The 72,089-nt window shown below is 45.9% G+C and overlaps 1 protein-coding gene across 1 annotated transcript; it reads right to left on the bottom strand.

Moving 5' to 3' along the window:
* Nucleotides 1-25,257: 25,257 nt before the first annotated feature.
* On the bottom strand, nt 25,258-67,363 carry ERLEC1 (endoplasmic reticulum lectin 1). The gene is made up of 14 exons (XM_044289597.1): nt 67,084-67,363; nt 65,457-65,561; nt 64,147-64,227; nt 60,256-60,333; nt 51,813-51,873; nt 50,363-50,406; nt 48,162-48,385; nt 47,590-47,719; nt 40,443-40,601; nt 36,180-36,239; nt 35,231-35,355; nt 33,847-33,924; nt 33,678-33,753; nt 25,258-25,641 (listed from the first exon to the last, which is right to left on the bottom strand). Exons 1-14 carry the CDS (start codon nt 67,222-67,224, stop codon nt 25,570-25,572), a joined length of 1,434 nt encoding a protein of 477 aa, XP_044145532.1. The 5' UTR covers nt 67,225-67,363; the 3' UTR covers nt 25,258-25,569.
* Nucleotides 67,364-72,089: the final 4,726 nt, after the last annotated feature.

The following is a 72,089-nucleotide window of genomic DNA, read 5'->3' as shown; positions in this document are numbered from 1 at the left end:
GGTGTACATAGAATAGTGTAACTTCTTGCATTCCCCATGTAATAATTGTGGAGTGTCTATTCTTATGACTGTATGATGTGCCATTCCTTTATTATTCCTGCTAGAAGTTATGAATGAATTACCTGCAGTTTGCAATGATCATCCAGATGGGTGTTACCAGTTGTGGGCATGCCCCTGCACAGTCTACCACTGATTGAATATTGATAGACTGTGCAGGGACACACCCACAACTGGCGTAGAAGATGATAAATTTGGTGGGCCCGTCGGTGCTGCCCTCTTCTCTACCCTCTCCCCTTCGCTGTATGAGCCATGAACTAGAATAGGACTGGATTATTAATATACACTGCTCAAAAAAATAAAGGGAACACTTAAACAACACAATGTAACTCCAAGTCAATCACACTTCTGTGAAATCAAACTGTCCACTTAGGAAGCAACACTGAGTGACAATCCATTTCACATGCTGTTGTGCAAATGGGATAGACAACAGGTGGAAATTATAGGCAATTAGCAAGACACCCCCAATAAAGGAGTGGTTTTGCAGGTGGTGACCACAGACCACTTCTCAGTTCCTATGCTTCCTGGCTGATGTTTTGGTCACTTTTGAATGTTGGCGGTGCTTTCACTCTAGTGGTAGCATGAGACGGAGTCTAGAACCCACACAAGTGGCTCAGGTAGTGCAGCTTATCCAGGATGGCACATCAATGCGAGCTGTGGCAAGAAGGGTTGCTGTGTCTGTCAGCGTAGTGTCCAGAGCATGGAGGCGCTACCAGGAGCCAGGCCAGTACATCAGGAGACGTGGAGGAGGCCGTAGGAGGGCACCAACCCAGCATCAGGACCGCTACCTCTGCCTTTGTGCAAGGAGGAACAGGAGGAGCATTGCCAGAGCCCTGCAAAATGACCTCCAGCAGGCCACAAATGTGCATGTGTCTGCTTAAACGGTCAGAAACAGACTCCATGAGGGTGATATGAGGGACCGACGTCCACAGGTGGGGGGTTGTGCTTACAACCCAACACCGTGCAGGACGTTTGGCATTTGCCAGAGAACACCAAGATTGGCAAATTTGCCACTGGCGCCCTGTGCTCTTCACAGATGAAAGCAGGTTCACACTGAGCACATGACAGACGTGACAGTCTGGAGACGCAGTGGAGAACGTTCTGCTGCCTGCAACATCTTCCAGCATGACCGGTTTGGCATTGGGTCAGTAATGGTGTGGGGTGGCATTTCTTTTGGAGGGCCGCACAGCCCTCCATGTGCTCGCCAGAGGTAGCCTGACTGCCATTAGGTACCAAGATGAGATCCACAGACCCCTTGTGAGACCATATGCTGGTGCGGTTGGCCCTGGGTTCCTCCTAATGCAAGACAATGCTAGACCTCATGTGGCTGGAGTGTGTCAGCAGTTCCTGCAAGACGAAGGCATTGATGCTATGGACTGGCCCACCCGTTCCCCAGACCTGAATCCAATTGAGCACATCTGGGACATCATGTCTCGCTCTATCCACCACAGACTGTCCAGGAGTTGGCAGATGCTTTAGTCCAGGTCTGGGAGGAGATCCCTGAGGAGACCGTCCACCACCTCATCAGGATCATGCACAGGCGTTGTAGGGAGGTCATACAGGCACGTGGAGGCCACACACACTACTGAACCCTAATTTTGACTTGTTTTAACCCCTTAAGGACCGAGGACGTACCGGTACGCCCTATTTCCCGAGTTCTTAAGGACCGAGGACGTACCGGTACGTCCTGACTTAAAATCTGAATTCCGGCGCCGCGGGGGTTAATCGGAACGGGATTTCGGCTGAAATCATTCAGCCGGCATCCCGTAACAACGCAGGGGGGGGTCATTTGACCCCCCCCGTGTCGGCGATCGCAGCAAACCGCAGGTCAATTCAGACCTGCGGTTTGCTGCGCTTTTTGCAGTGATCCCGCGGTCCCTGACCGCGGGGATCAGAAACTTCAGAGTGCCTAAAATCAAGATTTCACCTTCCCCCTGCACCCCTGCACGATTTGATGGCGGCGGGTGGTGCAGGGGGGGGTGTCGCAGGCGGTGGGGGCGTTGCGGGAGGCGGGCGGTGCGGCAGGCGGGATCGCGATCCCCCGCCCGCCTCCCATTGCATAATCGTTGGTGTACAGTGGGTATACCAGGGTGCCAGCACATTTCTGGCACCCTGGTATAAACGGCTGACATCGTTGATGCGATGTCAGCCGTTTAACCCTTTCCATACAGCGGTCCGTATGGACCGCTGTATGGAAAAGGTTAACAGTGCAGGGAGCTCCCTCCCTCTCCGATCGGGGGGCTGCTGTGCCTTTGCAGCCCCCCCGATGGAGAGGGAGAGAGCCCCCAGGCAGCCCCCCGAAGCCCCGTCCTCACCCTTCCCCGTCTGCGAAGTTGTGGCAGACGGGGAAGGTTCCCATGGCAACAGGACGCCTGCTCAGGCGTCCTGCTGTCCATGGTGCTGAACAGATCTATGCTGAAAGCATAGATCTGTTCAGTGTAAGTAAAATACAGTGCAGAACCCTATATAGGTTCTGTACTGTATTATACAGACATCAGACCCACTGGATCTTCAAGAACCAAGTGGGTCTGGGTCAAAAAAATAAAAAAAAAGTGAAAAAAGTTAAGATAAAAAAAAACATTTATCACTGAATAAAAATTAAAAAAATAAAATATACTACACATATTAGGTATCGCCGCGTCCGTAACGACCTGATCTATAAAACGGTCATGTTACTTTCCCCGCACGGTGAACGCCATAAAAATTAAAAAATAAAAACTATGAGAAAATTGAAATTTTGCCCACCTTACTTCCCAAAAAAGGTAATAAAAGTGATCAAAAAAGTCGCATGTACGCCAAAATAGTACCAATCAAACCGTCATCTCATCCCGCAAAAAATGAGACCCTACTCAAGATAATCGCCCAAAAACTGAAAAAACTATGGAAACACTAAAACATGATTTTTTTGTTTCAAAAATAAAATCATTGTGTAAAACTTACATAAATAAAAATAAAGTATACATATTAGGTATTGCCACGTCCGTATTGGCCGGCTCTATAAAAATATCACATGACCTAACCCCTCAGGTGACCACCGTAAAAAAAAAAAAAAAACGGTGTAAAAAAAGCAATTTTTTGCCATCTTACGTCACAAAAAGTGTAATAGCAAGCGATCAAAAAGTCATATGCACCCCAAAATAGTGCCAATCAAACCGTCATCTCATCCCGCAAAAAATGAGACCCTACTCAAGATAATCGCTCAAAAACTGAAAAAACTATGGCTCTTAGACTATGGAAACACTAAAACATGATTTTTTTTGTTTCAAAAATAAAATCATTGTGTAAAACTTACATAAATAAAAATAAAGTATACATATTAGGTATCGCCACGTCCGTATCGACCGGCTCTATAAAAATATCACATGACCTAACCCCTCAGATGACCACCGTAAAAAAAATAAAAAAACGGTGTAAAAAAAGCAATTTTTTGCCATCTTACGTCACAAAAAGTGTAATAGCAAGCGATCAAAAAGTCATATGCACCCCAAAATAGTGCCAATCAAACCGTCATCTCATCCCGCAAAAAATTAGACCCTACTCAAGATAATCGCCCAAAAACTGAAAAAACTATGGCTCTTAGACTATGGAGACACTAAACAATTTTTTGGTTTTAAAAAAAAGTTATTGTATAAAACTTACATAAATAAAAAAAAATTGTATACATATTAGGTATCGCCGCGTCCGTGGCAACCTGCTCTATAAAATTACCACATGATCTAACCTGTCAGATGAATGTTGTAAATAACAAAAAAAAAAACGTGCCAAAAAAGCTATTTCTTGTTACCTTGCCGCACAAAAAGTGTAATATAGAGCAATAAAAAATCATATGTACCCTAAACTAGTACCAACAATACTGCCACCCTATTCCGTACTTTCTAAAATGGGGTCACTTTTTTGGAGTTTCTACTCTAGGGGTGCATCAGGGGGGCTTCAAATGGGACATGGTGTCAAAAAAACAGTCCAGCAAAATCTGCCTTCCAAAAACCGTATGGCATTCCTTTCCTTCTGCGCCCAGCCGTGTGCCCGTACAGCAGTTTACGACCACATATGGGGTGTTTCTGTAAACTACCGAATCAGGGCCATAAATAATGAGTTTTGTTTGGCTGTTAACCCTTGCTTTGTAACTGGAAAAAAAAAATTTAAATGGAAAATCTGCCAAAAAAGTGAAATTTTGAAATTGTATCTCTATTTTCCATTAAATCTTGTGCAACACCTAAAGGGTTAACGAAGTTTGTAAAATCAGTTTTGAATACCTTGAGGGGTGTAGTTTCTTAGATGGGGTCACTTTTATGGAGTTTCTACTCTAGGGGTGCATCAGGGGGCTTCAAATGGGACATGGTGTCAAAAAAACTGTCCAGTAAAATCTGGCTTCCAAAAACCATACGGCGCACCTTTCACTCTACGCCCCGCTGTGTGGCCGTACAGTAGTTTACGGCCACATATGGGGTGTTTCTGTAAACGGCAGAGTCAGGGCAATAAAGATACAGTCTTGTTTGGCTGTTAACCCTTGCTTTGTTAGTGGAAAAAATGGGTTAAAATGGAAAATTAGGCAAAAAAATGAAATTCTCAAATTTCATTCCCATCTGCCAATAACTCTTGTGCAACACCTAAAGGGTTAACGAAGTTTGTAAAATCAGTTTTGAATACCTTGAGGGGTGTAGTTTCTTAGATGGGGTCACTTTTATGGAGTTTCTACTCTAGGGGTGCATCAGGGGGCTTCAAATGGGACATGGTGTCTAAAAAACTGTCCAGCAAAATCTGGCTTCCAAAAACCATACGGCGCACCTTTCACTCTACGCCCCGCTGTCTGGCCGTACAGTAGTTTACAGACACATATTGGGTGTTTCTGTAAACAGCAGAGTCAGGGCAATAAAGATACAGTCTTGTTTGGCTGTTAACCCTTGCTTTGTTAGTGGAAAAAATGGGTTAAAATGGAAAATTAGGCAAAAAAATGAAATTCTCAAATTTCATCCCCATTTGCCAATAACTCTTGTGCAACACCTAAAGGGTTAACAGAGTTTGTAAAATCAGTTTTGAATACCTTGAGGGGTGTAGTTTATAGAATGGGGTCATTTTTGGGCGGTTTCTATTATGTAAGCCTCGCAAAGTGACTTCAGAGCTGTAGTGGTCCCTAAAAAATGGGTTTTTGTAAATTTCTGAAAAATTTCAAGATTTGCTTCTAAACTTCTAAGCCTTGTAACATCCCCAAAAAATAAAATATCATTCCCAAAATAATTCAAACATGAAGTAGACATATGGGGAATGTTAAGTCATCACAATTTTTGGGGGTATTACTATGTATTACAGAAGTAGAGAAACTGAAACTTTGAAATTTGCTCATTTTTCAAAATTTTTGGTAAATTAGGTATTTTATTATGCACAAAAATTATTTTTTTGACTTTATTTTACCAGTGTCATGAAGTACAATATGTGACGAAAAAACAATCTCAGAGTGGCCTGGATAAGTCAAAGTGTTTTAAAGTTATCAGCACTTAAAGTGACACTGGTCAGATTTTCAAAAAATGGCCTGGTCCTAAGGTGAAAATGAGCCTGGTCCTTAAGGGGTTAAGGACATTACATCAAAGTTGGATCAGCCTGTAGTGTGTTTTTCCACTTTAATTTTGAGTGTGACTCCAAATCCAGACCTCCATGGGTTGAAAAATTTAATTTCCATTTTTGAATTTTTGTGTGATTTTGTTGTCAGCACATTCAGCTATGTAAAGAACAAAGTATTTCAGAAGAATATTTAATTAATTCAGATCTAGGATGTGTTATTTTTGTGTTCCCTTTATTTTTTTGAGCAGTGTAGTTTATTTCAAGGTCAAGGGTTTAATCCAAAATATATTAGTGTTTGGTAAGCTAACATGGTCCCACAGTGATAACTTTCCATTTCACGTACATTCACCTTCTAATTATTCACGGCAAAAGGTAAGAAACGCCGGGTGAGGCTACTTTCACACTTGCGTTTTTGCCTGATCCGGCAGGGTTCAGCAAAAACGTTTCCGTTACTGATAATACAACCATCTGAATCCGTTATGAACGGATCCGGTTGTATTATCTTTAACATACCCAAGACGGATCTGTCATGAACTCCATTGAGTGTCAGATTGTCCCCATTGACTTGCATTGTGGGTCATGACGGATCCGTCTTGCTCCGCATCCCAGGACGGAAAGCAAACCGCAGCATGCTGCAGTTTGCTCTCCGGTATGAGAACGGAACGGAATGCATTTTGGAGCACTCCGTTCTGTTCAGTTACTTTTTGTCCCCATTGACATTGAATAGGGATAAAACGGATCTCAATACTGGAAAATATTAACGCTAGTGTGAAAGTAGCCTAAGTTGAACTGTTGGAGAACATTTATATCCCCCTTGTGAAGGCAGCATTACTGTAACTGTTACTACAAGTGCTATTGCTAGTCTCTGCACCTTCCAGTTTCTCAAATACTAATTGGTGCTGTTAAAGGGTTTTTCCAGGATTTCAATATTGATGACCTATATCAGATTGCCGATCAACTGGTTGAAGAGAAGGCGAGCGCAGCTTTCCCTTCATTGTTTACCTGCTCACTGACGACATCGCAGCACCGAGCAGGTGTAATTACACGCAGTCCCATTCACTTCTATAGGACGGCTGTGTAGTATACACTTGTATAGGAACAAGCCGCCCCATGGAAGTGAATGGGACGGCTTGTGACTGCATCTGCTCACCGTCTACATCGCAGACAATAAAGGGAAGGCTGCACTCACACGGAGCCCCCCCGTCTAACTGATATTAATAACCTATCCTAAGTATAGGACATCAATATTAAAATCCCGAATAGCGTCTCTGTCACCCAGATCAACCCTATCCTACCAGGCAGGGGTGTAGCTATAGGGAGGGCAGAGGTAGCAGTCGCCACCGGTCCCTGAAGCCTGAGGGGCCCAAAGAACCCTTCTGCCACATAAGAAGACACTGGTATTCTAGAAAGTGCAAGGTCAAGAATATGGCATAGGAAGGGGGAGGTTTTAATTTTTTGCATCAGGCAGCATAAAGGCTATGTGCTTCTCTGCCCCTGGCCACAAAGCACTAAGGGAAAGGGTGCCCAAGCTGAACTCTTGCACCAGGGCCCATGAGCCTTTAGCTACGCCCCTGCTACCAGGCATATAGTTTGTAGGGTTGATGACGCTGATTAAAACAATACCTGTCTTATGTCTGTCAGTGGTATCGTTGCAGACAAAAATGAACTTTTAAAATTATGCAAATGAACTATTCATGCACCAGGAGGCAGGCTTATGCGGTCCGAGCACTGCTCCAGTGACGCCCCTGGTGCTCCATAATGATACCTCTCTGCTAGACCGCACTCGTGTCCAGAACATCTTCGCTCCTCGGGATGACGCCCTTCTGGACAGGAGTGTAGTCTAGCGCTGCTAATCTGAAGGCAGGGGATGTGATGTAAAAGCAGAGTGGCATCATTATGGAGTTCCAGGGGTATGACCGGGGCGGCGCACGAACCGCATAAGCTCGCCTCCTTGTGCTCGAATAGTTAATTAGCATTATTTTAAAAGTGAATTTTTCTCCGCAAGTATACCACCGACAGACATGTATCGTTTTAATCAACTTGTAGATATCCAGAAAAATAAAAAACGGAGACAGCACGTCCAAAAAGGTGCAAAAAGTGGAATTTATTAAATTCCACTTTTTGCACCTTTTTGGACGTGCTGTCTCCGTTTTTTATTTTTCTGGATATCTAAAAGTTGTTCTACTAGGGGCTTTTTACCACCCCTCCTGGAGACGAGCACCCGATACATCATTACCAAGGAGTGCTGTCCACCCATATTTTTTCGTCGTTTTAATCAACGTCATCAACCCTAGTAGGTATATAGCCCGGTAGGGTTGATCTGTGTGACAGCCGCTTTAAGTGCACGTACAGTCTTCATGGATTTTGCTGATTCTTTCAGCCCCATATAGCAATCAGCTGTAAACACAAAAACATCTGTCTAATCCTTCTAGTGCTGCCAAACAGCTGACCTGTTGAGGCATGGACTCAGGGGCGGACTGGCCATAGACCCTACAGGAAAATTTCCCGGTGGTCCGATGCCTACCCAAGCCCTCCTCATAACTGCCGGTTGGATGCATAGCAATCTGATGCTCTCAGCATTAATTAATGCTAGGAGCATCTGGTACTTCCGCACCCGGCTGGCAGAAGAAAGCGCCCTCCTGCCTTCAACTTTATTGCTGCCCTCAGGATGGTGATAGAGTTAAATGCCGCAGAGGGGGCTGCAGTATTTTGCATTGCACTGTGGTATTTGGTTCTACTGGTGCAGTATTTTGTGCTGCAATACAGTATTGCTAGCCCCGCCTAAGTATGTTGGCCCTGTCTTTTGTCAGTTTGGACCCGCATACAACATGGAGCCACTCTTAGTTTTTTTCAAAGCCACTTTAACCCCTTTGGTACCAGTGCCATACATGGCCAATTTGCAATTTTTCCATCGCTTCTTACATTTTTTGGGGTAATAAAGTGTGATAAAGTCACATACACTCCAAAATGGTATCAATAAAAACTTCTCCCGCAAAAAATGAGCCCCCATACAGCTCAGTAGACATAACTATAAAATAAGTTATTGGGGTCAGAATATGGTGTACATAAAGTAAAATATAACTTTTATTTCTAGATCATTTAAAATGTGTATTTTTTCCTAAAGCCATGTGTGATTTTAAAACCATACTGAGACATTGGTATTAACTAGTATAGCTATGTTATATATTAGACAGTGTGTTGCGGTGGAAAGTAGGAGATGTGTTATTTTCACACTATATCCACTTTCATCACTGCCTTATTTAGCTTATAATCATTGCAGGATATCCACCTTTTGTAGGGATAATATCTAGTTTAGCTGAGATAATATCACTAAACTCAAGTTAGTTACTTTCTCCCTGAGATCTCTGCTTTATGACACATGCTCTATTTATCAGCGCTATTGCTGTATTATTAGCTATTAGAAGTGGGAGAAGACGTCTGCAGTACGTCCCCTGAACAGACCTGCCTGTGCCTCAGTTATTAAAATCAGAATCCCTATTGCCCCCCCGACATGTTTTGCCACACATGTGGCTTCATCAGGGGTAAGGAGCAACAAACCGAGCGCTTGAAATGCTAGCTACTTATAGCGGGCTTAAACCCTCCTCCTTTCCATTACCATTAAACCCTCCTTCATTCCAACAACTCCTTCTGATATCTGTCATTGTAATACAGAGATAACTGCTGAAAAGTGGTCTGTACAGACCAAGAAGTGGCACCTATTAGGCAAAGTGGTCAGTGTAAATACTGAAAGATTTTAGGATTTTTTTTTAGAATATAGAATTAAATATAACATCACCAAAAATTCTTTCAAAATATGTTTAACATAATGTGATTTAACCCCTTCAGCCATCGTGATGTACTAGTACAGGGATGGCCAACCTGAGGCTCTCCAGATGTTGCAAAACTACAACTCCCATCATGCCCGGACAGTCTTCAGCTATCAGCCTACAGCAGGGCATGGTGGGAGTTGTAGTTTTGCAACATCTCGAGAGCCTCAGGTTGACCATGCCTGTACTAGTACATTACAGTGGCTGAGGGCTTGTATGGAGCGGGCTGCTGTGGTGAGCCTGCTCCATATGCGGCGGGTGCCGACTGTATAATACAGCAGACACCTGGCCGCAATGACAGGGAATGGCAATTGCGGCATCTGTAAGGTAAATCAGAGGGATGCCACTCCCTCTGCCTTCTGATTGGAGCCCCCGCAGTGAAATCGCGGAGCTCCAATCAGTTACCATGGCAGCCTGGGCACTGCTGAAGCTTCCCAGGCCTGCCATGGTAAGCTCCCTGCTGAGCTGTGGCTGAGGGCAGTATAATACCATTGACCCTAATAGATCTTGATTATGGCGAATGGGACAAGGGATCAAATCATCCTGTGTTCTCTATCCCCCTAAAGGGTGTTAAAAGTTATTATGATAAAAAAAAGTTAAAACAAAAACATTAAAAGTTTAAATCACCCCTCTTTATCAATTTTACACATAAAAATATATCAGGTATAGCAGCATCTGAAAATGTCTTAACTAAAAAAATATTTTTTAACATTTCCTGTGCTGTGAATGCCAGAACGGGAATTTTTTTTAAAAATATGCAAAATTGTGCTTGAAGTGGTTCTCTGGACTTAAAAAAAAATGCTTTCTTTTAATCTGTGGAAGAAAGACAGTTTAAAGAACACTTACCCCTCTGTCAAAGCCGCTGTTTCTGCTGGATTCACACAGGCTGTGGGTATCATCTACTTCGGTCTCGAATGGATATCTTTCCTTGTCTTCCTGTTCAGTTGCATAACATTAAATACAGCTGAACGGGAAGAGAAGGATGCACATCCAGTCTGAACCCAAGCGGAACAGCCCACCGCCTGTGTGAGTACAGTGGAGACAGCGGCATTGGCAGAGTGATTGAGGAGTAAGTACTATCTAAAATGTCTTTCTTCCACAGGTTAGAAGAAAGCATTGATTTTTTTTTTTTTTTTTTTTAAGAAGCTCAACGACTATATAAATGCACTGAGGTCAGGTCCTAGCAACTTTGTGCACCTTAGCTGCTGCACTTCATTGACAGGGCCAGGCATCAGTGTAAAAAGGTGTCCACAAATGGAAAAAAGAATGGAAGAAATGAATAAGGTAATGAACCTTTTTTCTGCAGGATTTCTACAAGGCTGCTGAAATATTTCAACTGTTTACTTCTTTGTATTGATTTCTAGAATTCCTTTAACATTTGCGTTTCTTTGTCTTAAAGGGATATTCTGGTTTTGTAATTTTCAGCATCAATTGACAGGAAAGAACATATGTTATCACTAATAGTAATGGGTTCATCTGTAATGTCCAGTTTTTCCATTGGGGTCATGTGACATTTTCTACCGTGTTGGTTCCCGATCCTGATGACATCCCGTGGACATCTGAGGTGTGGCAAGGCTTGTAAGGCTGTGCTCTGTAGACACATCATCATCATCAGTGACCTTGCCTCTCAGGGCAGTGTTCTGCTCATTATCCCGGACCCCGTCCTGCAGACTTGATGTCAGCAATCATGTTGTGTCTTAGGGCGGAGTTTTTCCAACAGGGCTGCAAGCGAGATTGGATTTTGGGGCTCCATACAGGTAAACAATGTACCTCCCCCTTCCCATATTTTAATCGATGCTGTTTAACCACCTCCGGACCACCTAACGCAGATGTGCGGTCCGGAGGCGGCAGCCCTGCGCTCAACGACACATATACGCGTCATCTCGCGAGGGCCGAGATTTCCTGTGAACGCGCGCACACAGACGCGCACGCTCACAGGAACGGAAGGTAAGCGAGTGGATCTCCAGCCTGCCAGCGGCGATCGCTCGCTGGCAGGCTGGAGATCCGAATTTTTTAACCCCTAACAGGTATATTAGATGCTGTTTTGATAACAGCGTCTAGCATATCTGCTACCTGGTCCTCTGGTGGTCCCTTTTGTTAGGATCGACCACCAGAGGACTCAGGTAGCTCAGTACAGTCGCACCAAACACCACACTACACTACACCCCCCCTCCCCCGTCACTTATTAACCCCTTATAAACCCCTGATCACCCATGATCACCCCATATAAACTCCCTGATCACCCCACTGTCATTGATCACCCCCCTGTCAGGCTCCGTTCAGACGTCCGTATGATTTTTACGGATCCACGGATACATGGATCGGATCCGCAAAAGACATGCGGACGTCTGAATGGAGCCTTACAGGGGGGGTGATCAATGACAGGCGGGTGATCACCCATATACACTCCCTGATCACCCCCTGTCATTGATCACCTCCCTGTCATTGATCACCCCCCTGTAAGGCTCCATTCAGACGTCCGCATGTGTTTTGGTATCCATGGATCCGTAAAAATCATGCGGACGTCTGAATGGAGCCTTACAGGGGGGTGATCAATGACAGGCGGGTGATCACCCATATACACTCCCTGATCACCCCCTGTCATTGATCACCCCCCTGTAAGGCTTCATTCAGACGTCCGCATGATTTTTACGGATCCATGGATACATGGATTGGATCCGCAAAACACATGCGGACGTCTGAATGGAGCCTTACAGGGGGGTGATCAATGACAGGCGGGTGATCACCCATATACACTCCCTGATCACCCCCTGTCATTGATCACCCCCTGTCATTGATAACCCCCTGTCATTGATAACCCCCCTGTAAGGCTCCATTCAGACGTCCGCATGTGTTTTGCGGATCCGATCCATGTATCCATGGATCCATAAAAATCATACGGACGTCTGAATGGAGCCTTACAGGGGGGGTGATCAGTGACAGGGGGGTGATCAGGGAGTCTATATGGATGATCACCCGCCTGTCATTGATAACCCCCCTGTAAGGCTCCGTTCAGACGTCCGCATGTGTTTTGCGGATCCGATCCATGTATCCGTAAAAATCATACGGACGTCTGAATGGAGCCTTACAGGGGGGTTGATCAGTGACAGGGGGGTGATCACCCTGATCACCCCCTGTCATTGATAACCCCCCTGTAAGGCTCCATTCAGACGTCCGCATGTGTTTTGCGGATCCGATCCATGTATCCATGGATCCGTAAAAATCATACGGACGTCTGAATGGAGCCTTACAGGGGGGTGATCAATGACAGGGGGGTGATCAGGGAGTCTATATTGGTGATCACCCCCCTGTCATTGATCACCCCCCTGTAAGGCTCCATTCAGACGTCCGCATGTGTTTTGCGGATCCGATCCATGGATCCGTAAAAATCATACGGACGTCTGAATGGAGCCTTACCAGGGGGGTGATCAATGACAGGGGGGTGATCCGGGAGTCTATATGGGTGATTACCCCCCTGTCATTGATCACCCCCCTGTCATTGATCACCCCCCCTGTAAGGCTCCATTCAGACATTTTTTTGGCCCAAGTTAGCGGAAATTTTTTGTTTGTTTTTGTTTTTTCTTACAAAGTCTCATATTCCACTAACTTGTGTCAAAAAATAAAATCTCACATGAACTCGCCATACCCCTCACGGAATCCAAATGCGTAAACATTTTTAGACATTTATATTCCAGACTTCTTCTCACGCTTTAGGGCCCCTAAAAAGCCAGGGCAGTATAAATACCCCACATGTGACCCCATTTCGGAAAGAAGACACCCCAAGGTATTCCGTGAGGGGCATATTGAGTCCATGAAAGATTGAAGTTTTTGTCCTAAGTTAGCGGAAAAAAAATCTATATCCGCTAACTTATGCAAAAAAAAAAAATTTTCTATGAACTCGCCAGGCCCCTCATTGAATATCTTGGGGTGTCTTCTTTCCAAAGTGGGGTCACATGTGGGGTATTTATACTGCCCTGGCTTTTTAGGGGCCCGAAAGTGTGAGAAGAAGTCTGGGATCCAAATGTCTAAAAATGCCCTCCTAAAAGGAATTTGGGCACCTTTGCGCATCTAGGCTGCAAAAAAGTGTCACACATCTGGTATCGCCGTACTCAGGAGAAGTTGGGCAATGTGTTTTGGGGTGTCATTTTACATATACCCATGCTGGGTGAGAAAAATATCTTGGTCAAATGCCAACTTTGTATAAAAAAATGGGAAAAGTTGTCTTTTGCCAAGATATTTCTCTCACCCAGCATGGGTATATGTAAAATGACACCCCAAAACACATTCCCCAACTTCTCCTGAGTACGGCGATACCAGATGTGTGACACTTTTTTGCAGCCAAGGTGGGCAAAGGGGCACATATTCCAAAGAGCACCTTTCGGATTTCACAGGCCATTTTTTACAGATTTTGATTGCAAAGTTCTTCTCACACATTTGGGCCCCTAAATTGCCAGGGCAGTATAACTACCCCACAAGTGACCCCATTTTGGAAAGAAGACACCCCAAGGTATTCCGTGAGGGGCATGGCGAGTTCCTAGAATTTTTTATTTTTTGTTGCAAGTTAGTGGAATATGAGACTTTGTAAGAAAAAAATAAAAATAAAAAATCATCATCATTTTCCGCTAACTTGTGACAAAAAATAAAAAGTTCTATGAACTCACTATGCCCATCAGCGAATACCTTAGGGTGTCTACTTTCCGAAATGGGGTCATTTGTGGGGTTTTTCTACTGTTTGGGCATTGTAGAACCTCAGGAAACATGACAGGTGCTCAGAAAGTCAGAGCTGCTTCAAAAAGCGGAAATTCACATTTTTGTACCATAGTTTGTAAACGCTATAACTTTTACCCAAACCATTTTTTTTTTTTGCCCAAACATTTTTTTTTTATCAAAGACATGTAGAACTATAAATTTAGCGAAAAATTTATATATGGATGTCGTTTTTTTTTGCAAAATTTTACAGCCGAATGTGAAAAATGTCATTTTTTTGCAAAAAAATCGTTACATTTCGATTAATAACAAAAAAAGTAAAAATGTCAGCAGCAATAAAATACCACCAAATGAAAGCTCTATTAGTGAGAAGAAAAGGAGGTAAAATTCATTTGGGTGGTAAGTTGCATGACCGAGCAATAAACGGTGAAAGGAGTGTAGTGCCGAAGTGTAAAAAGTGCTCTGGTCATGAAGGGGGTTTCAGCTAGCGGGGCTGAAATGGTTAACAATCAACATAAATATGTTCACTTTATTGTACGGGTTTTTATGATTACAGGGATAGCAAATACTGTACCAAGTACTGTTATTTAATAAAAAAAAATTGTACTACTATAAAGGCATAACAAATCTTTTAGGAGGCGTTGACACTAGTAAAAGCTGTTAGCTCTTCTCCTGGCAGCTTGGAGAGAGAGCTTCAGTTTGTGAGAAGCAGTAAAAGCAAGTAAACCAACGAAAAAAAACGTGGAACAGCAACAATGCCAAGAACCGAACCAGGTTCTATCCAGCAACAGCCACAACTGTGGTCGAACAACAATACTGAGTGGGTGCCGTGTTCCCCAATAAGGAGCGAGAAAGAGATTTTACTGATAAGTTTTACAAAAATATTGTTTTCTCGCCCATATTCATTGAGGGGACACAGAGACCGTGGGACGACCGAGAGCAGTCCACAGGGAGGGAAAACCACAGACCCATGGAGCAAGCGCCCCTGCAGGTAACTAAGAACTGCCGCCTGCAGGACCATGTGGTCCTAAGGCGGAGCCCGGCGATGCATAAGTATGCATCTGGCAAACTTTTGTGAATGTGCGTAAGGAGGACAGTAGCCGCCCTGCACAACTGCGCGGCCGAACTTTGAATCCTCCGAGCCCAAGAGTGCCACTACTCTGGTGGAGTGAGCCGTGACACCAAAGGACGGGACCCTGCCCTGCCAATGCCTTGCGAGGACCCTCCGTGATGACAAAAAAGGAGAGTCCGTACACCGGAAGGAACTGGAGGCTGGCAATAAATCGTCAGAGCCTTGACAAACGTCCAAATGACCTAACTCCCGTTCCCTAGGGGGTGAAGGGGAGAGACACAGTAATGAAAGGACAGTTTCTTCATTGAAATGGAAATCAGAGACATCTCCCGCAAGGGTTCAAGGGGAGAATTCCGGAGCGCTGAAAGGGCTAAGGTCAGATCCCAAGGCGGTAAAGGAGGACTGTATGGAGGAACCGCATGTGCCATTCCCTGAAGGAAGGTATTATGGGCCCCGGGTGAGTCAGAGGACACTGGAAGGATACACAGTGCCGAAACTGCCCCAGCAAGGAACTAATGGCCAACCAAAAACCCAGGACAGCAGGATCCACCCTTGCTAAAGGGAAGCGGAAACGGTAAGTGGTCCACCAATGTCCCCCGAGCCGAAGAGGCTTGTGGGGAGACTGAGAAGCTGGCTGATAAACTACCGAGAAAGGAACGCCTGAATGAGGCATGTCCAACCACAAGCCAAGGAAACAACACATTGGATAGGTAAAAGTAGAGACGATATGATAATCACCGGCGGTGGTGTTCCATCAACGACCAAGTATTGACGGAGTAGCAACACTGCTTGACGGAAGTTTCGACCAGACCAAGATGAGAGAAAAAACTCTTGCCATGATGAGGAAGAATAGAAGGGGTGTTCCGTTCCAGGAACAAAACTCCATCAAGTCGTGACAGCACCCCTGCTCAGCCAGTCTAGCTACGGAACGTGCAGTGAAAAGGCATGACTACATCGGACTGATATGGCAGTCACTAGTCAAGTCTTGAGAGAGGTAGTTGTAGATACGGGTAGTACACCCAGGACCAACGGGTCGGAGTTGGAAAAAACGTCACAGCCCAACAGTCGGTCCGGAACAGGACTTGGAAGAAAAAAAAAAAAAGGAACCAATACCCTGCATCAACATAGGTGAGGGGAAGTAGTAACGTAGGAGCTACCAAGGTTTGCGGCGTGGCGGTGAACCCTGAGCCAGAGAAGGAAAATAAAAAACGGAAGAAAAAAGTGGCAGGGCGAAGCCCATTCCCCATCTGAGACTAGCACTACACAGAAGTAGCCACCGGATGATAGTGGCGGTGCCATACTCCGCTCAAGGACGAAGGAGCCGTGTAGGAGGAGCCAGAGTATGTAATGGCTACTCCAGGACCCCCGTACCGTAGTAGCCGCAGTGTGCCCGCCAGCACAAACTGAGGGGCAGACTAGAGGGATCCGGTAGAGGCCATGGTACCATCCTGCCCCAGGAAGGGCGTTAGACAGGAACAACCGCCAAGCCAGCGTCAGGGTAGAACCACTACCTGAGGGATTGTCCCACTGTAGCGACTGCGAACGCTAGTACCAGTGTAAAAAATCTGCATCAGCGGCGGAGAACACGCTGCAATGCTAAACCAGAGTGCCAGCACAACCACTTCCCACATCAGAAATGGTGGATAGGGAATATAGAGTCAGTGTAACACTCGACTTGCTGGAACGTAATCACAATATTACGTGCCATGGTGTACGTACTACATATTTTTGAAGACCCATATTGGGACAGTGGAGGACCATAGATATAGGGGACGCTAGGACACATGAGTGACGCTGGGCAACCCCCTGAGGAGAGAGGTTGTCATACTCATTGCCCAAAATGGCACCAAGGACAAAGACACAACGTGGAAACAGCCACAGTATCCCTGGCGGCACTTTTCAAGTAAAGAGAATACATCTCTTACGGAAAGTGCAAGGCATAAGGAGAGCCCCGTATCCATACCCCACCTACGTAAGGGGGTAAGACATACAGTAAACACTGAACCAGGGACAATGCCATAGCGCCACCTATGCAAGAGGCTAATGCATACCGTAAGTACTGTCCCCAGTGGGAAAACAGTTCCACCACCTAATAAAAGGGGGAACGCCTACTGCCGGCACTGAAGTACAGTACTGCTGTCTACCTCGGACGCCAACTTGGAAGATCGCACTGGAATCATGGCAGAGACTGAACCACTGATACCCATTCAGACCGAACCTCTCCAGGGAGGGAGGGTGCGTCTGAGCGTGACCCTAGGGAGGAAGGGTGGGGGTGCGAAGGTGACCGGGGAGGAAGTATCCTGCTCTGGCCCACTATGTGCAATCCTGCCTCACAAGAACTCGCCCATGGTAGCTGGAGACTGCGCCGGTGGAATCTATCAACCAAACTACTTGGGGGTGAATGGCAACGTCTAGAGGTTCACTCACCGGATTGCGCAGGCGGAGCTACATCAACCAAAAGACCCCGGAGGGTGAATTGGGAATTTTCTGAGGTCCTCCATTGGGTTGCACAGGCAGTTCTTTGTTAACCAAATGACCTCGGAAGGTGGATTGGGAAAGTCCGGAGATCTACCATTGGATTTCGCAGGCGGTGCATATCCCAACAAACGACCCAGGAGGGTGATTAGGAAGATCCGGAGATCCACTATTGGATTGCGCAGGCAGCGCTTTATCAACCAAACGGACCCAGGAGGGTGATTGGGAAGGTCCGGATGTCCACCATTGGATTGCGCAGGTGGGGCCTATCAAACAAAACTACCCCTGGGGGTGATTGGGAAGGTCCGAATGTACACAATTGGATTGCGCAGGCAGCGCTTGGCAACCAAACGGCCCCAAAGGGTGAGTGGAAAGATAGAGAGATCCACCATTGGGTTGCGCAGGCAACGCTTGTTAACCAAAGCGACCCCGGAGGGTGAATGGAAAACTGAAGAGTCCTCCTTTGACCGTGATAGGACACAGGCCCAGTCTGACGCAGACTGAGGGGGGGACCCGAATGGACTTATTTGTGTTTATTTATCTTTTTTTTAAAATAAAAAAACTGGGATGCTCACCTCAATTGGGCAAGAGGCAGAGGAGATAAGTCCCTCAACAGTAAAGCCCCTCAGGAAGAACCCCATATAATCCTGTGTCAGCTTCAAGAGAAGGCTGTCCAAGAAGGGTTAACTGCCTGAGGACCGAGGGAGGGCTCTGCGAGCTACAGGGGGAGGGGAAGGCAAGGCGGGAAGAATTTGCGCCAGACCGCCCCCTCCCCGGGGATGAATTGCGGGCTAGTAGGCCGCAAGCCGGGGCCTAAAGTTATGGGACCCGGCCGAATCGGATTGCGCAGGTGGAGGGCAGGAGATTGGAAAGGTCAGGCGCGTACCACACACCAGCGCATCACTGTAAGTGAATGGCGCCAGACTGCAGAGAAATGCGCCCGCATGTCCAGAGCGCGGGCCGGAGTGAAGGTGGGGCCAGATTTTATGGTGTCCGGACCCAGTGCTGGCGTTAGCTTCCTGAAGCGGTGCTCACTTAGGCGCCCGCTTCCAGGGGATGAATAACACTGGGGAGCAGAAGTTATCAACCAAATGACCCCTGTGTGAGGTCAGCGTTAGTAGCGCAGGCACTCTGCATCCGTTCTCCACACCCGACCAAAGCGGTGCGCACGGTCGCCCGCTGTTTAATATAATAGTGCCTGCGGGGACCTGGCCATTAACCCCCTTATTTGCCCGAATATCAACGGTACAGAGGGCAAGGGAAAGAAGACTGTTAGAAGCTGGCTAGAGATAAATGAAGCCTGTGTCTGGCCAAAGAGGGAGCCTTTTCTGTAGAACCCTTTAATAGGAAGGGAGGGAGGGGGTTAACATACTCACCTAGTCCGTACTCACCTTATCTTCCTCCTCTTCGCTTCACCCTCCCTAGGTGGGCCCATAAGGTACCTTTTCCAGCAGGGTCACCTCCTCAGCAGCTGGCACCGTAGTGGCAGGAGTCTGGTATGGTGGGAGGGTCTTCTCTTTGGCGGACCTAGGTGACCCCTTGGCTGGCGGGATGCAGGGGAGCGAGGCTGCCCTGGTCCACCTTGTCTTCTGTGGGGGAGGCAGCAGTGCGGATGACCGGCACTGGCGCAACTCGACCCCGGGAAAACAGGGAGGCGAGGCGTCCACTGTTTTCCCATCTGAAAAAGAAGGAAAAAAATAAACTAAAATAAAAAATCTTCAGGAGATTCCCTGCAGAGCAGGGAGCTCTTGCCTCCTATTCACACTAGAAAAAACTGAAGCTCTCTACAGGCTGGAGGGGGTATAGCTGCCAGGGGAGGAGCTAACAGCATTATCTAGTGAACGCCTCCTAGAGGACATAGCTATACCCACGGTCTCTGTGCCCCCCAATGAATATGGGCGAGAGATAACATTTTTACTTTCCAGCATTTTTCTTTTATGGTAAAAGTTGCAAGGTAGTAAAAAAATAATAATAATAACGAAGCAAAAATAGAAATTTTTTAAACATGTTTAGTATGAAATATCACATCAGTATTTCTCTCTCCCTGCCCGACACCGATCTGTATGATCAATGCAGGCAGGAGATAAGACTGAAAGATTAGGCTAGGGCTAACTAGTCAGTATGGGAACAAACAATGGCATTAACAATCGCTTCTCCCCATACTCTGGTGAGATCACTAATTGTAAATGCAGAGGTCTCCTCCACCAGCGAGCAGGCGATTGCTGGAAAGGAACACTTCATTCTTCACAATCTGCTGCTGTGTAATCCCGTGTAAAGGGACCTTAAGACCCTCCATGCTCTTTATCAGTTTAGTTGCTCTTCTCTGTACTTTTCCAGCGCCGAGGCATCCTTTCTATGACCTGTTGCCCAGAACTGAGCTGCGTATTCCAGATGAGGCTGCACCAAAGCTTTGTGAAATGGTAATATTACATCCCTACCCTGCGAGTCCATACCTCTTGATACATGACAGTATTCTACTGGCCTTAGAAGCAGCTAGAAAGGATAGGAGATCTATAATCGACACTGCACAACCCCTTTAACTCTTATTATACTCTCAGGTCCACTAATGAGAATTGGTGTAAAAAGCCATAAAATGTTCTTATACTATTAGAACATAAATTCTCAGGTTGATCCATATATCCAGCATCAGCATGTTACTATTATTGTATGGGTCAGTATGATAATGGCGATACCAAACATGTATAGTTTTATTTTTTTTATAATTTTTAACAATTGTAGCACGCATCATGAAAAAAAAACTAGTTTTTTATGTTGTTGCAGAGTCAGAATTTATTCATTTTTCTGCTAGTGTATACAAGCTTGTTTTTTGCAGGACAAGATATGGTTTTATTGGTACCATTGTGGGGTAGATGGGACTTTTTTGGGGGAGGGGGGTAGGAACAAATCAGATATTTTTAGCCTTTTTTATGTTGTTCACAGGGCAGTGTAAATTATGTTATCTTTATTAATGAGGTTGTAACGAATAGTGCAATACTATAGGTGTGAGGATTTTTTTTTTACCACTTTCTTTTTAATAGAAAAATGGTTTTATTTATTTTTGTTTATTTAAAACTTTAACCTCTAATTAATTTTTTTTTTTTTTACTGTAACCAAGAATGCAATAGTATACCTTGTATCTGACTGCATTATAGCCTATCACAGTAACAGACAAGCTATCCATTAGGCTTCGTCTGTGGCAGACATACAGTCATGGCAGGCCTAGGGGCCATTGTTAGGCCTGTGTCCGCAAGGCGCTGATGGTGACAGGGACCCTCTGTGTAACTGCTTAGATGGAGCATCGCTATGACTGGAGCATATAGGATTTAAGCACCTGCATAGAGTTAACTCTGATGCCAGCAGTTACAGGGGGAGCCTAGATCCAGTCGGTGCCAGGCTCCCGTGGTGATCTGGAGCTCTGTATCCACACAGCCTTTGCAGGGTCTCCTAAGTCCCTAAAGCCGATGCCAAGATTAATGGCAGGGGAGACAGAAACTAATAAGAGTAGAAAGGCTGTGCTGATACAGTAGTCCAGAAGACAAACAAATTGGATAGGATTTTAAAAACAATTATATCACCAGGCACTATCAGGGCAAATTAAATCAAACAGCCCTAATACCATGCAAATGTCTGTGATTTTTCAGCGCTCTCGACACTGGGAAAGTGGTCGTAGTTACAGTGGGGAAAATAAGTCTTTGATACACGTTGCAGGTTTTCTCACCTACAAAGAATGGAGAGGTCTGTAATTGTTATCGTAGGCACACTTCAACTGTGAGAGACAGAAGTAAAAAAATAAATAAATAAAAAATAAATAAAATAAAAATCTAGAAAATCACATTGTATGATTTTTAACCACCTCAGCCCCCCTAGCTTAAACCCCTTAATGACCAGACCACTTTTTACAATTCGGCACTACACTACTTTCACGGTTTAGTGCTCGGTCATACAACTTACCTCCCAAATTAATTTGACCTCCTTTTCTTTTCACTAATAGAGCTTTCATTTGGTGGCATTTCATTGCTGCTGACATTTTTACTTTTTTTTTTATATTAATCGAAATTGACTGAAATTTTTGCAAAAAAAAAGAAGACATTTTTCACTTTCTGTTGTAAAATTTTTCAAATAAAACGACATTTCTATATAAATTTTTCTCTAAATTTATTGTTCTACATGTCTGATAAAAAATAAAAATAAAATGCACTAAGTGTATATTTATTGGTTTGGGTAAAAGTTATAGCGTTTACAAACTATGGTGCAAAAAAATGTATTTACGCACTTTGGCTTTCTGAGCACCTGTCATGTTTCCTGAGGTTCTACAATGCCCAGACAGTAGAAACACCCCACAAATGACCCCATTTCGGAAGGTAGACACCCTAAGGCATGGATGTCAAACTCATGGCCCTCCAGATGTTGCAAAACTACAACTCCCAGCATTCCCTGATAGCTGCAGTATGCCCAGGCATGATGGGAGTTGTAGTTTTGCAACAGCTGGAGGGCCAGAGTTTGACATCCCTGCCCCAAGGTATTCGCTGATGGGCATAGTGAGTTCATGGAAGTTTTTATTTTTTGTCACAAGTTAGCGGAAAATGATTTCATTTTTATTTATTTTTCTTACAAAGTCTAATATTCCACTAACTTGTGACATAAAATATAAAATTTTACATGAACTCGCCATACCCCTCATGGAATACCTTGGGGTGTCTTCTTTCCAAAATGGGGTCACATGTGGGGTATTTATACTGCCCTTGCATTTTAGGGACCCTAAAGCGTGAGAAATAGTTTGGAATCCAAATACGTAAAAAATGCCCTGTAAAATCCTAAAAGTACTCATTGGAATTTGGGCCCCTTTGCGCACCTAGGCTGCAAAAAAGTGTCACACATGTGGTATCACCATACTCAGAAGAAGTAGGGCAATGTGTTTTGGGGTGTATTTTTACATATACCCATACTGTGTGTGAGAAATCTCTGTAAATGACAACTTTTTACATTTTTTTTTTATACAAAGTTGTCAATTTACTGAGATATTTCTCTCACCCAGCATAAGTGCATGTAAAAATACACCCCAAACAACATTGCCCTACTTCTCCTGAGTACGGCGATACCACATGTGTGACACTTTTTTGCAGCCAAGATGCGCAAAGGGGCCCAAATTCCAATGAGTACCTTTAGGATTTCACAGGGCATTTTTACGCATTTGGATTCCGTGAGGGGTATGGCGAGTTCATGTAAGATTTTATTTTTTGTCACAAGTTAGTGGAATATAAGACTTTGTACAAAAAAAAAAAATAAAAAAAAATAAAAAAAAAAATTTCCGCTAACTTGTGCCAAAAAAAATATAAATCTTTTATGAACTCGCCATGCCCCTCAAAAGCGATCTTTATAGCGCCGCAGCGATTTTATGGTGTTTTTGCAGTGATCAGAAAAAAAAAAAATTCTGGCATTGCGGTGGGGCGGACTGAACGCAAGTGTGCGCACAAGATCAGGCCTGATCGGGCGAACACTGCGTTTTTTGTAGAGCCTATAGAACTTGTCCTATTCTTGTCCGCAATTGCGGACAAGAAAAGGCATTTTCTATATAGTTCTGGCAATGTGCGGATCCGCAAAATGCGGAAAGCACATTGACGGTGTCCGTGTTTTGTGGATCCGCAAAACATGTAAGGACGTCTAAATGGAGCCTTACAGGGGGGTGATCAATGACAGGGGGGTGATCAGGGAGTCTATATGAGGTGATCAGGGGGTTAATAAGGAGTTAATAAGTGACAGGGAGGGTGTAGTGTAGTGTGGTGATTGGTGCTACTTACAGAGCTGTCTGTGTCCTCTGGTGGTCGATCCAAGCAAAAGGGTCCACCAGAGGACCAGGTAGCAGGTATATTAGACGCGGTTAACAAAACAGCGTCTAATATACCTTTTTGGAGTAAAAAAATAAAAATAAAAAATAAATAAATAAAATCGCATCTACAGCCTGCCAGCAAATGATCGCCGCTGGCAGGCTGTAGATCAACTCGTTTACCCTGCGATCCTGTGAGCACGCGTTCACAGGAAATGGCGCGTCAAGGAGGAATAACCCGGCCGCCCGCATCCCTGCGTTAGACGGTCAGGAGGCGGTTAAATAATTAATTAGCATTTTATTGAATGAAATAAGTATTTGATCACCTACCAACAAGCAAGAATTCTGGCTCTCACAGACCTGTTAGTTTTAAGTCCTTAAGAAGCCCTCCTACTTTGCACTCATTACCTGTATTATTTGCACCCGTTTGAACTCATTACCTGTATAAAAGACACCTGCCCACACAATCAATCACACTCCAACCTCTCCACTACAGCCAAGACCAAAGAGCTGTCTAAGGACACCAGGGACAAAATTGTAGACCTTCACGAAGCTGGGATGAGCTACAGGACAATAGGCAAGCAGCTTGGTGAGAAGGCAACAACTGTTGGCACAGTTATTAGAAATGGAAGAAATACAAGATAACTGTCAATCTTCCTCGGTGTGGGGCTCCATGAAAAATCTCGCCTTGTTGCGTTAAGGATAATTCTCAGAAAGGCCAGGAATCAGCCCAGAACTACACAGGAGGACCTTGTCAATGACCTGAAGAGAGCTGGGACCACAGTCTCAAAGATTACCATTAGTAACAAACTATGACGCCATTGTTTAAAATCCTGTAGGGCACGCAAGATCCCCCTGCTCACGCCAGCACATGTCCAGGGCTGTTTGAAGTTTGCCAATGACCATATAGATGATCCAGAGGAGGCATGGGAGATCGTCAGGTGGTCAGATGAGGTTAAAATAGAACTTTTTGGTATTAACTCCACTCACCGTGTTTGGAAGAAGAAGAAGGATGAGTACAACCCTAAGAACACAGTCCCAGCCGTAAAGCATGGTTTTTTTTTTCTGCAAATGAGACAGGACGACTGCAGCAACAACCTCCTTCCCTCAGTAAGAGCATTGAAGATGGGTTGGGGCTGGATATTCCAGCATGACAATGACCCAAAACACACAGCCTGGGCAACTAAGGAGTGGCTCTGTAAGAAGCATTTCAAAGTCCTGGAGTGGCCTAGCCAGTCTGCAAACCTGAACCCAATCAAAAATCTTAGGAGGGAGATGAAACTCAATGTAGCCCAGCGACAGCCCCGAAACCTGAAATATCTAGAGAAGATCTGTATGGAGGAGTGGGCCAAAACCCCTGCTGCAGTGTGTGCAAACTTGGTCAACAACTACAGGAAAGTCTGTCAGTGATTCTCTGGATTTTATTATTTTTTTAGATTCTGTCTCTCACAGTTGAAGTGTGCCTACAATAAAATTTACAGACCTCTCCATTCTTTGTAGGAGGAAAAACTTGCAAAGTCACCAATGTATCAATACTTATGTTCCCCGCTGTAGTTAGGAGACGCCAGATTTACCAAATCCAACTGCTTAAAAAAGTCACAAAAAATTGTTAACTCTCACTCCAGTTGGGGAGTTAAGTAAAAACTGGAGTAACATCTCTAGAATGAAATGTTATTTTTACAGATGCATCATGTGTTATCAAACATATGACAAATTTGGGACGTAGACTCTAGCAAAACTGACTTGAAATGTTTACTTCATAGTAAATTTCCCTTATAGTGTATACTGCAGAGCATGAAACACTTGCTGCAGAACATTATAACAATAACACAAAGCTCATATATTCATATAGTACCCGTAACAATGTCATTATCATGAAACGCCTTGAAGAAAAAAAGTTTCAGAAACCTATAAAAAAAGATTATTGTATTTAAAATCTGTATTATCCAATATATACACACGTACATATACACAAATGTTCTTCGAAATTTTGTACACTTGATCCCGCTGCTTGATTAGAGGTCCCAGCAGAACAATCTTCATTTATTGTCTCAGTTGGGAATTGAGAGGAGCCCATTTTCATCAGCTGTATCAAGAATCTTGCATATTACTGGGGATTCCACCTAAAGAGAACATGAAGAAAACATTCATTTTTTCCATGGAACATACGCTGATGGCACATTTCACAATTCCACCTTGTCTATTCATTGGTCCGTCATTTTTTTTCAGGTGTGACATTTTTGTTTTCGGCAAATGGCAAAAATTCAACTAGGGCTACTTCACATGGCAGAGGAACAGCCTGGTGGTGTTCAGCCTGATCCGGCCTATGCAGATACTGCCTACTGACTATAATGGGATCCGACTGGTTTCTGGCATGAGTGCTGGGTTTCGGCAGGATAAAAAACTGTGCATGCATCTGTTTTTGTCTGTCCAAAACCCAGCGGTCGAATCACTGTTGGATCCCATTGTAGTCTATGGGCTCCGGCGGTGCACGGCCCTATCCTGCCATGCCGGATACTGTGAACTCTGGCAGGTTGTTTCTTTGCCATTACAGCCTGCCGGATACCTTTACCGCAGATGAGAACGTAATCTAAGTAAGCTACCATTTTAATTGCAATGTATGCCTCAAATGTGAGACATGATATGCATACAATGAGAAAAATGGAAAAAAGGAGATTTTTGTATAACTTACCAGTAAAATCTCTTTCTCGCTCTTCATTGGGGGACACAGAGACCTTGGGTATAGCTATGTCCTCTAGGAGTCGTTGACACTAGTAAAAGCTGTTGGCTCCTCCCCTGGCAGCTATACCCCCTCCAGCCTGGAGAGAGAGCTTCAGTTTGTGAGAAGCAGTAGGAGAAGCAAGCTAAGAAAAAACACAGAACACCAACCATGGCAAGGACCCAACAGGCTCAAACCATCAACTGCCACAACTGTGACCAAACAACAATACTGGGTGGGTGCTGTGTCCCCCAATGAAGAGCGAGAAAGAGATTTTACTGGTAAGTTATACAAAAATCTCCTTTTCTCGCCCATATTCATTGGGGGACACAGAGACCTTGGGACGTCCAAGAGCAGTCCACAAGGGGGGGGAAAGAAACACAGACCCATGGAGCCATCGCCCCTGCAGGCAACAGAAAACTGCTGCCTGCAAGACCAAGCCTCCAGAGGCGGTGCCCGCCGATGCATAAGTATGCACTTGGCAAATATTTGTGAATGAGCGGAGGAGGGCAGTAGCCGCCCCGCACAACTGCGGCTGAACCTTGAACCATCCGAGCCCAAGAGCGCTAACCCCTCTGGTGAAAGGAGCCGCAACACTGAAGGGTGGAACCCTGCCCCGGGGACAGAAGTTCAAACAAATGCAGACGTGCAATTGACACCCTGGAGGCCGCCAATGTTATGCGAGGACCCTCCGGAAGGACAAAACCAAGGCGAGCACGTACGCCGGAAGGAACTGGAGGCTGACAAATAAACAGTCAGAGCCCTGACAACGGCCAAACGACCCAACACCTGTTCCTTAGGGTGTGAAGGGGAGGTACGCAGTGATAGAAGGCCAGATTCTTCATTGAGATGAAAATCAGAGATCACCGTCGGGAGAAAGGAAGAACGGCCCCAGGGAAGCTCCTACCCCTGGCAAAACCAGGACAGGTTCAAGGGGAGAATTCCGGAGTGCTAAAAAGACCAAGGTCTGATCCCAAGGCGGTAAAAGGAGGACGGCATGGAGGAACCGTACGGCTATTCCCAGTAGGAAGGAATTGAGGACCCTGGGTGGGTCAGAGGACGCTGGAAGGCCACACAGTGCCGAACCTACCCAGCTAAGAACCAAAGCCCAAGCAAAAAACCCCGGATCCACCCCTGCTAAGGGGAAGCGCTCCACGGAAACGGAAGTGGTCCACCAATGTCCCCCCGAGCCGACCAGGTGTGACGGGAGACTGAGAAGCTGCCTGAATGAGGCATGCCCAACCGCAAGCCAGGAATCAACACATTGGATAGTCAAAGGTAGTGACGATATGAGAATCATTGACGGAAGAACTCCGTTAGCGACCGTGTATCGACGGTGTAGCAAAACCGCTTGACGGAAGCAAACAACCAAACCAAGATTAGAGAAAAACTTCTGCCTTAAGGAGGAAGAAGAGAAGGGGTGTCCCGTTCCAGGAACAAAACTCCATCAACAGACGCGACAGCACCCCCGCACATCCTGGCGTGGGGAGTCTCATAGTCTAGTCACGGAATGCGTAGCGAAAAGGCATGACTACATCGGACAGACATGCCGACACCAGTCAAGTATCGAGAGGTAGTGGTACACACCGGTAGCGCGCCCAGGACCAATGGTAGGAGTCACCTGTAGAAGGAGGAATACAGGAACGCCACAGGCCAACAGTCGGTCCGGCACGAGACCGAAAGAAAAAGAAAAAAGAGAAGGGGGAAGGACGAAGTCCGTTCCCCATCCGAGACTAGCAGTATACAGAAGTAGCCACCGGATGAAAGCAGGGATGCCATACCCCGCCAAAGGAGGAGCCTATGCAGCGTACGCCACCGAATACGGAGACAGAAGAATCCGTCAACTGACGAAGGAGCCGTACAGGAGGAGCCAGATTACGCAATGGCTACTACAGGACCCCCATACCGTAGAGGAATCCGGTAGAAGCCACGGTACCATACCGCCCCAGGGAAGGAGAGCTAACTTTAAACGCTCCACCCGGGAAGGGCGCTGAACAGGAACAACTGCCCAGCAAGCGTCAGGGTAGAACCCCTACCTGATAGAATGCCCCACTGTAGCGACTGCGAACGCTAGTACCCGCACAGGCTGAATAGGCTGCAAAGCTAAACCAGAGTGCCAACCCAAACACTTCCCACATCAGGAATGGTGGAAGAGAGTAAGGAGTCAGTGTAACACTTGGCCCGTTGGCACGCAAACCAGATATGTGCAATGGTGTACGCACCACTACTGATGCGGACAACACCGTTCCCGATTGGGACAATGGAAACCCATAGAGATGGGAGCCCCTAGGACACAAGTGGGTTTGGGCAGGAGTTATAATCCTGCCCAAAACCAGCTCCAAGGAACACAATGAGGAATAGCCACCGTATGCACTGGCGGAACTCATATAGTACTAGAGTAAGTGTACCGAGCACCGTCAAGTACCGACTGTCGCCACGCCCCCAATGAAATAAGCGCAGGCACCTAGAGCCGTGGCGCCGTTGAATTGCAGAATCTGAAGATGTACAGATACTCCCCCGCTAGTGATCACTAGCGAAAGAGGGTAAGGCAAGTAGTAAGAACAATGACGCGCAACACTCCGCCTAAGGAAGGATAGTGCGACAGTCGGACCGTATCCAAACTGGTGCCACAGGCAGACACCCCACCAGAAGGGGGGTTAATATCCACGGTGAAAACTAGTGCATATGGCAATCCTGTACCCTATGGGAGAGCAATTAGCACCCGAGACAGGAGGTAATGGATACAGTACCCCTTGTGACCAGTGAGAATGGAATCGCTCCACCAATGGAAGGAGCTAATGAACACGGCAGGTACAGAACCCAGTGGAGGTACAATTCCGCCACCTACAGAAGGGGGAATGCACTGAAAATAGTGTTATTGTACCTAGTCCACCCATGGCAGGGGACAAAGTATAAAGGTGAAAACCGTATCGTAGTGGTGCAACTATACCGCCTAAGGAAGGGGGTAATGCCCACGACAAGTGCTACTGGCCACCGTAGACGCAACCTAAGGAGATTGATTCGGATTCACGTCAAGGCCCGAATCAGTGATTCTCCTCACCCCCCCCCCCTCTTCGGGCGGACCCACTCCCGTGAGAGAGGGTGCACCCGAGCGTGACCCTGGGAGGAAGGGAGGGGGTGTGGAGATATCGAGGAGAAGACGACCTGCTGTGGTCCGCTTGCGCGCAGGTATATGCATTAGAAAATCGCCCCTAGCAGTCGCGGACTGCGCAGTTGGGGCTTATCAACCAAACTACCTGGGGGTGGATTGGGAACAGAGGTCCTGTATACCAAAGGAACCCGCGGAAAATTATCAACCCAACAACCCTAGAGGGTGGATTGGGAATTTCCAGTCTTTTCCCCCCACTGGAATCGCGCAGGTGGGGAATTATCAACCAAACGACCCCATGGGGTGGATTGGGAATTCCAGAGGTTCTCCACAGTATGGCTCAGGTAGAGCATATCGACCAAACGGCACCGGAGGACGGATTGGGATCCCGCAGAGATCCTTAACTGAATTGCGCAGGTGGAGAATTACGGGAATACTTCAGCTGTCCTCCTGTGAGTTGCGAAGGTGGAGAGTTATCAACCAAACGACCCCAGAGGGTGGAATGGGAATTCCAGAGGTTCTCCGCTGTATTGAGCAGGCGGAGAATTATCAACCAAACAACCCCGGAGGGTGGATTAGGAATTGTGGAGGCTTTCCGCTGTATCGAACAGGTGGAGAACTACCAACCAAACGACCCCGGAGGGTGGAATGGGAGTTCCAGAGGCTCTCCGCTGTATTGAGCAGGTGGAGAATCATGACCAATGACCCCGGAGGGTGGATTGGTAATTGCAGCGGTCCTCAACTGCATTGCACCGGTGGAAAGAATCAACCAAGCTTCCCCTGAGGGTGGGTTGGGAACTGTCAGAGGTCCTCCACTGGACTACGCAGGTGGAGGATTATCAACCAAACGGCCCAGAGGGCGGAGTGGGAAACTACGGTAAGAGAGGTAGTCACATGTCCGGGGCAGGACACGGGCCCATTTTTGTGCCGCACAGTCAGAGTGGACATGACTGAGGGGAGTAGGGCCTGAATGGAGGTAGACATGTATTTCCAGCTTCATTTAACCTTTTTTTTTTTTTTTTTTTTTAAACTGGTCTGCCTAGCCTCAAGTGGATAAGAGGCAGGAAGGGGTTAACAGTGCAATAAGCAATTTTATTTTTCCCAGGCCATCCAACCCCTGATAATCCGGAGCTGGCCCAACAGAAGTGGCTGGCCGGAAAGGGTTAACCAATAACGACATTAGGTCCAGGGGCGGTGCTGATGGGGGGGGGCAGCGGCAGCTAGGCGGGAAGAATTCGCGCCAGCCCGCCACCCTCCCCCTCTGAGTCGCGGCCTAGCAGGTCGCGAAACCAGGGCCTAAAGTACCGTGCACAGCCACCCCGGACCCTCCCCCTCTGTACTGAAGTCAGCCGGAGGGTGGAGGGACCCGGAGCGGAGCGCGACACACATCCCGCCTGAGAAGCCGCACCGCGGCCGGGAAGGAACAGGGGAAGGAAGCCTATAGGCCCCAAGAGAAGCCGGGGCCTAAATTTGCAGCGGCGCCCAGAGGACCGGGATGTTCACCCCGCCGCCGGAATCGTGACAGCCGGAGGTCCATGTTAAGTAAGTGCCCCTCGGCGCGAGACTACCGCAAGGGGTCAGATGTCCGCGAACAGCCAGGGGCGTTAACCCTTTCGGAGCTGCGTGCGTGACGCCTGCTCCCGAAAGAGTAAATTAAAGGATACTGCAGCCAGTGGAGACGGACTGCGCCCAGTCTTTCGCCGGAGGTGCCCGGGGAGAAGATACATTAACCCTCTATGAGCCGGAAGCAGTCGGCCTAGAGGGCAAGTGAAAAGGGGGACCGCGTGTCGCATGGTGCCCGCCGGATTAACCCCTTCTCTCTTTTAGGGGTCTTGTCATAGTAGATTAAAGCCCCCTGGCCGTTAACCATAGGGCGACCCAGACTGTCAAAGATGGAGGGAGGGGGAAGAGGTCTTCATACTCACCTAGTCCCATGTACTCACCTCTCTCATCCTCTTCTCTTCACCCTCCCGAAGTGGACCCTCAAGGTCACCTTTTCCAGCAGGGTCACCTCCTCAGCAGCTGGCACCGGAGTGGCAGGCGTCTGGTATGGCGGGAGGGTCTTCTCTTTGGCGGACCTAGGTGACCCCTTGGCTGGCGGGATGCAGGGGAGCGAGGCTGCCCTGGTCCACTTTGTCTTCTGTGGGGGGGGCAGCAGTGCAGAATCGGCACTGGCGCAACTCGACCCCGGGAGAACAGGGAGGCGAGGCGACCACTGTTGTCCCATCTGAAAAGGAAGGAAAAAAAAAAAAAAATCTTCAGGAGATCCCTGCAGAGCAGGGAGGTCTTGCCTCCTATTGACACTAGAGAAAACTGAAGCTCTCTCTCCAGGCTGGAGGGGGTATAGCTACCAGGGGAGGAGCTAACAGCTTTATCTAGTGTCAACGCCTCCTAGAGGACATAGCTATACCCAAGGTCTCTGTGTCCCCCAATGAATATGGGCGAGAAAAAAAAATATTATTGTAGATTATGTACTTCCTAGATAAATGCACTTATCAGACAGGTCCCATTTCATCCACCTTTCAGTCTTGTTGGGACTGATTTAGGTATTTCAAAAGTAAAAAAAAACAGGTAGTTAAGCTCCTACTCCAGGAACCCCCCACCTATGGGCGGGGTTTGCATAAGCCTGGCCCCTTTGGTTGCCTGATTCGCAGGACTATCGTGGCAATATTGTAAAGGTTGGTATGCACAGTACAGACCAAAAGTTTTGACACACCTTCTCATTCAAAGAGTTTTCTTTATTTTCCTAACTATGAAAATTGTAGATTCACACTGAAGGCATCAAAACTATGAATTAACACATGTGGAATTATATACATAACAAAAAAGTGTGAAACAACTGAAAATATGTAATATTCTAGGTTCTTCAAAGTAGCCACCTTTTGCTTTGATTACTGCTTTGCACACTCTTGGCATTCTCTTGATGAGCTTCAAGAGGTAGTCACCTGAAATGGTTTTCACTTCACAGGTCTGCCTTGTCAGGTTTAATAAGTGGGATTTCTTGCCTTAAAAATGGGGCTGGGACTATCAGTTGCGTTGTGGAGAAGTCAGGTGGATACACAGCTGATAGTCCTACTGAATAGACTGTTAGAATTAGTATTATGGCAAGAAAAAAGCAGCTAAGTAAAGAAAAACTAGTGGCCATCATTACTTTAAGAAATTTGGGAAAAACTTTAAAAGTGTCCCCAAGTGCAGTCACAAAAACCATCAAGCACTACAAAGAAACTGGCTCACATGCGGACCGCCCCAGGAAAGGAAGACCAAGAGTCACCTCTGCTGCGGAGGATAAGTTCATCCAAGTCACCAGCCTCAGAAATAGCAGGTTAACAGCAGCTCAGATTAGAGACCAGGTCAATGCCACAGAGAGTTCTAGCAGCAGACACATCTCTAGAACAACTGTTAAGAGGCGACTGTGTGAATCAGGCCTTCATGGTAGAATATCTGCTAGGAAACCACTGCTAAGGAGAGGCAACAAGCAGAAGAGACTTGTTTGGGCTAAAGAACACAAGGAATGGACATTAGACCAGTGGAAATATGTGCTTTAGTCTGATGAGTCCAAATTTGAGATCTTTGGTTCCAACCACCGTGTATTTGTGCGACGCAGAAAAAGTGAAAGGATGGCCTCTACATGCCTGGTTCCCACCGTGAAGCATAGAAGAGGAGGTGTGATGGTGTGAGGGTGCTTTGCTGGTGACACTGTTGGGGATTTATTCAAAATTGAAGGCATACTGAACCAGCATGGCTACCACAGCATCTTGCAGCGGCATGCTATTCCATCCAGTTTGCGTTTAGTTGGACCATCATTTATTTTTCAACAGGACAATCACCCCAAACACACCTCCAGGCTGTGTAAGGGCTATTTGACCATGAAGGAGAGTGATGGGGTGCTACGCCAGATGACCTGGCCTCCACAATCACCGGACCTGAACCCAAATCGGGGGAAGCTGGACCGCAGAGTGAAGGCAAAAGGGCCAACAAGTGCTAAGCATCTCTGGGAACTCCTTCAAGACTGTTGGAAGACCATTTCAGATGACTACCTCTTGAAGCTAATGAAGAGAATGCCAAGAGTGTGCAAAGCAGTAATCAAAGCAAAAGGTGGCTACTTTGAAGAACCTAGAATATGACATATTTTCAGTTGTTTCACACTTTTTTGTTATGTATATAATGCCACATGTGTTAATTCATAGTTTTGATGCCTTCAGTGTGAATCTACAATTTTCATAGTCATGAAAATAAAGAAAACTCTTTGAATGAGAAGGTGTGTCCAAACTTTTGGTCTGTACTGTATGTACATCAAAATATACTGAAAATAAAAAGTGACATATACTTACGCCAAGTATGTACTGACAAGTCTGTGGCTCGAGCATATATACAGTGACAGCATGGGGAGACTCGGACTCTTTACACCTAAAAAGAGTCAAAAGAGCAAACAGTTGAGTGTTTCCATAAAGACAACATAAATGACAGTGCAGAGATTACAGGCGAACAAACAACACTCACTTTAGTTTTACGATCACCTGCCTAGGCTTATTTGTCAGTTCGCAGATATCGCCACCACCATAGAAATGTGACACCATTCTGTAAGAAAAGTTTCATTTAGATTTTATACATCTGTTCCATTTTTCTCTAAAGACAGGCAAAAATATGCATGAAAGACAAACTAGATTCACAGAGAAACAAAATGAAGTGTAAAGAACATTGGGACAGATTTATCAAAACTGGTGCAAGGGACGTAGAGCAGTTGCCCAATGCAATTCCTGTTCTAATTTTTTAGAGACCCCTTTGAAAATAAAGAGTGAATCTGATTGGCTACTATGAAAAAAAAGATCAATATGGTGCAGTTACCTATCCGCCATCAGACTGTTGCACTTCCTATTCACTAATAACTGACCAAATCTCACGATAACATGTATGTACTATCTACACATTTGTGGTACAAGGAAACCTGAAAAAAAAATCACCACAAGTCCAAGGTAAGGACTTTTGAAGTAATTTTATCAAACTGGTGTAAAGTAGAACTGGCTTAGTTGCCCATAGCAACCAATCAGATTCCACCTTTCATTTTCCAGAGGAGCTGTCAAAAATAGAAGGTGGAATCTGATTGGTTGCTATGGGCAACTAAGCCAGTTCCAGTTTGATAAATGACCCCATTTGTTTAAACTTTTATTAGGCTTACTTTCTAGCAGGTTTCTTCTGCCCTGACAGTCAGAAAAACATGAAACTGTCATGGATTCTGTAAAAATTTAAGCCATGATAGCAGTGCAGCAATCCTAATGCTAAAGGTCCCTTTACAACACGGGCAGATTAAAGAGCATCGGATGATGACACCATATGTCGACATGGGGACAAATACAATAGTTGTTCTCCATTCAGTCGGCATTGGTTGGCAGCACATCTCATTGGGTAAACAAGTATTTTAATGCCCGCATAAGGGTACGGTAAAATGTTCTGTATGTGGACAAAACCCCATCCGCATGCAGTGGCCAAAAGCCACACAATTTTGAAGGCGATATGTCAGACTTAACTTGGCAGTCACGGGTGGGCGGCATTTGTCCGTGTGCGGCCGTTGCAACGTTCAATCAATTTAAAACATACGATCACCAACAAATGAGAATTTGCTCATTTGTCAGCATGTTTACAAGGGGCAATGATTGGGAACAAACATTTATTCATTCACCCAATCATCGGCCCATGTAAAAGGGGCTTACAGGGGATTCTGCCAAGACTTTTCCTGAGGATATGTCACCAATATCAGATCGGTGGGGGTCGGATGCCTTGCACCCCCACCAGTCAGCTGTTGCCAACCACAGGCTCTAATAACTGTACAGTGTATGGAACAGTTATGATTAAAAGGTAAGACACGGATGTACAACAAAAGACTTACCTAACGCTCTGCGCGCCCTCGTCAGGGGGATGGTACAACCTTGGAACATTTTTTCTGGCCCATTCAAAATGTTGTTCTTCTTTCCAAGTGCCAACAACAAGGGTTGTTCTGCCAGTATCCTTATCCTGCATATCAAAAGCCAAGAAAGAAATGCATTAAATCAGCCATTAAGTAACTGGCTATGAAATATACCAATGCAGCATTTTCATATGCACACACATTGAGGGAGATTTATCAGAACTGATGTAAAGGAAAAAATAAAAATAAAATCCCACCTTTCATTTTTCAGAGCTCCTTTGGAAAATGAAAGTTGGAATCTGATTGGTTGCTATGGGCAACTGAGCCAGTTTTCCTTTACACCAGTTTTGATAAATATCCCCCACTATACATAGCGCTAATTCCGTGCAGTTTTGTATACCAAAGTATATACTGTAGAATCATGTTCTGATATACTTAACATAATTGTTCTAAACGCATATGCTCTCGATTCAGTCTCCAACCTGCGGCCCTCCAGCTGTTGCAAAACTACAACTCCCGGCATGCCCAGACAGCCTACAGCTATCAGCCTACAGCAAGGCATGGTGGGAATTGTAGTTTTACAACAGCTGGAAGGCTGCAGGTTGAGCATCCCTGAACTACAACTTCCATCATACCTTGACAGTCTGCAACTGTCAATTCATAGTAGGACTTGTAGCTTCCCAAAGGCTAGAGACCTTCTGGTTGGAGACCACTGATTTATCAGGTTTATAAACTGTGTCCTTGACAGTGAAATGCAAAATGTAAAGTGGTCTCGTGTTATTGCAGTGTCTACTGGTTTTAGTGCTGTACATATGACCACAGCACAATCTCAGATAAAGTTATATTGCTTCTCTAGGATCTTCACTTCCATTGTTCCTGTAGCTTTTAAAAGAAAGATGCTATCTAGATTAAAAACAGTAGCTGCACTTACCTCATGATATTGATGGACATATTTTCCATAACAGAATTCATACTTCCACCACCCAACACCCTGCAAAAATAAAGAAACTAAATGAAAAACAAATCTGCACATTTTAGAGGGAAAATGCTTTCTACCTAATAAAAGGCAATCAAGGAAAAATACAGGAGTAGGATCATGCAGATAATTCTCTTCACCATCCTCATTACATCATGACTGCAACTTTCTAATATACTTGCACTTTATTCCTCACTGGTTTCAATGAACTGGAACTTTGATTAATTCTCATTTATTTATTTATTTTATTTTATTTTTTTAAACATTGTTTTTAATAATAAAATAAAGTATTACATACAAGAATATGCTTTGTGTTACTTTCTTTTCCAAACATTGATCTGATCTTGCATGATCCTCATAGTCCCATTAACAGAGGGACACAAGAAAAAAAGAAACATTACAATATAATTAACTTGTCCAAATTAAATAATAACAAAGGAAGAAAAGGGGATACAGTATCTCACAAAAGTGAGCACATCCCTCACATTTTTTTTTACATATTTTATTATATCTTTTCTTTGGACAACACTGAAAATATGACACTTTGATGCAATGTATGGTAGTCAGTGTACAGCATGGATGTCAAACTCATGGCCCTCCAGATGTTGCAAAACTACAACTCCCATCATTCCCTGATTGCTGTAGTATGCCCAGGCATGATGGGAGTTGTAGTTTTGCAACAGCTGGAGGGCCACGAGTTTGACATCCCTGGTGTACAGCTTGTATAACAGTGTAAATTTGGTGTGCCCTCAAAATAACTCAACACACCTCCATTATGGTCTAAACCGCTGGCAACAAAAGCAAGTAAACCCCTAAGTGAAAATGGCCAAATTGTGCCATTTTCCCTCCCCGGTGTCATGTGATTCGTTAGTGTTACAAGGTCTTAGGTGTGAATGGGGAAGCAGGTCTGTTAAATTTGGTGTTATAGCTCTCACACTCTGGTCATTGGAAATTCAACATAGCACCTCATGGCAAAGAACTCTGAGAATCCGAAAAAATTAATTGTTGCTCTACATAAAGATGGCCTGGGCTACAAGAAGATTGCCAACTGAAACTGAGCTGCAGCACGGTGGCCAAGACCATACAGAATAAAATATTTATAAAAATGTAAGGGGTGTACTCACTTTTGTGAAATACTGTATAAATAAGGGGACAAGGAGTAGTATGCTCGACATTATATCACGAAAATAGTGAAACTTTGTTGAATTGAGAGTGAAGCCAGTTATGCCACTTAACCTTAAACCTGGCTAATTTATTGGAGACTGAGGCGTTAATCATTTCATAGAGTTCACTATTTCCATTAACGGAGGAGGGTTTGGGTTTTTCCAGTAGTGGGTAATTTTCATTCTGGTTGCTATAATCATATGAATGATAACTGTTCGGAAAGAATCTGGGAGGGAATCGAAATTAATAGAAAGTAGGCTTTGCGCCATTGATAGGGAAATTGGAGTTTTGCATATTTAGGTTAAAATTGTATTAATTGAGGTCCAAACGGGTTTGATTTCCCTGCATTTCCACCATATGTGCTCCATATCCGCTTCTGCTGATGAACATCTCCAACAGACATGGGAAGATGAAGGGATACCATCTAGCGTTTGTTTAGATTTAACAAAACCCACTTGATCATGGTGGACCAGGTAAGGAATCAGGGGAGACACTATTGGATAATAGTTTAGAATAAATTTTAATAGTTTAATTAAATTTTAACATTCAGGAGAGAAATAGGTCGGAAATTCCCTGGTTTGTCAGGAGATTTTCCTGGTTTAGGAAGAGCTACTATAGTGGCCTGGAGCATTTCAGGTGGTATGTTCCCGGTTGACATTATGTGGGAGAAGCTAGATAAAAGATAGGGAGATAGTATTTTTTCTAAGGTTTTAAAATATTCATTGATCAATCCATCTGGGCCAGGAGATTTATTATTTTTAGTTGACTTGATAATATGAGTTATTTCTGCAAGTTCAATTAGTTTATTAATTTGCGCAAGTTGATCAGGGGACAGTTTGGGCAGTGAGATATCAGACAGGAATTTATTAATGAGGCCTGGGGTCGGATGGGGCACCGAGTTGTAGTCTTTGAGATTATATAAGTCGAAGTAATAATCGGCTAACGTGTTGTCGATACTTTGGGGGTTAATGATCTTTTCTTTACGAGAGCTGTAAATAAATGTTAGTTTCTTCCTGTTTTGGGTGGCTTTAATTTTATTGGCCAATATTGTACTCGCTCTATTGCCGTGTAGGTAATATTTCGCCTTGGATTTCCTCAAGTTGTGTTTGAAGTTATTTTGATAAAGCTGGTATAGTTCGTAACGTAAATCTTTAAGTTCGTTTAGTATAGTTTCGGAAGGGTTTATTTTGTCCAGTAGCTTCTAAATTGGTAATGGATGAGCATAGTTGTTCCGTACGAGTGCGTCTCAGTTTTTTTAAGAAGGCTGAAATGTGAATAAGGTGGCCTCTTACATAAGCCTTGTGTGCGCACCAAGTCGTGGTGGGTTGCACATCTGGGGTACAATTGTACATGAAATATTCTGTAAGAGCTTCATTAATTTGGGATTGGATGGAAGGTAAAGATAAATGATTGTTGGTTCGCCAGGGTGTGTATGCGAGTTGGTTGAATCGCTCCGAGATTAGGCATGAAATTGGTGGGTGAACGGACTATGTAATGGAACCTATGCTAGAGGACGAAATGTTTTGTAAAGTCCATTTATCAACAATTATCAAATCAATACTAGAATACTGTTTATGGGGGTATGAGTAAAAAGTGTAAATCGCGTTCTGATTTGTGTAACACTCTCCAAGTAGGTATTGCGCAAAACGTAAGGCGGGTTGAAATTTCGTATGGTTCGACTTGTCAATAGAGGGCAATGGAGGCAAATTAAAGTCTCCACATATAACTAGAGAGCCTTGTTTGATTGATAGGGCGGTTGTTATTACCTCTTTGATAAATGCGAGTTAATTTGTGTTTGGTGCGTACAAGGAAACTAAGGTATATATTGTATTGTTGATGTTACATACTAGTATAATATATCTCCCATTGTTGTCAGTCTTGCTTTGAAACGAAAGGGAATTTTTAAACAGCAATAATTAACCCTCTTTTCTTGTTCCCTGCAGGTGATGCAAACAAGTTGGTCAATTTTTTATGGTTAAGTCTACAAGTGTCAGACTTATTCAAGTGAGTTTCTTGAATGCTAATCACGTCACTTTTAAGGGAATTAACTTCTTTCCATAATATAGATCTTTTAAAAAGGACTATTTAGTCCATTAGCATTATTTGAAGAAATTTTGAAAACCATCACTGGCAGTGAAGGTAGTGCAAAGTAAATAATACAATATGGCACAGAGCAAGTGCGGGCACCACAACGTAAGGGTGACGCAGTTGCTCTGCAGCCTCAAATAAAAGAATATCGAGCTCACTTTTCATTTAGGAATTACAGGGTAATGTAAAGTAAAGTAAAGTAAAAAAAAAAAAAAAAAAAAAGGGGGAAGTAGGATAGATAAGGTTTAGACAGAACAATGCAACTCTATCCATCTATAACAGAGTAGATAAATCAGAGTCCAGTTCAAAGAGAACCAACCGGATACCAATTTATCAATGGAGGTGGGATTTAAAAAATGTGTGCCCCCCCACCGTTTTATAAATTCTAACCATTGGTGGTGTAGTGCCCCCCCCAAGTATTAGCAGTGGCAACATGGTTCCCTCCCCCCTCTTCATTGGTGGCAGTTCCAATCGGATCCCCAGCAGTGTAATTTTGGGGCTCCGATCTGTTACCATGGCAGCCTGGACACTACTGAAGCCCTGGCTGCCATGGTAAGCTCCCTGTAGTCATATGCAGCACATCTCCCTATGTAATTCGGGTGTGTGCTGCTGATAATCAATAAAATAAAAATCTAATAAAAAGATGAAGACTCTGAATATGGCCCCATTTACACGATTGTATTTTTGGTCTGCATTTTTGTAAACTGGATGCAGACTAATTCACTTCAATGCAGATGCAAAATGCCTGTTCTGTCTTTTCCGCAAAAAAAGATAGAAAGTGTCCTATTCTTATCCATTTTGTGGAAAACAGGCATTTGTAACATAGGGCAGGACGTGCAAGGGGAAAATGCGGAACACACGCTGTCAGAATCCATGTTTTGCAGATCTGCGCAAAATACAGTCATGTGCATGGGGCCTATAGCAAACAAAATGTTCTGTATCCTGACAAACATATGACTGTCTTACCCCATGAAAACAATATGATCCTGTGAGAAACTCTTTGATCAACTGCTCGTCTGTCAGCTTGGAAATGTGTGTGGTCCCCACAGTGACATGATGCTGGGAGCCCACCGTCACCGGCTTATGGATGGTGGAGAACTTGTCCTTAATGCTTTGCCGCTCTTCCTGGAATTATATAGTTGCACCATAAAATGACAAACTTACATTGTCTGGGTATTCAATATGTATTGCTGAACAAAACAGAAACTGGGTAAGTGCACAACTTAGCCAGTCTTACAGCATTTAAAGGGAACTTGTCACATCGACCATGTAGTCTGAGGCCTTGTTCACATTTCAATTGTTCACTGATGTGTGTTGTCTGCATTTTCTGCGGACAGCACAGGTATCCATTGATTTTAAATGTTACATAGTTAAGGATACTTTCACATCTGCGTTTTTCTTTACCGGAGAAAAAACGAGATTCTTGTATAACTTACCAGTAAAATCTCTTTCTCGCTCTTTCCTTGGGGGACACAGAAGACCTTGGGTATAGCTCATCTCCATAGGAGGCGTGACACTAAGTGAGAACTGTTAAGCCCCTCCTCCACAGCTATACCCTCAGCCTGGAGAGAGAGACTGCCAGTTGCGTGTCCAAGTAGTGAGAAAAGGCAAAGTCCAAAAGTGGAACCAACAAGCCAACTACCCAACGGGTAAAACAACTCGGAAACAAAGAATGGGTGGGTGCTGTGTCCCCCAAGGAAAGAGCGAGAAAGAGATTTTACTGGTAAGTTATACAAAAATCTCGTTTTCTCGCCCAATTTCCTTGGGGGACACAGAAGACCTTGGGACGTTCAATAGCAGTCCAAGAGGGGAGGGACCACAGCACCAAGGCAAAGCACCCGAAGGCATCAAGAAACCGCCGCCTGCAGACCAGGCGGCCCAGGGCAGCAGACGCCGAAGCCCCAGTGCGCACCCTGTAGAACCCAGTAAGGTGCGCAAGGAAGACCAGCGACCGCCTTGCACAAAAGCATGGCCGAAGCCTTATGCCTCCGGCCCAGGAGGCACCGACCGCTCTGGTGAAATGAACGGTGACACCAAAAGCAGAACCCTGCCCTTGGTGCGGTAACCACAGCAATAGACACAGAGAGCGAAGGAAAGCCACCCTGGAGGCCGTCAACCCTTTGCGCGGACATCCTGGAAACACAAGAGACCGAACGCCGACAAGAGCCGGAGATCTCCAAGTAACAACTGCAAACCCAAACAATCTCCAAGCGGTGAAGCGCCCGTTCCCGGAGACGGGAAGGGGATGACCAAAGCCTCGTAGATAAGAAGGCAGATACCACCCTCAGAAGGAAGGGACGGGATGGAGAAACAGCCCCGTCCTGGAAAAGGACAGAGGGCACAGAACACGAAGGGCCACCCATCAGGCACCCGTCAGACATGATGGCAACAGAAAACACAACTGTACAGGACAGCAGGAGTAGGGAGAACTTCTACAACGGCACCAAGGGAAAGAAGGGGAGCGCCAAGAGCTCAGTGTGTAGTTCCCAGGGCGGTACCAGGGAACGGTACAGAGGAACCAAAGAGCCACTCTGTGGAAGAAGGTCATGACAGGCCCAGGAGGGCCAGAAAACGCTGCAAGGGGAAGGACAGCGCCGACACTTGACACTTCAGTAACAGAGCCCCAGTCCCAGGGCCAGGCCGGACTAGAGAAAGACAGAACCAAGGGAGAGAAAAGCAGAGTGGGGGAATGCCCCACTTACCACAAAACCTAGTCAAGAACCCTAAGTCCGACAACCGAACCTGGACGAAGCACAGTCGGGAGCGAACACTAGCGCGCTCGCAGGAATCGCCTGGCAAGCGGGAAAAAAACCCAATGTGATCAGGCGCAGACCAGTAACACGGCCCAAGGGTCGGAAGAAAACTCCCGTCGGCCCCCGAACAACATAGTCCCGTATCCAACCGGAGTGGGTGAGCAGAAGGACAGACGGAAGAAACCGGAAGGGTCCGCCCAGCAGCCGACAGATGCCAGGACAAGACAGGCCAAAGTCCAAGTCGACGTAGCCACCACAGGAAGGAGTTCTACAGTCCTGGTGAGGGAAAGTCAAGGACAACCGTGACCGAAGGGTAGTCCTCCCAAGTTACCGAAAAGGTAAGTCCAGCAGGACCATATGCCCAGAATGGAAAGGCAATCTGCACCCAGCGGGAGGACAGAACGCAATAGGCCTGGCAAACAGGCACACAGCTAGTACTGCCAGCGAAAACGAGGGAGACGGTACGAGACCACAAGTAACACCGGAACCATCCAAGTGAACAACCATGCTCACCCCGAAGGGGAGGGGGCAATGACGAAACAGCCTCTGAGGCCTGGCCGGTGCAGAAGCCACCTCGGAGTGACAAACTCAGAGAGGAAGCCAAAACGACCGAGCCGGCGAGGAAAAGCAGTCGAGACAGAGGCCGGCATAACACCCTCCAACCCGAAAGGAGGAATGGCAAACAGGGAAGCCACAGGACAGTTCAAAAGCCGAATACCTGCTACTCTGTGAGACGACCTGCACATCGCCTCGCAGAAGGCGAAAACCCTGAAGAACCCAAAAGTGGAGGTTCCTCAGACCTGGATAGACGAGCACAAGAGAAGTTGGGTGACCTACCCGAGAGGAGCGGTCTGTTCCTGGTAGCAGATCAGACTGAAGTGCAGAAGGCGCCAAAGACAACGCTCTCGACCCGACGGCTTGCGCGGGGAAGCAATGTCACGGGAGGACGAACGGGTACGCATCAAGGTACCCCGAACACTCCCCAGGTGGAAGGGCCAATGAACATGGCTGGTGCAGTCACAACGGGACCACACCAGAGAATGAGTGCCACCCAGCTCGGTGCAGTAGCGAGCCAGCAGAGCCCGTCTACATATATACAAGGTATACAGCGGTGAATACATTGGGCATTCATTTGTTGTGTGTTGGACAACACCTTAGGCTCATACAGGTGGACAGAATGACCTCCTCAGAAAAGAGTGCAAAGCTAGCGACAAGCAGCCTCACCCCAAGAGAAAAAGGTATGTCGCAGGAGGAAGGGAGGCATACGTACTAGCAAACCGCAGGCAGCGAGAAGGCCAACCCACCCACGGGAGGAGAAGGCAAACACGGCCCAAACAACGCACAGAGCGCACAGCCAAGCATCCCACAGTATCCATGGAAGTGCAAAGTGCAACCCGAAAGGGAGTTATGCACAAGGCTAGTACAGGGGGCATGCTATGGAACGCAAGCAGTCCGCCCAGAAAAGGGGAGAGAAAGGCACCTGGCAAACTCTGCAGACGGCAAGAGTGCAAAGGCCCGCACCAAAGGACCTAGTGAAGGGGGAAGGGCATGCACCGGATTATCCTGGCATTAAATTATTGTGCAATAATCCACCCAACACCGAATTTTGTGAGAGTGCAACGAGTAGTTCGCCAATGAAAGGGGAACGTCCAGTACAGCATATAGAAGGACAGCCGCGAATCTCATGAGCGCGCAAATTACCGCCCACGGAATGAGAAGTGGTCATGCACAAGGCCAGCACCGTTTCCAAAGGGAGTGCAAGCAGCGCACCCATGTTTAGAGGGCCATGCTCCTGGCCAGCAACGTATTCGGTGAGGGTGCAATGAACCGCACATGGCAGCATCGCATCCCAGGAGAGCGCGAGCACCCCGCCACGGACGGGGCCATGCACATGGCCAGCAACGTACTGGCGCAAGAACAAACACCGTCAGTGAAGGTGCATGTATGTCGCCTGAGGAGAGGAGGCATGCCCATGCCGGCAGCAAAGCCAGCGAGAGTGCGGTCCACCGCCCAAGGAAGGGGGGGGAGGGGCCATGCCTATGGCTGGCAGCGGATCCGGTGAGAGTGCAAGCACCCCGCCATGGAAGGGGGTCAAGCACGTGGCCAGCAACCTACCGCGAGAGAACAACCCCAGCCAGGAAGAGTATGTATGCCGCCCGAGAGAAGGAGGCATGCTCAAGGCCGGCAGCGAAACCAATGAGAGTGCAGCCTACCGCTTATGGAAGGGAGTCATGCACAAGGCCGGCAGCGAATCCATTGAGAGTGCAGCGTTCCGCTTATGGAAGGGGGACGTGCACATGGCCGGCAGTGAATCCAATGAGTGCAGTGTTCCGCATATGGAAGGGGGACGTGCACATGTTTTATACCCATGGCCGACAGCGAACCCAGTGAGAGTGCAGCGTACCGCCATGGAAGGGGGTTACACACACGGCCGGCAGGAATCCAGTGAGAGTGCCGCGCTCCTCAAGGAGGGGGGTCGTGCACATGGCCAGCACCGTATCCGGTGAGAGTGCAATTCTTCTGCCCCAGAAGGGGGTCATGCACCTGTCCGGCATTAAATCCAGTGAGAGTGATGCACATGGCCAACCTGTAACAGGAGAGGCGACGTTCTGCCTATAGACGGGGCGTCTGCCTTTGGTCAGCGCCGTATCCCGGGAGATGGCAAGGGTCCGCCTAGAAGGGGAACATGTAGCTGGCCAGAACCGCAGCCGAGGATCGCAACATGCCGCCTACGGAAGGGGGGCATAGCGTGCGGCCAGCACTACTGCATCAGGCTGCAGCGTCCTGCGCAACCATTCCGTTATTTATTAACTTCATTATTCTTTTTTTTTTTTTTTTTTTTAAACACAGCCACTCTGAGGCAAAAAAAGGGGCCACCATACAGGGGCACAATCTCATACAGGCCCACCAGGAAGCCCAGAACATAGAGGGTGTCCTCTAGATGGGAGCCGGCCCCTGGCGGCCGGTACCCAACAGGTTAACAAACATCCGGCCTAGGGGGCGGCGCTGCGATCCCCTGGGGGCGGGGGACCTCCAGGCGGGAAGAATTCGCGCCGCGAGAAGTTCCCGCCCCCTCCAACCGAGGCTGGAAGTTTGCGGCCTAGTAGGCCGTGAAGCCGGGGCCTAGATTTTCGCGGCGCCCGGCCGACCGGGAGTACCGGCGGTCGGCCGGGACCGGGAGGGAGCCGGCTGACGCATGCACTAACGGCCGCGGGTGCCCACCCCGCGGGCCTGCAGAGACAAAGGGCCGGATTGCGGCCGAAAGGGCCGGATTGCGGCCGAAAGGGCCGGATTGCGGCCGAGCAGGCCGAAGCCTGGGTCAAAAGTTTGCGGCTCCCGGCCGACCGGAAGCCTCAAAAAAGACAGCCGGGGCCTGCTGGAGCATCGCGCTCAGTACATGCAGGCCGTGAGGGCCTTGCGTCCGGCAGCTTCTGGAGCGGGCCCTTGGCCCTAGACACCGGTAAGGAGGGCGGGGGGGGGGGGGACCCTGAAGTCCAGCACTGCACCCCCTGCCCTAACGGACCAGGCGCCCGTGGAGGAGGGACAGGGCAGTCAGCGCGGGCCCCCTGTACTGAATCTGCGACCGGTAAGGGGGAGGGCCGGCATAACCCCTGTGTCAGAGGCAGCTAGGAGCGGGTCTCCGGTCCTAAAGCAGAATTCCTCCACAGCAATCCATTGCTCACCCCTGTGCAATGCCCTATGAAGGGGCAGTGTATAGTCGCCCCGCGGTCACCAGTATGGTGGTGGTGTGGGGCTATATGATTATTGGGCAACAGCTGGATATGAGAGACAGCCCTGGAGCCAGAAAAATGGCTGTTCCCAACGACACCTCAGGGGCCAGCCTAGGTCCAGCAGGGACCAGTATGGGGGTCCAGCACGCAGGAGACCGGGGAGGGAATGAGGGGAACGTAGGGCTGGAGAAGCCTCTCTCTTACCACAGCCGTCTTCACCCTCGGTCCGTTCCAGCAGGGTCGCCCCTTCAGCTACTGGCACCGTAGTGGCAGGACGCTGGAAGAGGGACTTGGCGTGCGGGCGACCCTTGCGCTGGCGGGATGCAGGGGAGCTGGGCTGCCCTGGTCCACCTTGCCTTCTGTGGGGGAGGCAGCAGTGCGGATGACCGGCACTGGCGCAGCTCGACCCCGGGAGAAACAGAGAGGTCTAGTGCGTCTCTGTTGTCCCTGATGATCTGAAGAAAAAGAAAAAAGCAAAAATCAAAACTAAAAACCAAACAGGAGAAAAACAGCCCTGCAGTAGCAGGGAGTGTCTTGCCTCCTTGGACACTAAGCAAAAACTGGCAGTCTCTCTCTCCAGGCTGAGGGTATAGCTGTGGAGGAGGGGCTTAACAGTTCTCACTTAGTGTCACGCCTCCTATGGAGATGAGCTATACCCAAGGTCTTCTGTGTCCCCCAAGGAAATTGGGCGAGAAATACTTCTTTTTGTCCCCATTAATTGTCAATGGGGACAAAACTGAACAGAACGGAGGGCACCAGAATGCATTCCGTTCTCTTTGGTTGTGTTCCCATACCGGACAGAAAACCGCTGCAAGCAGCGGTTTCTGTCCGTCATGGGATGCGGAGCAAAAGGGATCCAGTGTGACACATAATGCAAGTCAATGGTGCCGGATCTGTTTTCTCTGACATAATTGACAATGGTTTTAAATGCCGAGTCGGCAGTGCGGAGACCAGGAGCGCCGCAGGGAGCAGGGTAAGTATATTTCCACAGAGGGGCCCGGCACATTGGGGGGGGGGGGGGGGATGTTGTAGATACTGGATAACCCCTTTAAGGCTCAAAGACTCTTCACACACATACACTTGCACATTTAAAAAAATAAAAAATAAAGACTACCAAAACTTAGAGTCCTATCCTCCACTACCTTGAATCATGTTGTACTGGTTCAAGTTACATCTCATACTTTACAGTCTTCTATATGTTTCTGGAGACATCCACGTTATCTCTCCCCTCTTATGACCTTAAATGTCAAGAACAAGAGGTCTGGATAAAGAGGTGAGGTCTAATGCTGGATTTATACGGGCTGATTATGGGGGAAACCAATGTTCCCACGAATGCTCGCTCCTGATAATCGGGCCATGTAAAAGGCGCTGCAAATCATCCGTTGAACGATCGAAACGAAATAGGACCCCATTATAGTGAACAGGATTCGTCGGGTGCCAGCAGTGTCTGCCATATGCTGGATCCGGCAGTACCATTTCTATGCCAGAACAGAATACTAAAATCCTTATGTGCATGTATAGCCTTACCTCCTTTTTCTGACTCATTACTACTCTGTCACTTGTTGTATGCTCATTGTTATATGGTTTATACTATGCATAAACTTCAAAAGTTCCCTTTAAATAGTTCACCTCTTTGTTGGGCTTAAATGGTGCCTTCATCATCTCCCGCTGCTGTTCCAATTTCAATAGGCTTTGTGGCCTTAGTGGTGACCCTGGCATTGACTGGCAAAAGATATCATTTATAGGAGAGGTTTTAAACCTGTGTGAAAGAGATAATGGAATGACATTGTATTCTGAGCCAGAGACAGTTCTACAACAGAACAGATACATTCAAACAGCATCGGCAGGCTCAAAACCATGCTGCAAACGACTGCTTAACACAAGGTATGTCACCTCCAAGAGTGGATGGTACCCTCAAACCAGTTTTACCACTGACAACACGTTAAAAGGGGTTTTCCGGGACATAGCTATCGATGACCTATGCTCAGCATACATGTAGGTCGCTAGATCAGATAAGTGGGAGTCCGACACCAGTTACCCCCACTGACCACCAGTTGTGAGCAGCCTGTTCTGATCAGCTGTTCCAGTCCATGCCAGGATACTGTAACTCAGTTTGCAGAAGGAAGCACCGATTAGATAGGTCATCAATATATCAATATCCAAGTCCAAGTATTTATAGATGGACATCTAGGGTTACGTACCTGTACTTGGGATGGGTACAAAGAAGAGGTGTCAGTATTACAACTTCATATTCACATGTAGTGACTTCGGCTACAGACAGGATCTCGTGTTTGGCATCTGGGTGACATATATACATGACTGTCGTGCTACGGGGCTGGTTCTGTTTCAAGCTGCATGGTGTTCCATTCCCCATTACAACAGGGTAATACGGTGTCATCTGTCCTTCAATGTTTTTGGCTGGGATCTAGAAGAAAACAATGACAACTCCACGGTAATATTTTATTCTGGAATCTTTAGAAAATGTTGTATTAGGGTCCATGCACATCGCCAACACTCTCATAGAAAATGCCTTTTCTTGTCCACAATTGTAGAAAAGAATAAGACATGTCCTATTTTTTTGTGGAACGGAAGTGCGGATCCGCAAATGAGGATGCGGACAGCACATTCCAGCCCCATTGAAAATGAATGGGTCTGCACCTGTTCCGCAAAATTGCGGAACGGATGCGGACGTGTGAATAGACCCTTAAACTGGTTTTACAGGACTTGATTACCAAAATCAAAATCATTGGTGGGGGGTCAGACACCTGGCACCCCCACCATTCAGCTATTCCATGCAGCCGCCAGCACCAGGTATTGGACCCCCATGATCTAATATTGATGACTGATCCAGAGGACAGTTCAGCAATATCTCAGACCTGGTGACCCACTTTAAGGGCCAGTATCACAGTTCCATAATAGAAGCATAGATCACTTCTACAGTTTATATTTACATCTTTACAAACTAGGGATCGACCGATTATCGGATTTACCGATATTATCGGCCGATATTCAGGATTTTGAACACTATCGGTATCGGCATCTATTTTGCCGATATTCCGATAGTGTATGGGGAACACAGATCGCGCTGCTGACAGCGCTCTCCGTGTTCCCTCAGCAGCAGCACAGGGGAGAAGGAGCAGTGTCTCCTCGCCCTGTGCTGCTCCTGCCGCTGCCGCCAATGTAAGGACAGGGGACAGGAGGAGGGGAGGAGCTATGGCCACTGCTCCACCAATGAAGATTAATCTATCATTCATTCATTCATATACAGGAGGCGGGAGCTGCAGGATCACATAGCCGGCTCCCGGCCTCTATGAGCTGTAACTGCGATCTGCGGTAGTTAACTCCTCAGGTGCCGCGGATCGCAGCTACTTGTCATAGAGGTCGGGAGCCGGCTATGTGATCCTGCAGCTCCCGCCTCCTGTATATGAATAAATTAGAGATTAAGCTTCATTGGTGGCGCAGTGCGCCCCCCCAAGCCCCCCAGTATCAGACATTGGTGGCGCAGTGCACCCCCCCAGTATTAAGCATTGGTGGCGCAGTGCGCCTCCCCCCAAGCCCCCCCAGTATTAAGCATTGGTGGCGCAGTGCGCCCCCCCTCCCCCCAGTATTAGGCAGTGGTGGCGCATAGGGCCCCCCACCCCAGTCGCAGTGCGCCCCTCCACAGGATCCCCTCTCCCTTGCTCCTCCGATCGGAGCCCCAGCAGTGTAATGCTGGAGCTCCGATCGGTTACCATGGCAGCCAGGACGCTATTGAAGCCCTGGCTGCCATGATAAGCTCCATGCTGCTGTGTGCACAGAGCACAGAGTAGCAGGGACAGTGTGAGCTCCTATTCACCCTGATAGATCTCTATCAGGGTGAATAGGACAAGGGTTCTAGTCCCTAAGGGGGCTAAATGTTAGTTAAAAAAAAAAAGTTAAAAAAAAAAAAAAAAAAAAAAAAAAAACACCAAAATATTAAATATAAATGAAAAAGAAAGATTTACAAAAAAAAAAAATACACATTAACAATAAACATTAATTTTCAGCAGATTTGTGGGAATTTTAATTTTTTTTTCAAAAATGAAAATTCCCAGAATATCGGTATAAATTATCGGCTATCGGCCTGAAAGTTCACAAATTATCGGTATCGGTATCGGCCCTAAAAAATCAATATCGGTCGATCCCTATTACAAACCTATCCTTAAATATCAGGGTACGGACAGCACATCCAGAACTATTAGAAGCAAAAGGGAAGAAAAGCGGCAGACAAATTCCTGCAACATCCCTGTCAACCCATCAGCTTCACGAGTCATTATGGGACTTACTCTATTTGTAATAGGATACATTGAATTACTACTTTTTTCCTTAGTACATATGTTTGTACATACTAAAAAGCACCAAAGAGAATATTGGCCCTACTTACATCTTTATGGATTCCAGCTATTTCTCCTTCTTCCTGTTTCTCACCTGTTCAATACACAAAGAAAAAGTTTAATTTTCATAATGTCTAAAGGACCCTTTACATTAACCTGAAACAATTGCCAGTCGAAAATATAGCAAGTGAATCAGAACTTCTTTAGCTCCATTTACCACTGCCTCACTATAAGCCCCAGGCAATTCATTCAGTTGTTTGACAATCTTCCGTTATGATCAGTGACGGTGAGCTGCGACAATTGATGTTTTTCATTTCAGTGGGGTGTCAGGACCTCACTGATCTGATGCAGATGACCTATCCGGAATTACAGATTTTTTTTTTTAAACTTTTTGTGCGATTATCCTTACATAATCATCCTGGCTTGGACCACACACTATAGGCGGATATTTCTGTTCTGCTGTAGTAGGACAAGGTCAGTGGAGGGATTTAGGCTACATTCACACGACATGTAATAGCCATCACACGGCTGTTTTTAGTACCAACTGAGGTCAATGGGGCTATTCACATAGCCATTTTCTAACGACCAGTGAATAGCGGCAGTCAAAATATAGGCCATCCTATTTTTGGCCATTTTCATGGCCAGACAGAGCCAATAAAATTCTATGGGATCGTTTTTAACGACGATTAGACAGGAGTGTACCCATCTAACGGCTGTTTAAAAAAAAAAAAAGGGGGGTACACTAGTGGAAAATGGCCAAGGTCAAAAATAAAATAAAAAATTGCTCATCTCATCCATTTGCACGCACAGATGTAGTTGCTCCTTTCTGGATGCTGAAGGACCTATGCAACCAGCGTGATGACATCACCATGCTCTACCAGCATGATTGCTGGGAGTGCACGATGATGTAATTGCACTAGGAGTGCAGGTCTTCAGCATGAAGAGGGGAGAGACTGCATCTGCAAGTGGATGAGCTAATTTTTATTCCATACAAAAAAAATATATATACTATTAATGCTGGGGGCCACTATGGGAGACATTATTAAAGGGCATCTGTCAGCAGATTTGTAGCAATGGAACCTGTCGTATGTGCGCTTGGCAGCTAAAGGCTTCGGTGTTGGTCCCATGTTCATATGTGTCCGTATTTCTGAGAAAAGTTATGTTTTATTATATGCAAATTAGCCTCTAGTAGCAATGGGGGCGTTACCATTACACCTAGCGGCTCTACATCTTATAGGTGGCGTAAACTTAGACTAGACCGTTTTTGGACACAAGGACACTTTTTTTTGCTGCAGACAAAATTCTGGCAAATGGACAAACTTTTGGCAGATGAACAGAATTCTAGCATAAATCTGCCGCAGGATTTACGATACTCCAAGTTTACAAAGGTCCATGTACCAGAATAGTAAATCTGCCCCAATGTTTCTCAACAGGAAAGCAACATGTCCACTTTGGACATAAGGCCAGCTATGAACTCCTAGCCATTACACTGACTCAGACCTGTGTCAGATGAGCTTTTCTTCATCATGTTTCCGAGGTAATATTCTTGAATATTCGTTTGCTAAGAAAAGAAAATCAAGACAGTTAAAATTGATGTATAAACTATAGATATAGTGACTTATAGCTGTGACCCCCTTAAAGGGGTTGGCCAGTATTGCTGCAGATCTGCTGGGAACAGCACATTAAGGCAGCTAGTAATAGACTGATGTCTGATGGTTTATTATGCCTGATCCTTGTGCACTGCATTGGTTGTTTACCTGCCACCCGGCACTCTGGTCCTAAAATGGTTGTTGGAGGGTAACCAATCCTGTCCGTCAATGTTCTGCATTGACTAACAATGATCATGCCCATCCACCGTGTTAATTAATAAAGGCTGTTGATGGACTGAACTGGCCACGTGACCCTTCATCAGTGGCCATTTGGGTCTGGAGAGCTGGGCTGCAGGTAAGTAATCAATGCAGTAAACTAGGAGTAGGCACATTAAATCACTGGACACCAGTATATCGCTAGCTGTCTTACAGAGGTTTCCGGGATTGATGGCCTACCCTCAAGATATGAGTACTACACTCACCCCCTTCCCCTCATCGCCAGTGTATTTTAACAGAGACCAGGATAAAGGGTAGAACCCAAAGAAATTTATCAAAAACAGAAAAGGGGCGGGAATATATGTGCTGTCATGGAGACTACCAGGAAACTGGATTAGAGGTGAGTGTAATACTCATTTCCCCAGTCGTCTCCATGACAGCACACACTAGCAAAGTGAAACTCGGGGGGGGGGGGGGGCTACAGCACCCAAGACCTTGTGTCCTCATTGGCAAATACATCAAGCCTATAATGTTTGGTAAAAGTATGGGCCCTCTTCCAAGTGGCCGCCCTGCAAATCTGCTCTAGGGAGGCAGAGGCCCGTTCGGCACAGGAGGTAGATACTGCTCTCACTAAATGGGGTCTGAGAGACGGAGAAGGCTCTTTACCAGAGGCTGAATACGCTTCCGTAATAGCACTCCTTATCCACCGGGATATGGAGCCCTTAGCTACTTTCCTACCTTTATTAGGGCCAAAAAACTGCACAAATAAATTTGTATCTATACTCCATTTCCTGGTAGCGCCAATATAACGATATAATATAACAAAGAACTGCCCTTCTTACATCTAAGTTATGGAATTTTTCTTCCTGCTCGTTCCTGGGATTGGCACAGAATGAGGGAATGATAATATCTCGGGACCTGTGAAAGATGGATACTACCTTTGGGAGGAAATTGGGGTCCAACTTAAATATTAACTTATCCTCTAAGACCCTAAGGGAAGGCTCCTGGATTGATAGGGCCTGAAGCTCGCAAACTCTCCTAGCAGAAGATATTGCTACCAGGAAAACAGTCTTAAGAGTAAGCCACTTGATAGACAGAGAATCTAAAGGCTCAAACAAGGAATCTGACAAGCCTAAAAGTACTGTGTTCAGGTTCCATGAGGCTACCAAATTCTTAATTCTCTGCTTTAGCCTATCTGCAGCTTTCAAAAACCTAGCAACCCAGGGGACATCATAAAAAGACTAGTGTTGTAGAGGGCACCCAGGGCGGACACCTGCACCCTAGGAGTGTTTGGGGAGAGACCCATATCTAACCCATCCTGGAGGAATTCCAAAATGAGAGAGATATTGGGAGTGGACCAAGCAGGGATTCCTTGGATTGAGGGAGAAGTAATGAGGAACCTTGTGGTTTTTCTTTGAGGCGAACAGATCCAGACTCGGACTGCCCCACTGGACCTGATTCTTCTGAAAGGCTGTCGGAGAAAAAGATCATTCACCTGGATCTAGTCTCTGCCGGCTGAGAAAATCTGCCCTTAGATTGAGGGAGCCCTTTAAGTGTACCGCTGTAAGGGGATTTTAGATTATTTTCTGCCCACGAGAATATCTGTCTTGAGAGACTCTTTAGATGACCGTGCCTCGCACCCCCTTGATGACGGATGAAGGCCACTGCTGTGGAGTTGTCTGAGTGGACCAATACATGCCAGTTTCTTGACTGGGTCTGTGTTGCTTTTAGATCTTCTCATATTGCCTGAAGCTCCCTGTAATTTGATGACATCCCCCTCTGAGACTCAGACCTGGAAGGAATTCACGGCTGCAAGGGCACCCCAGCCCCAGGAGCCGACGTCCGTTGTCAAGGAGAAAACTTCCTCCTGCTTCCAGCAGACTGTGCTAGATTTGTGTCTCTGAGCCACCACTGTAAAGATATTTTTACGACCCTAGGTAGATATATCTTCTGGTCCAGAGTTAGCTAAAACCTGTTCCATTTCCTGAGGATTAGATCTTGCAGGGGTCTCATGTGGTGTTGAGCCCAGGCAACCGCAGGGATACATGACGAGAGACGACCCAGCATTTTCATGCCTTCTCTTACGAAGCAAGCCAGACCTCTCAGGAATTGCCATATTTTGACCTTCAGATCATGGACTTTTGGGGAGGGTAGGAAAGATTACTGGAGGATGGAGTCTAGAAGGATGCCCAGAAAAACTCTCCGATTGGCTGGAAGAAGGCTGGACTTCTCCCAATTGACTATCCAGCCAAGATCCTGAAGATGAGCAAGGACTACCTGGATATGTGATTGAAGCAGATCTGTACTCTCCACTACGGCTAACAGATCGCCCAGATATGGAACGATTAGTATTCCCTTCCGACTTAAGGAGGCCACTACTTCTGCCATGACTTTGGAGAAGATTCGAGGGGCAGAAGATATTCCGAAAGGAAGGCAGTTGAACTGGTAATGATGAACCCTTCCTTCCAGCTGTACCACGAATCTTAGATACTTCCTTGATTGAGGATGGATCGGGATGTGGAAGTACACATCCTTGAGGACTATCGTGGCCATCATAGCCCCTTTCATGATAAATTTTACTGCAGACATCACGGTTTCCATTTTGAATCTGCGATAGGTGATATGTTTGTTCAGTGGCTTCAAATTTATTATAGTCCTGAACTTGCCGTTTGGTTTTTGAACTAATAATAAAGGGGAGTAGTGACCCCTTCCTACTTCACTTCCGGGAACACATTCCCATTGCCCCTAGGCGTAATAATTCTTTTTCGCCGCCGGATAGAAAAGACATTTGAGATAAGGGGAGCCGAGTTAAGGTGAATCTTTGCGGGGGGGGGGGGGAAGAGATTCTAGCTCTATCGCATAACCTTTTCTTATAAGATATCAACTTGTTCTTGGACATCATATCACCCGACCAGGCCTTCAGCCAAAGGACCCTTCTAATTGTGCTAGACAGGACTGCTGTACGGGCGGATAGTCTTACGGACTCTGCTGAGGCGTCTGCTAGGAAGCTAGTGGCCATCTTCAGTAGGGGAAGGCTTTCCAAGATCTGTTCCCTCTGAGTTTTATTAACTACCTTAACCCTAAGTTCACACCTGAGCGTTCCGAAAGGAGCGCTATGTATGCGCGATTGTACGGGCGTTTACAATCGCGCATACAGAGACAGGGGAACACACATTGTCGCGCGTTCCCGAAAGTCCATGTACGGGAACGCGCGACAAAACGCCCCAAAGAAGCTCATGTACTTTTTTGAGCGTAGGGCGTTTTACAGCGCGATCGTACGCGCTGTAAAACGCCCAGGTGAGAACCATTCCCATAGGAAAGCATTGGTTTCTCCTTGTTGAGCGTTTTACAGCGCGTAGGAACGCACTGTAAAACGCTCAGGTGTGAACTTAGGGTAAGTGTAACTCTAACAGCTCCAGCCATACTTTTAGGGTACGGGCCACACATTCCTGGGAATTTCCATCCTGATCATGGCCCTTATAGCTCTGATTAACTCTTCAATAGCTGCAGGGTTAAACAGAAACCTTTTGTATTCGTTATCTTCATCGGATTCCTGTGTCATATCCAAGATTTTAGGGTCCGAAAGATCAGGATTTACTGAATCGGAGTCACTTCCCACACTAATAAGATCTTTTGAAGTTCCTGATTTAGGTGAGGGGGCCTGGGGGCAGGGGAAGCTTCCCTTTTTTGTGAGGCCAGTGCTGATTCTCTCCCCATAAACCTCCTCTCCCACCATAAACTTGATGTCCTCCAACTGGCTAGAGGACTCAGATTTTACAACTGTAGCAGTACACTCCTCGCGCACTCCTTGGTTTAGACCCGGAAGAGGGCAGATGCTATAGACACAAGCCACACTCCCTGGCCTTAACTTTAACAGAGGAGGAAGACTCATTTTCTCCTTGAAAATATATAAGGGAGAGAAGAGTCAACCACTACAGGGCAATAACAGTACATGGAGATTGCCTGACTCCGGCTGCTCACTGGACCCTGGGTAGTGGGGGACTGCGATCCTGAACCAGGTGTGGTAGGAGCACTCATGTTGCACAGGTCCCGTCCACCAGAAACACGACAGTGGTGAAGATCCGCTGGGCGCCATTTTCCAGCCGGCACTGCCCTCTTTTTATTCACTGGGCATGCGCCGGTGAGCTCCTGCGTGACGTCACAACACAAGCCACGCCTCCATGCATCTGACATCATCACCCGGCGGCTGGAGTGAAGCGTGTCCTAGCGTCGCTCCAGCCGCCACTACCGCTCCGCATATAGTCCTCCTGGACCGCCGCAGGAGGGAACTTCGCCGGGGCCCCATGATTCACCAGGGGCCTGGGCACAGACCCCACTGGAGGAGGGAGAGCTTAACATGCCGGAACCGACCTCCAGTCTGTAAAAGTAACATGTCCATGAATAATGCTGCCAGGAACCCCAAGGAGCTCCTAGCACCTCTCTGGATCTTCGTTCCCTGGCAGGAGAGGAAAAAACACTGGCGATGAGGGGAAGGGGTGGGGTTTTTAACCTATCTGTGCTTTTTCATGTCCTATCAGAGGAAGTTAATGTCAGTGTGTGCTGTCATGGAGACGACTGGGGAAAGAACAATAATATCTGTTTGGCAGGGGTCCGACATCCAGCACCCCCTGACGATCAGATGTTTCAGAGCAACTCCAGCATCGGTACTACACAGCTCCATCAGGAGAAGAGGCCATCTTCTGGAAACCCCCTTTAGTGTGCTGTTTAACGCAGATATGCATTAGTACTCACACAGTGCTCAACCCCTTAAAAAAGAGAATCTGTCACGCCGATTTTGGACCATTATCTAGAGTAATACATTAGTACTGAAGATAAGTAGGCCAGATCACAATTTTTTTTTTCCCTAATGCCCCCGGTTCTCCCACTGTCAGTGCTGTGCTGTAATACACTGTCAGGACTAGAGTTGTTGCGATACCAATTTTTTGATTCGGTTTCGATACCATGAAAAAGTATTGCGATACTCGATACCATTCGATACCACGAGAAAAAAATAAACAAAAAAAGCCACGTGCATTCCTCATTTTTAAAAATGGCGAATCGCACAGTTTTTATTTTATTTTTTCTGTTCCGGCATTCACCACCTAGATTTTTTTAATATATTTTAATAGTTTGGACTTTTCTGACGTGGCGATGTAATATGTTTATTATTTATATATTTTATATGTGACATTGGGAAAAGGGGGTGATTTATACTTCATATTTTAGTGTTTTTTGTTTGCTTTTTTTACACTTTTTATTTAATAACTATTTCCCCCTTAGGGGCTAGAACCTGGGATCTTTCATCCCTTTTCCTATTCAGCCTGATAGATCTCTATCAGGGTGAATAGGACTTCACACTGTCCCTGCTGCTCTGTGCCTTGTGCACACAGCATCAGGGATGTTACCATGGCAACCAGGGCTTCTGTAGCGTCCTGGCTGCCATGGTAACCGATCGGAGCCCCAGGCTTACACAGCTGGGGCTCCGATCAGAAGCTGCCACTGCACCACCAATGGCTAAAAACCACAAACATGGCTGAGGATCTGGTGGATATGCTGTGGACCCCCTTTTACTGAAGCGCTGCGGATTTTCCATTTGGATTTGCATACAAAAATATGCAGCTGATTATAGTAGGAGAAAGTGAGTAAGATTTATGCAAAGCCATCTGCATACATTTTTAAATCCACAGCCTGTCCATTTCTGACAGGATTGTTGCAGATTTTTCTCCATTAGAAGGGGTGGCACGTCACTAGGATATACAACCAATGTCCTGATTACTATCGGAGCGATGGGAATGGTCGATTATTGATTCCGCTACCACGGACCACAACGGAAGTCGGAATCCATATCGGGAACCATATCGGGATTCTCCGCTAACCGGAAGCCGAACTTTAGACGCCGAACTTAAAACAGAAGTTCGCTCATCACTAGTTATGACACCTATCACCCCTGCAGATCAGCTGAATGAGGAGGCGGTGCCCGCAAAGCAGAAGAGAAGGAAGAGAGACGGGAGACGGCACATGCACACCGTCTCCGCATACAGCTGATTGGCGGGTGTGCCGGATGTCGGACCCCCGCCGATTTGATATTGATGACCTATCCAGAGGATAGGCCATCAATATTAAAAGTCCAGAGAACCCCTTTAAGGAATCCACATTTCAAAAGCAATAACATTTCCATGGATATGGTTTTTCCACCATTTTTGGGGTTTTGTTTTTATAGTATTCACTGTGTGGTGTATTTACAAGTGATAACTTTATTGTGCAGGTCAATATGATTATAGTGATACCGAATTTATAGTTTTTTTTATGTTTGCACAATAAAAACACTTTATTTTTGAAAATCATAAGTTTCTTTGTTGCAGTATTCATTCAAAGTCCTATAACATTTTTAATTTTCCATCAACAGAGCTGTGTGCTGTGGTGATGGTGCATGCACAGCTTCTGATCCCACATTGTGCCATAATAGTATGGAGGCTCACGGGATATAGGCTTCCGATGCAACATACTATTACTGCACAGGGTGTGAAGGGTATAAAGTGAATCTGTTCATTTTTTTTTATTTTTTTGCTTCTGTCTCAGATACACAGTGCCGGGACCAGCATGTACGTAACAAACAAAGGCTGTGGTGCTGGAGCTCAGCTAATGATACAGAAAGACACTGCAAGGTGAATGAATATCAGTTACTGCCGTGAAATCGGCGCATGCGCACTGCATATCTCTGTGCCTCTGCCCACAGTGGGCAGAACACTGCGCATGCCCGGGCCTGGCAGCGATGCGCCAACGGCCTATAGGGAAATATGATGTCACAGGGCTGGCCTGAGCTTACTGAGTTTTTGGGCGATTTGAAGCATCTGAAAAACTAAACACATGTAACATCTGTGTCATGTCTTTGTGCCCCACTGAATAATGTGATCTGTTTAAAACCGGTCAGGTAGGTGGCAGACTCCCTTTAAAAAAATAAAAATAAATTCAGTTTGTCATCTTGCCAGGAGTGTTTGACACATGAATATGGGGAAACTGGCTGCAGCAAAGAGCCCAAACTAAGTTTTGGTATGAGGCTCTTTGACATCTGTGTACGCCCCTGGCAATGCTATCGCACGTAACCTTCCTCTTGAGACACTGGACAACGGGTTGAACTTGATATAAGCATCTATTTCAGTTTCAAAACTTTTATTACAATCATTTTTAACATATTTCTGAACATTGGTATTAAAGGACATGTGTAATCAGAAAATGTCCTACTGTTTAAATCATGTTTTTGTGTTAAACTTATTTTTTTGTGAGTTTTCTTTTAATTTTCCATGTCTATATAATGTATTTCAGTTTCCAAAATGTACATAATCATGCATTTTTTCACACAGGCCACTTTGCCTCATAATAGGTCATCATTTCCTGTTGTTTACAGGTAACTTTTTGGATGCCATTATCACTATCACGACAGGCAGAATTACAATGACACATAACACCTCTGTATAGATAACACAGAATCCACCATTCACAATAGGTAATATCACAACTTATCTACTCCCTCCTGACCACAACACAGGTCAAAGAGCATGCCTAGAAAACTCTCCCATAGAAGTCAATGGGGCCCCCTCCTGTCCATTATGTCTGTATCCCATGTACTAGCTCTAAAAAGACAAAGTCTTAACATTTTAGGCCTAGCGACCAATGTGAAAATTGCAGGGTAATTTATTTATATATATTTTTTTTAAATATATTGACAAGGAAAATGTAAAAACAAAACAAAAATGCTTAAAAAATGTGAACAGAAAAATGTGATTTAACCAATAGGTAATTTTCTTAAGACACATTGGGGGAGATTTATCAAAACTGGTATTAAGAAAAACTGGCTTAGTCGCCCCCTTAACAACCAGATTCCACCTTTCATTTTTCAGAACTCCTTTGGAAAATGAAAGGTGGAATCTGATTGGTTGCTATGGGCAACTAAGCCAGTTTTTCTTTACACCAGCTTTAATAAAGCTTCCCTATTCTCTTTCAACCATGCAGGTTCATATGCAGCTGTATAACAGGCCTAGAACCATTACATACACCATGCAGGTGGAAAGACTTATCTCCTACCTACCAACCCCGACTAGAATGTATAAAAGCTCTAAATACAGCTACAACGTACATACCTGTCCTGCCTCTTTCTCCTCATGATACTGACGAATATGTTTTCCATGGCATACCTGATATGTCCAGTACGATTCAATCTAAAACATTATAGAGCAAGATATTTGCAAAGGAACAATGAAAGCGTGAAATGTTCTTCTGTTAAAGGGGTTCCCCGGGAATTAAGAAAATGAAAATACTTAAATATTACTTTATTGTAAATATATTCTCAAATACGTTTCATTAGTTACAATGGCTCGTTTTGTCTGTGAAACAATCAACAGTGGAAACAAAATGGCCGCTATCCTTTTAGTACACACAATACCTGTCCTGATCACACACGAGGACAAGTTACTTTACAACACTAACACTGGGTTCACACCTGAGCGTTCCGAAAGGAGCGCTCTGTATGCGCGATTGTACCGGCGTTTACAATCGCGCATACAGAGACAAGCGAACGCTCATTGTCGCACGTTCCCGAATGTCTATGTACGGGAACGCGCGACAAAACGCCCCAAAGAAGCTCATGTACTTTTTTGAGCGTAGGGCGTTTTACAGCGCGATCGTACGCGCTGTAAAACGCCCAGGTGTGAACCATTCCCATAGGGAATCATTGGTTTCTACTTGTTGAGCGTTTTACAGCGCGTAGGAACGCGCTGTAAAACGCTCAGGTGTGAACCCAGCCTCAGGGAAAGAGCTGCCTCATCCTCCTCTCTGCTCTACTTGTCAGGGATTATGATCCCGATTACAGATGATAAGAACTTTAGCTGAATCTCTGGGGAATTTAGTTCATGAGGAGACATTAAGTACAGAGAGGACGGACAGGCGGTGGTAATGTGTTGCTGTGGTAATGGAGACTGTAAACACGTGCTGCTGCTCATTAGCCCCACCTCACCCTCCTCTCAGGTCTCCTCATCATTTCCATTCCCACAGAGATTCACCTGTATTCAGGATCATGACTCCTGACAAGCAGAGCAGAGAGGAGGATGAGGCAGCACTATGGCTCATTGTGGAGGACAGTTTTTGTGTGTACTGCCAGGACAGCTGACATTTTTTCTCTCCTAATGATTGCTCCCCAGACAAAAAAAAAAAGCCATTCTAAGTAATGAAAGGTATTTGTGAATATATTTATTATAAAATAATATTTAAGTATTTTCATGTTTTTAATTCCTGGAGAACCCCTTTAAAGTGCTATCTTTATAGAGCAGGAGGAGCTGAGAAGAGTGATATATAGTTTTGTGGGAAAAGATTCAGTAAAACCTGTAATATACATTTATCTCTGCCTTTTCTGACTTCAGTTGTAAACAGGGGAGGAATTCTCTGTGTAAGGGAGCATTCACACGACCGTAAGTGTTTTGCGGTCCGCAAATTGCGGATCCGCAAAACACGGATACCGGCCGTGTGCGTTCCGCATTTTGCGGACCGCACCAGTCTGGCGCTATATAGAGAATGCCTATTCTTGTCCGCAACCGGACAAGAATAGGACATGCTCCATCTTTTTTGCGGGGCCACGGAATGGAACAACGGATGCGGACAGCACACGGTGTGCTGTCCGCATCTTTTGCGGCCCCATAGAAATAAATGTGTCTGCAAATTTGCGGAACAGATGCGGATCCATTTATACGGTCGTGTGAATGCTCCCTAAGTGTGCTCCCTAATATAGATATATACACACTTATGCCTTATTCACACATCAGTGTTTAGGTCAGTAATTTCCCTCAGTGATTTTGAGCCAAAACCAGGATTGGAGCCTATACGGATATAAGGGAAATAACCTGCACCTGTTCCCTGTATAGAGCCGCACCTGGTTTTGGCTCACAATCACTGACCGAATACTCATTTTGTAAATGAGACATCACACAGGGAATGCTATCAATCACTGATAACACTGCCCCTCGTGTACAACTATCAGTGACTGACAGCTATCTCTGTATACACACTTGCACAGAGAATGCTACCAATTAGCTGTTTATGAGGGAGGTATCAGTGATTGGTAGAATTCTTTGTTTAAGTGTGTACAGATAGTGGTCACTTATTTATAGCAGTTTACAGGAGTGATCTTAAATTCTAAAAAAGCTAATATAAATGTATAAATTACAAGTTTTACATACTGTAATTTTCCCCCCACAAAACTATATATCAATCTGTTCAGCTGACTGGTCATGCTGTCTGCTGATGGCACTGCATTTTGTGGTACAAATAATTTTTTTTTTTTTAAACTTCTGACATGTTATGGTAACAAGTTAGACATTTGGATCGGTGAGTCTGGCTGCCGAGGACTCAACTGACTGCTAAACCAAAGGAGCAAAAGTGCTCAGCCCGCTGATACAACTATCTTTCCAATTAGCTGCATTTTCCTGTGTTGGAGTTGCTATATATTTGGATTCAGTGGTCAGTACTCTATTGGATAGCTCTACAGAGAGAGCCCTACTTTTGGTCTTGTGGCCACTTATGCTCTTGATAGACACCTCTTACATACGCAATTTATTGTATCCCATACTATTTGTGTAGTGGAAGTTCTTATATTAGAATTGAAAAATTCTACAAGTGCATTAGAAATGGTACTGCCAGTGTCCACAAGCTGAAGCCAGCATTTTGCCCCAAGTTTTCTACTTTCAACTGTGCCAGAATGGGATAGTGGTCAGATACACCCCGGGGGAGATAAGGGACCTCTTGGATCAGTTCCAATAAGGACAGGGATCCCAACGCTAGATTAATTCTGGACAATGAAGAGTAACAAGAATATTGCCTTTCTTCCCAATGATTAGCCCTCCAGAGAACACACATCAACCTCTGATATCAATCTAGCCAGCGAGGAGGGTGAGGAGCCCACTGCACAAGCGTCTGGAATGAACTTATCCAGAGACTTATCCATGTACATATTGAAGTCTCCCATCATTACTACGGGGACATTAGGAAACTTGGCTGTGAACACTAGTATTTTTGTCAGAACCTCGCTGGAGTATGGTGGGGGAATGTATACTGCCACCAGGATCAACCTAAAATGAAAAATAGAGCAGTCCACACATATAAATCTTCCCTTATTGTCAATGCATGTGTCTCTAGCGACAAAGGGAATAGATCTATGTATTAAAATACTAACACCACAAGCATGGGTGGAATACGTAGAGTGAAACTCATGCACCATCCATGCTCTGTATCAGATGAGTTTTGTCAGAAGTAAGATCAGTTTCAGATAGGCAAACGATTGCCAGTTGGTATGTTTGCAAAGCATGGAAGATCGCATGACGTTTAGAAGTCTGGCCCATTCCCCTTACATTTCAGGCAATAATCCTAAGGGTACCCATCATCAAACCAATTCCAGTTGCCTGCTGCCGCTCACCCCAGGGATCCATTATATGGCCCAATATTAACCCCTTAGTGACCAAGCACATTTTTTTAAAATTGCATTCTAAGAGCTAGAACTTTTTTGTTTTTTCATAAATGTACTTGTATGAGGTCTTATTTTTTGCAGGACAAGTTATAGTTTTTTATGCACAATTTTAAGTACATGTAATGATTGATTAAAGCCAGCCGTTTAGCTAAAACCCCCTTTGTTTACGTCAGTAAAAACACGTATGGGTGGTGTTAAACATATACTCTGTCTCAAGTTCCCCTCAAACACAGAAGTCTCCATCCACAAGGCATTGTCTATCTTCTTATTGGGAACAAGCAAATATCCCCATGTACTCATTTATGTAAATAACAATGGCTCAGCACACGAGTGGAATGGCCCCCTCCGTGGTAGCTGTAGTTTTCAAATATCTCATGGAGACATATGGTGTACGAAAGCGACTCATTTACAGCTAGGCGGGTATATGGGCATGAGTTCGGCTGAACTATTCGGGAACTTCTCTGGGGTTCTTTAATATTTAGTACCTCTACTTAAATAGACGAAAATAAATCCACAGTACCCTGAAGGAGCAGCTGGTTTGTTTGAAGAGCGGTTCTAACAGTTCTCCAGGAGACGGACCTTTATATTCTCTTTCTTCTTCCTTTAAAATAATAAATTAAGACTCCTTAATACCAAATGAAAACAGCGTCACAGCAACATGATCACTTGTGTTAAAGGGGTTCTCTCACTTCAGCAAATAGCATGGAAAGATAAATCCAGCCAGCAAAGGAAGCAATATGGGCAATCACAATACAACAGTAAGTGGCATGCGTTACATTTCTCTACATGATAAATGCCATTTGCTGAAGGGAGACAACCCCTTTAAAGGAGAGTTAGAAAACGTCCCATTATAGTAGATTTCTCGTCCTAGACAGTTTTTACTGACAACTCTCCCTCCCGACTCCCTCATACACATTCATGAATGGATCAGCCGAGCATGTGGCTTGCAACCCACGAGAACAAAAGGACGGGGCGCTGAAATTCAACTTGCTCGATCCTTCTACCCCTCCGGGAAAGAGCTGGGAGGTCTTCATACACATTATACAGTCGGCTGGGTTTGGCCGACAGTAATCTAACGTGCATAAGGGCCTTCTGGGTCTGTTCACACGTCAAAGTCTATTGCAAAAACTTCAGGTGAATAAAACGTTATTAGGAAGAGTTACAAATCTGAAAAAAAGGTCACTGTAGCTGAAAACGGCATAAAAACCAGAGATTACGGGGGAAATTTATCAAAACTGGTGTAAAGTAGAACTGGCTTAGTTGCCCATAGAAGCCAATCGGATTCCAACTTTTATTTTCTAAAGGAGCTCTGAAAAACAGAAGGTGGAATCTGATTGGTTGCTATGGGCAACTAAGCCAGTTCTACTTTACACCAGTTTGATAAATCTGTCCCTAGGTCTGTATAAATGATATAATGCTCTCACCAGCTAGCTTGGCAATAGAGAGACACCCTTAACTAGGTGAACAAAGAGTGATTTACTAAAAACACACACAAGGTGAGGCTTGGAGAGCAGCGTCAGATCTCTTTCTATGCTCTAGTACAGGGATTGGCAACCTTCGGCCCTCCAGCTGCTGTGAAACTACAGCTCCCAGCATGCAATGTTTGGCTGTTCTCACAACACCCACAGAAGTGAGTGGAGCATTCTGGGAATTGTAGTCTAAGAAGATCTGAAGTGTCGGAGGCTGCTGATCCCTGCTCTGGTACGTCTAACCCTCCTGCATAACATCAAGGAGGCTAAGGAAAGTACAACCATAGATTACTAATACTAAAAAGAGCAGATTAAGTATAAGCAGAATCCAAAATGACAGCTCAGTCAGTAATGGCCGGACCTGGTGATCGCTGGCAGTGAGTGGGAGCAGACACTTGTACTTCTCCTTATCGGCCGTGGTCATGATGATGTAGTTGTCTTCTCTGTATGGTAATCCTGTGGTTGGCTGCAAAATATAAATAACAATTATATGATAATTATAATATTACAATTTGCTGGTGTGGTTCAGTAGAGTGCTGCAACCCTCAACACGGGCACCGCAGAGCCGTCCACCGCTGTCTGCGGGTGGGATAAAGTCCAAAGTGCTTACTATCACAGCGCAGTCCTCCGCTGTAGGGCAACATGCTTATAGCATAGAAGACTTACCGTACAGGGCTACTCAGTGTTCCTAAGTCAAGTACCCCCTTAAAGGGGTTGTTCACCTCTGCACCAGATTTCTACAGGCTCCACAGGATGTCCGGACCCGCAGTGGTAATGAGAATTTCCTGATCCCCGCGGCTGGGTTCTGCCTCCATAAGTCCCAATTCTCCCTGTATCAACATCCGGTTTGACGCTGGATCATGTGACCCCTGCAGGCAATGATTGGCTGCAGTGGTCACTTGTCCCCCATGCATCAAGTGCCCAGTGATGTGCCGATTTGGTGACACACCACTCATTGGCTGCAGTGGTCACATGACCCGGCATCAAACCACATGCTGACACGGGGAGAAATAATTCCAATGCACTTCTCTAGTAAGATCCTTTGTGCCATGTTTGATACTTTATGTTCATATGTGGTTTTAATATAACGACGTAGACCATCAGGTGTATAAATTCACTGGTGGGACGTGACACTGATGTGAGAATGGGGGCGTGGCCCCTGGAAATGTTATGTAACTATCATGCTGCTCTGGTGGGGCAGATAGGGCTCTGGCCGGGTGTTGGACGTATGGAGTTAACAGATGGAACGAAGGATCACAACACCTAGCGGAACGATGAGGAGACTGAAGGCTATGAACACTGGGGGCATGTGGAGCGGTCATGGCACAGATGCTAAATGTAAACAAAGCGAGATGTGAACAGGGCCCTATCAATACACAACAGCGCTGCTCAGGGGCGGACTGGGAACTAAAAGTGGCCCCATGTTGAAGGTGGGTCCGAATTGAAAGAAGGCAACATAATTAGGCAGGGACAACAGAAGTAGACGGGGCCAGCAATACTGTAGTGCAGAGCAATATACCTCCCCTGCTGAACCAAATACCACAGTGCAGCACAAAATACTGCCACCTGCGCCAAAGGATTCAACGGTATCACTGTCCTGAGGACGTCAATACGGTTGAATTCAGGAGGGCTACTTGCAGGTGAGGAGAGAATCAGATTATATACCCACCTTGCAGCCATGAGGAGGAATTGGGTGGCCCACCTAGGAATTGGCACACCAGGAAATTTCCCTGTAGGGTCTATGGCCAATCCGCCCCTGCTGTATCTGTGGGGTGGGTATCAGTTTCTATGCCCATATGTCAGGGATACACACATGGGTAATGTATATGGACTTGCTGACAGCACCCCTACATCTGCTGAGGAGTCCCCACCCCCACACCAGTTCGCAGTCACATGACCAATACCATGGTTACTGACAACTTCTCCAATCCCTTGAGTTGTCGGTGCCACACCCCCTCCCCTCCCCCAGCACACCCTGGCTGACTGACCAGAGAGAAGTCCGGCCCGGGCCAATTGAGGCGGAACGGGATGTCATCGCTGATTGCCGGGAGCGCCCTCACTCCGCTGCACAGCACCCCGCACAAGACGAGCAGGGCCGGAGCACGAGCAGTCACCTCCCTCCAAGGCATCCTCTCCCCGGCTGCGGGTGCAACTCTCTGTCTCTGACCGCCAGACACAGCCCTGGCCAATCACATCGCGGCACAGCGCACACAGCCAGGGCCGCCACGTCTCTTCCGTAGCGGCGACAGCTCAGCACTTCCGGGGTAGAAGAGGTTTTTTTTTTTCCTTGTTAATAAACTTTATTACACATAACAGGTTGAGAGCCACAGAACTGAATTACTTCAATTATAACTTGAAGATGTAGAAAATAGATTGCTGCGCCTCACTGCCTCAGGACCACCTTTCTCCTTTTTTTTCCAGACCACTATTTTTATTGGGTGGTACAATTTTGGGGTCCGCATTTTTCGTCCAGCTAGCTGTATTTATTGCCTATGCAGTGAATGTATAGTAGAGATGTGCTAGCAGTGGCAGCATGTTATAGGCAGGTTCAAATTGACTGAAGGCGGGACAACAGAAGTAGGGCAGCAATATGGTAGTGCAGCACAAGATACTACCACCCCTGCAGAACCCAATACCACAGTGCTGCCCAAAAGGCTGCCTCAGCTGGATCAAATATCGCAGTGCAGAACATAATACAGCTGCCCTCACCACAATATTCAACTGTATCGCCATCCCGATGATATAGTTGAATTCAGGAAGTCACCTGCGGCCACTGGCCAGGTGCATAAGTAGGATGGCCAGATGTCTGGTTTTAGGCTGGACAGTCCTCCATCCGTCACAGGGCCTAGACAGACACAGGGATGTCCTCCTTTTCAGTAGCTCACGCTCAGACAGCATCATTGCACTGTCTGAGCGTGAGCTGCAGCAACTGACTGAGGCTTCTCTCACCCCTAGTAAGTCATTAGAGCCCGCGGACATGGCTCCCTGTGGCTGACGGAGGGGAAAGGAATCACCACAGGCTGCCCCCAGCTCACCTTCCCGTCTGAAAGCTCTCCCTCCCACCTTCTTTGTGCTGGCAATGGGGCCGTGGCTTAATGGAGCTGGGGTGGTTTAGCAGTTTTGGGGCGTTGCCAGTGAGATCCGGCTTTATGGGGCGTGGCCAGTCGCCACCCTATGCATGAAAAATAATCAACAGCTTTCAAACCAGCAACTGGATCTCAATTATTTTTTAATTGCATGTAATTACAAACTTATTATAGCTACTGAGCTATTTAATAAAATGTATATTTATAGCGCCACATGCTGTTCGTTTTTCTTATTTCCATGACCTGCTCACTGAGATGGCCGCACATGCTCAGTTTCATCCTTCAGCTGCCTCCTGAGTTGTGATAGGGAGGGCATGGACACGCCCCCTTACCTGCAGCAGAGAAGACACTCCCCTGAGCTGCCAGCTTGATATAAATCTAGCAGAGCAATGAATGGGGGATCTCTGGATCCATGTGAGGTACAGGGCTGGTTCTAGCTTCGTTAGAAAGAGGTTGTCATGTACTATGTGATATTAGTCATATGGTCTATGGCAGTGTTCCTCAACTTCATCCCTCAGGGCCCACCTGCCAGTCATGATTTGAGAATGGCCTCATGCACGCGACCGTGTGCACTCCGCATCACGGATGCGGACCCGCAATTGTGGTCCCCAATGCACAGAACGGCCGTGTGCATGAGGCCAACATCCCACAGAATGAATACCTGAGGTAAGGCCTGATGCACTGACACTAATTATATCACCTGCTGAATACTAAGAAAAACCTGAAAATATGACCGGCAGGTGGGCTCTGAGGCCCGGGGTTGAGGAACACTGGTCTATGCCCAGTCCGCCCCTGAGTGCTAGATCGATGGTGGTCCAGAGTGCCTGGCTGTTTCCGTCAGTGCCATAGACTTTAAATGGAGTAACAGGAACTACTTGAGGGATGCTCCATCGAAAACTCGCCCTAGCCATGCTCTTGCAGCTGGGGGCATCTCCCATTCTGCCAATTGATGGGGATTCCAGTGGCCAAACCTCCAGATAGATGAGAAAAGTTCTTTTGGTTAGAGTACTCCTTTAGGGGGGTTCACACATAGGTTGTTGGTGGTGTTTTTGTGCACTTTTGCTGTTTTATTGGCATTTTTGGTGCTTCTTTTATTCTTTTCGCAGTAAGAACACCAGCTGAAAGTGTATGGGAAATATGAAACACAGGGCACACAAACATTTCTTTGTTACTGCCATTTTTTGTAATTAAGTGACTTTTTTGACTTTCATTTTTTTGTTAAATGCAGCATGCAGAAACTTTTGGGGTTTGTTTCTGCCATTTTGACATAAAAACCTGGTTCACACATTTAGATAAATGCATCACTATAAATGCAATAAAAAAAAAAAAATATCGCAATTTCACCTGATTTATCATGCATTCAAACCAGAATTCTAGCTTCAAAAAGTCCCAAAATAGGGTTTTTGCGACTTTTTGGGCTCACTTGTGCAAATGTTTTGCGACTTTTTGCATTTTTACCCCACTTACTCCAGTTTTCTGGAATATGGCTGAGAAAGTGGTTAGCTATGTTAGGGCTCATGCACACGAATGTTGGGTGTTTTGCAGTACGCAAATTGTTCATCTGCACAACATGGATACCGGTCGTCTGCATTCTGCAGAACGGAAGGGCCGGCCCCCTAATAGAACAGTACTATCCTTGTCCATAATGCGGACAATAATAGGACATGTTCTATTTTTTTTACAGAATGGCCATGCAGACATACCGCCACGGAATGCACACAGAGTCATTTCCGTTTTTTCGCAGCCCTGTTGAAGTGAGCGCTTCCGCATACGGGCAGCAACAAAAAAAGGACATGGCTGAGCCCTTAATGACTTTCAGTCCATATTTAGCATTGAGACTTTTTTAAAAATTCGCCATCTCACTCCAGTAGAAGGGCAGAGCAGGAAAACTGTAGTATCTTTTCTAGACAAAATTGTTAGGTTCAGGCCTCATGCACACAACCGTATTTTTGGTCCGTGTCCAATTAGCATTTTTTGCTGATTACACACAGACCCATTCATATGGGTCCGCAAAAAAGACAGCGCACAGATGTTATCTGTATGCTGTCTGCATCTCTTCGGCCCACAAATTATAGAACCATACATAATCTAGTACATGACAGCCACTAGTGGCAGTTGAAGGATGGAACTGAGCATGTGCTTCCATCTCAATTAGGTGGACAGAGAAATTCGAAAAAGAGCAAACTGCAGGTGGCGCTATACACACAGATTTCATTAAATAATTCAGTAGCTATAATCGGGCGGTTTGGCCATAGACCTTACAGGGAAATTTTCCGGTGGGCCGATCCCCAGGGGGCTTTCTGAGCCCTCCTCACGGCCGGCCAGTGGAAGTTTTTGGGGATGTATTTTATGCTGCTGGCAGTATTTTGTGATGGACTGTGGTATTTGGCTCTGTTGGGGTGGTATAATATGCCGCAATATGGTACTGCTGGCCCTGCCTTCCATCAATTTGGACCACTTTTAGTAGTTTTTCCAGGGACACTTTAAGTTCCCAGTCTGTCCCTGGCTATAATAACTTTTTAATTACATGTAATTACAAAAGTATTAACATAGAAACATAGAATGTGTCGGCAGATAAGAACCATTTGGCCCATCTAGTCTGCCAAATATACTAAATACTATGGATAGCCCCTGGCCCTATCTTATATGAAGGATGGCCTTATGCCTATCCCATGCATGCTACTGTATTTGCAGCTACCACTTCTGCAGGAAGGCTATTCCATGCATCCACTACTCTCTCAGTAAAGTAATACTTCCTGATATTACTTTTAAACCTTTGCCCCTCTAATTTAAAACGATGTCCTCTTGTATTCCAATCCAGGGGCTTGTTTGCAAACTGTAGAGTGTTGTGGGACAATCCCCTTTAAGTGCATGCACTGGCATCGCAGGGCGATATAAAAAAAAAGAATCCTGGAGAATGCAGACCTCCCAGGTGTCCCTCTTTTGGAGGGACAGTCCCTATTTTTAACCCAAGTCTCTCTTTGCACCTTAAAGGGGTTGTCTCACTTCAGCATTTATCATATAGAGAAAGTTAATACAAGGCACTTACTAATGTATTGTTATTATCCACATTGCTTCCTCCGCTGGCTTCATGCATTTTTTTCATCACATTATACCCTGCTCGTTTCCATGGTTACGACCACCCTGCAATCCATTACTGGTGGTCGTGCTTGCACAATATAGGAAAACACACTGGCCTCTCTGGTAACCGTGACTGTGGTAGCGCACATGGGCTGGTGCTTTTTCCTATAAAGCACGACTACCACTAATGCATTGCAGGGTGGTCGTAACCATGGAAACAAGCAGTGTATAATGTGATGGAAAAATGAATCCAGCCAACAGAGGAGGCAATATGGACAATCACAACACATTAGTAAGTGCCTTGTATTAACTTTCTCTACAGGATAAATGCCATTTGCTGAAGTGACACAGCCCCTTTAAATGTTCCTCTTTTTGCTCTGAGGTATAGATTTACATTGTTACATATACAATATTGATCCAAAACGTTTTTGTCTGGTTCCTCTCTGTATATTAGACCGCACCTTGTATATTATTTCATTACTTGATACAATTTAGGTTATAGAAATTTCTATATTTAGATCATTTTTGAGCTATTCTGCGCTAAGAAAACTACCGGTATTAGGCCCCTTTCACACGGGCGTGGCGGAAGAGGTCCGGATGCGTTGTGGGTGGATTGTGGAAAACCTGCGCGAGTGCGCACAAAATTTTAGTCAGTTTTGTCTGCGATTGCGTTGTTCATTTTTTTCCGCGCAAGTGCAAAGCGTTTTAATGTGTTTTGCACATGTGTGATAAAAACTGAATGTGGTACCCGAACCCGGACTTCTTCACTGCAGTTCGGGTTTGGGTTAGGTGTATTCTGTAGATTTTATTATTTTCCATTATAATAT

This window comes from Bufo gargarizans, chromosome 4 (genome assembly GCF_014858855.1).
Source record: "Bufo gargarizans isolate SCDJY-AF-19 chromosome 4, ASM1485885v1, whole genome shotgun sequence".
Lineage (NCBI taxonomy): Eukaryota > Metazoa > Chordata > Amphibia > Anura > Bufonidae > Bufo > Bufo gargarizans.
The sequence above is the reverse complement of the archived record's forward strand: the minus strand, read 5'-3'. Positions and strand labels throughout refer to the sequence as shown.

What these genes read in the sequence shown, in the direction of transcription:
- ERLEC1 (XM_044289597.1), bottom strand. Translation starts at nt 67,224, where the DNA reads ATGCCTTGGAGGGAGGTGACTGCTCGTGCTCCGGCCCTGCTCGTCTTG. An exon ending in TCACTGCCAGCGATCACCAG is followed by an intron (nt 64,228 to 65,456) that starts GTCCGGCCATTA and finishes ATTATTTTAAAG; the next exon opens with GAAGAAGAAAGAGAATATAA. An exon ending in CATTTAAGCCCAACAAAGAG is followed by an intron (nt 40,602 to 47,589) that starts GTGAACTATTTA and finishes ATATAATTCCAG; the next exon opens with GAAGAGCGGCAAAGCATTAA.